This window comes from Amphibalanus amphitrite, unplaced genomic scaffold (genome assembly GCF_019059575.1).
Source record: "Amphibalanus amphitrite isolate SeventyFive unplaced genomic scaffold, NRLGWU_Aamphi_draft 000892F_arrow, whole genome shotgun sequence".
Lineage (NCBI taxonomy): Eukaryota > Metazoa > Arthropoda > Thecostraca > Balanomorpha > Balanidae > Amphibalanus > Amphibalanus amphitrite.
Window position 1 is genome coordinate 241,060 of NW_024882386.1, and position 64,094 is coordinate 305,153.

General features: G+C 49.0%; 1 protein-coding gene across 1 annotated transcript; it reads left to right on the top strand.

Annotated features, from left to right (window-relative positions):
* The first annotated feature begins 21,071 nt into the window (after positions 1-21,071).
* Positions 21,072-58,366, top strand: LOC122367726 (inactive serine protease scarface-like). The gene is made up of 7 exons (XM_043341078.1): positions 21,072-22,286; positions 22,454-23,276; positions 30,812-30,920; positions 55,616-55,725; positions 56,118-56,279; positions 57,474-57,628; positions 57,943-58,366. Exons 1-7 carry the CDS (start codon positions 21,090-21,092, stop codon positions 58,177-58,179), a joined length of 2,793 nt encoding a protein of 930 aa, XP_043197013.1. The 5' UTR covers positions 21,072-21,089; the 3' UTR covers positions 58,180-58,366.
* Positions 58,367-64,094: the final 5,728 nt, after the last annotated feature.

Consider the following 64,094-nt stretch of genomic DNA (forward strand, 5'->3'; position numbering starts at 1 on the left):
CACGTGAGGATTGGTTCAAGGCTACTGACCTTCGATGACCTCGACTGGATTGGAGCTGATTTCGTGTAAGGTGCAAAACTCATCTCGAGGTTTGTTATCCCACGCCGTGCTGGGAGGGGGAGGGGGCGTTTTTGCGCACCCGTTTTTGGTACACATGTTCATACATCATTTCCGCACATGCTGTGAAAATTGCAGACCCAGGTCGTTCAAGGCCATGTCACCAGGTCACCACGTCAAGTGACCTTACCTCAGAAAAAGTTCAAAGGCTCGCTAAGTCGCTAGAACGCTAAGTCGCTCAGTTCAGTCGGTGTGTTAGCTACACCGACTGAACTGAGTGAACGATCACTTTGAAACTTTCAGCGATTGATAGGAGTAAAAGTATGTATGAAATGTTTTCTCGGGTTTTCTATATCTGTGACCTAAGGTCAGGTCAATTTTGCGACCTCTCCATTATTAGTCAATGGGAGAAAATTGAAATGCGCCACTTCTGGACGAATGTCGTTCAAAGCCCTCTCATACATCAGTCCATAAGTAAACATGACACACTGAATGGGAAATGGCACCAGTGACCCCTCTGTGTGCCCCTGAAGTCATCTCAGGTCATGAACGATCACCAGCAGTTTTTTTTTTTACTATAACTTTTGATAGAGACGTGCGAGAGCGGTGAAAACACGTCAGCTGTGTTCAGCTTGACAATACGGATCGACTGATATGCAACATGACCCTTTCCGGTCAGGTCATGACCTTGACCTGAGATCAGATTTTCAAAAGGCCTTGCAATGTCAACAAATAGCTCATTCGACGCGTCTCGACTAGAGGAAGACGATGCTGCCAAAAGTAATGTCGCGGCTCTCTTGAGTCAAGTTATTGCCGAAAAACAGTTTTCGTGAAAACGGCTATTTTTGCAGTTTTTGCCCTCTGGAGGCTAAACCGTTGACCTGAGATCAAATCAGAGAATTACAATCAGAAAGGTCTATAAAAGAGCTATCGAATGTGCTTTTCCACGGCGCTGTAGCTCTATTGGCTCCCGAGTTAGCCATTGGCAGTTTCCAAAATTATTTGAATTGACTAAATATGACCTTTGATGACCTCTGGTGACCTGAAATTTGACCTGACCTAAAAATGACCAAGTGTTTCGTCTCATTTTTGACGCTCTTTCGATTGTCGCTTACCGTGTCTCGCATACGTGGCCCAGGAGCCGAGTTAGAGAGGGCGTGAAAACGCACCCCCCCCCCCCCCCCAGCACGACACGGAAAACCGTACAGGCCACCATCACGGCGCGGGTTAAGGTATGTATTAGCCGTTTTCACGACGGGCTATCCGGCGAGTGCACCTAATTTGACCAAATCTGCACCTAATCTCTTTTACAGCAAATATCTTTATTTTATGATTTTTTTCTCAGTGTTTTGAGTTTTGACCGATGATGCTCTCTGATAATATGACAAAGCAGGCATATAAGCAATTAGTACAACCATAGCTGATAGCTTCTAAAAGGCACACTGAACCTAATTTGACCAAAGCTGCACCTAATCTGCACCAGATGTGAACCAAATGTGTACCAGATGGCCGTCGTGTATGGATTGCCGTCGGCTAGTATGGAGCAGCGGGCCGGAGAACCAGAGTGTGTGTGAGACCATGTTCCGCGGTATGGTTGCCTCCGGGCTCCGGCGGCCGGCGGGAAAGACGTGTCCACCGTGTGAAAGACGGCGGAGGCCGGCCCCATGGGACTCCCGGGTGACGGGCACGTCTCTCGAGACATCTTCCAGCGCGGTATCGTTGGGGTAACAATAACTTTCTTTAGGCAAGTGATCTTTTCCACCTAAAAATTAACGCCGTAGCGGTCACTCACATCCTGGATCTCAATTGCGCTCTCGTCCCACCGCAAATAGCGGTGTGCGAGTGTGCAAACGGCCGTTTAAGGTCTGCAGGACCGACCGTCCCGTCTAAACTACATTATACATCGGCGCGGCGCGAAGTGTGTGATAGTGCCTGTGACAAAGGAATCTTGCCTGTGACTATGTGATTTGAGTAGCGTGCGTGTGGGGTACAGTGGGCCGTGGGGCCTCATGGAAGTCCAAAATAGGACAATGACGTGGAATGTGGGCGAAATCTTTCCTGGGGTTAAGGCAGAAGTGCCGTGCTGATAAATGGTGAACGTGAACGACCGTCATACAGCCCGCTTAGTTTGATAGGTACACCCGGATGGCAGGTGGGGCAGTAGCAAAGCAACATAAATCGCAGTGTATAACGTAGAGATGTAAATTGTAACGACTCAATTGCAAGAATTCTAGGCTCCCGTTAGACCTCGTAACATTTTAATCTTAATTTAATCATGAGAAAATTAACTTTGATGCCCCATGCTGCGAAGCTGTCAGTGGTGGTAAGCCCCTTGGTTTGACTTTGGTCTCTCAGACTGTAAATTGACCTGAAAAATGGGGGACTTAATAATTATCTCTTTGAGGCCTTTTGGTTTCGTTTGGTACCACTTTTGCATGGCTTCTCATTTTACGAAGCCAGACAGGGGACAAAACCGTCACTGCCCTGCAAGCCCCTTAACACTGAAAGAAAAAAATACCACCCTAGTTAGTTTTTGGGTGGTGGTCATATTTTGAACAGCCTTTTACTTATGGTAAACCAGTTTACGATCCAAATACTAGGCCCAATATCAAAGGAATACTATGCAACTACCAATGCTCATCAAAATACCATGGTCTTAGTACGGTAATATTTTTTCATCATACTACCTTGAAACTAAAGCATAACTAATAAGAAACCAAAGCTCTACTAACGCTAGTATTATCCTGGTACCGCCTACTAAGAAAAATACCACCCTAGTTAGTTTTCGAGTGGTGGTCATATTTTGAACAGCCTCTTACCTATGGTAAACTAACTTACGACCCAAATACTAGGCCTAATATGAATGTAAAACCATGTGAATACCAATGCCAGTAAAAATTACCATGGTATTAACACGGTAACTATATGTCGTCATACCATGCCCAAAAACCCACGTGATACTAGCACGAAACTAGGACTTTACTATCGTTAGCTACTCCCTGGTAATGCTTACTAATGACTTATCATGGTAAAACCATCCTTTTGTCATCTGGATACCAGCTTTGCTTTGCTGGCCAACCATCGTAAAACAATAGTTTACTATGTGACATTTATTGTGATATTACCAGTCGGTTAACAGGATCTTACTAGTCATCAACCAGCATGCTTCATATGCTGTGCTTTAGCCTATCCATGCCAAATTTGTTTATCATTACGACAGCCACTTACTGATGCACAACAGCATGCATGACAGTATCTACCTAGCAGTCGACAAAGCAGCTCTTCACTTTTCCAAAGCATCTACCTAGTAACCTACATGAAATATTTCACACATAAAAAGCATTTGGCCACAAACAAAGTTACGTCTGCACATAACCAAACAACGCGCATGAACAACAATTATTACAGTTCACTTTATCATCACAATGCAATCGGTCTCTTTTCACACAATCGTTGAATGTCGCCCTTCCAGCGATTTATCACGCAACACCTTCTCCAAGGGCATTGGTAGCCATATACCGAAGGTTCGAACTTCGAAAGCCAGCTCTGGAAAAGAGCAGGCATTGATATAAGATAAACCAATGGAAAGATTGATTGTGTGTGCTGCAGTGACACTCTATCTCCTACCCCTCCCACCTTGACTCGCAGTGTCCCGTGACCTAGCTCCCAGTTTGATGAAACAAGGATTTAAGATAAGTTGTTTTAAAAAAATGGCAGCATCTAATAGAACAGGGGATTTGTAGGGTGAGGAATTTAGCAAATTTGGGACATTAGGCCAGAGGCTGGTTCAGGTAAAATGCCCTATAATGAATTAATTGCCATGAGGTGCAGTGTTGAGTGTTGGCAATAATTCAAAAATTCTACTCTTAACCAGCGCCCCACTGGGGTATGTTCTGTAACGCACTCCACTGGGGGAGGCGGGGGCTATTTATAGAACCCCCCCCCCGCTCCAACTCCGAAACTACTGGGCCGATTGTCAAAACTGAAACGGCGTCTGATAGCCCTGGAAAAACTGTCGAGCAAAACCTAATTTTATTGACCTCGAGATCACCGTTGACGTCACAGGTCAGATCAAAATAAAAATTAGCAACGTTTTGGCTTGTTAACCCTCCCCCGTATAGGGGGGGGGGGTCGAACGGACTCCCCCTCGGTTTTTCGCGAATACCTCGCGTAAAAAGCGGCCGACCGCAACGAAGCTTTCAGTACCCTCGAGTTATAATCAATTTTACACCTACCCTAAAAAATGTAATGGCCCTGACTAATGACCTTTGACCTGTGACCTACTTTTCGAGACCATGTTTGGCCGGAATCGCGATTCGGCGTATGTCGGCTCGCATTTGCCGCGCGTTTGCAGTCCTTTCGTGGTTTCAAGCGTTCAAACATGGGATATGATGCTGCTCCCATGCATTAGGGTGGATGTCAAGGTCACCAGAAGGTCAGGTCAGTTCATTGACCTTTGATGACCTCGGTTTACTTTTTCGAGTTTTATCAGCATCTTTCTAGGCTAGTTTTTTTAGCTGATTTCGAATTTAACAACCATATATGAACATTTACGAAGTATAGTTTTGGTGCCTTCGTAACATGTTACGAAGCTGTCAGAGGCGGTTGCCACCTAGTGCACCTACTACGAATACCCGGCAAAACCCTTACTGGTTGACCTGACCTGACCTGACCCGACCTGGCCTAAATGCATGAAGACATCATCTATGATCATAGCTAACATGATATTCGTGATCAGTTCCCTAAAAAACCCAATAGCAGCCACGTTTTACGACGTTCTAACAGGTCCCAGTTTTCCCCACTTTTGGGTCATTGACCTGACCTGGAAGGTCAACCGATGACCTAGGACCGACGACCTAGGATAAAATTGGGTACCATCGGCTTTCTCTCGTCACGGGCAGCACGCTCGTTTTTTCCGCGAAGCTCTAGCTCAATCAGGGGCGAAACGGCAAGGAGGGGGTTCAACGGACCCCCCCCTTAAACGTTCGTGGCTGGAAAAACACCAATACGGGCGAGGGTTAACCCCCACCCTACTGTGGGGAGGGCTATTCATAGCCCCTCTCGTGTTTACGCAATATCTTTAAAACCGCTGGACGTATCAAAACAAAGCTTTTAGGACCTTCGGCTGCATCAATTTATTTGACACCTTGTGCACTAATAAAATTTTCGTAGCTACTATAGATCGGCCGGAAATGACGCCAGAGTGACATCATGTTCGGCCGATTTTGATGCAAAGCATTGAACAACGGTAATCGCTCTCAAGATCTGAGTTTTAACCCGGCAAGCGGTGGGCCTCCCGGCTACCTTCCGCGCGGTGGGAGGGGGGGGGATTTTTGACCCCCCCCCCGAATCTCCGAAGCTACTATGACGGATCGGTAAAATTTAAATGGCGTTCGATAGCCTTGTTAAATTTGTCGAGGGAACTTCAATTTCATTGACCTCGGGGTCACCGATGACATCACAGGCCAAGTCAAAGATTGTTTCACCGTTCACGGGTCTTTTAAGGAATGCGCTGCAACATCGAGTAAAGGGCATTTTGTCAAAAATCAGCGATAGGGCGTGAGTTGCCTATTATACGAGCATATGTTGCTATTGGAGGTCACTGATAATACCAGGTCCGATCACCAAGGGTCAGCACATGAACCTATCTTTACTAAGTAGGGTTGTGCGATGCATGTTTTATGGCCAATTTTTCATATTCGCCTCAATGGTGTTGGTTATAAGACCATCAGGGACGGTTTTTTGGTCACTTTCTGGTGGAGGTCAGGTCAATGTCAGGTCAAAAAGGTCAAATTTCAGGTCAAAGTTGATAGTTTCGCATAAAATTGGTATTGATTCGATGCCACTCGTCACGGCGAGTCTAATGGTGGTCTTTGTTTTGCGCTTTGTGGTCTAGAATTGCCAAAATCGAGTTTGAAAATTTGACGTCATTAATTTTGAACAGTTTTTTTTTGTTATAACTTGGCAAAAAGGAGTTATCGATCTAATACTTGGAATGTGAATAGAAGTCCATAGTGGCTATTACATATATTCCGTTTGTTTCGAAAATCGAAAAACTTTTGGGATTTTTTGGCTATTATATCTATTTCTTTTTATTTTTGGGGTCAACTTCAAAAACAAAATCGAGAGAACAGTATAGTAGCCCTGGTAATTCTACACATTTCATGTCTTGAACATTTTTATGCATAATCAAATTTATAGACCTGACAGCTCTTCCCGCGAAGCTTTTTTTTTGGTCGACAATGGCAGAAATGACGTCACTCCGACGTAGCGGCCAACTTATCATAGCCTTTGGAAAAAAAATTTGGTCACAATGTGCAAAAGGGTACTGAAAGTTTGGTGAAGATCGGCGCAGCGGTTCTGGAGATATATCGAAAAAAAAACTAAAGATGGATGCAAAAAATGCCCCCCCCCCCACCGCCTTGAGGGTTAAGCTAGATCCTTTTTTTTGCATGGGTGGACTCTACAGGGCTACCAAACTGATTTCGGACTTTCGAAATGTTGAATATTTTGAAAATTATAAATATAAAAACTCAGAAATTGTATTTTTTATTTTTTTACATATACGTTTCTGAATGAAAAAAAGCAGAATATGACCACGTTTCCATGGGCATCACTGATCCGGATCAGTAAAAATGGATTAGCTAATCCAGTATAGTTAGACAATATATGAAAATGAAAATAAGGGATTAACTGATTATATAAGCCTAATCCACTTGGAATTATATCATGTAACGAAGAGTTCGAGAAATATAATACGATTTAAGTTTGCTGATCCGGATCAGTGATGCCCATGGAAACGGGGTCTATATGTGTTTGAACACATATGCGTTGAATATATGTGAACTTCATCTGACAAACACCTTTTTTGTTGAAAAATGTCAACTTCAAAATTTGACCATTTTTGACCTAAAGTGACCTGACCTGACCTCAGCTATATTCAGCTAAAATGGCCTAAACTGACACATACAACACTGATTTCGATATATATGGCCTACATGAACCATAAAACATGTCTCACGTCACCGATGCACGATATAAAGCTTTCGTGACCTGGGATGAGATGGCCTTGACCTGAAAAATTCGAAGTACAAGTTCGGTACCCTCAGGTTATGTTACGCATATATTCACGAGTGTGCAAACAAAAAATGAGCCTGATCTGATTTGTTGGCCGGCACCCAGAGTGCCAAGACGCTGATATTTTTACTTTGACCTGACCTGTGACGTCATCGATGACCTCGAGGTCAATGACATTAGGCTTCGCTCAACAATATTTCCAGGGCTACCAGGGGCCGTTTGAATTTTGACAATCGGCCCAGTAGTTTCGGAGTTAGGAGCCCCCCCCCCCCCCCACTGTAACGTGCTGTAACGTGCTGTGGGGCGCGTTAGAGCACATACCCCAGTGAGGCGTGGGTTAACAAATAAAAAAACACGTTGATTTCCGACGCTGGGAAATGCCCGCAATGATACCCACCCCACCACCCTCCCCCTACCCGGTCCAACAGGGTCTCAAGGAAATTCAACAACATGAACCGAAACAAAGGCTGCGATCTTTGCTGGAAATGGCACTCGTGAGATAAGTATTATTATGCTGAAGATACAACGACTTACTTGTTATTTCCGAGTATCCTCCACCGTCAGCTACGCTAACCACCCACACAATCACCGTTCAAATATTTAAAACCACGGAGCACCTTCACAACGCCGGCGCGCGGCCGGAACTGACATGGCGGCGCCGCTGCAGCAGAGTCAGACGCACGTGGATTGTTAGTAAGGGTGTAGTGTTGTCATGGTGTTGCCATGGTATACCTTACCATAGCAGCAGAAGCACACCCAGGGAACTGTTGCAAGAAATTTCTGGCCTTTCGTCCATAAAACTATTAATTGCTCAGGGTCTCAGCTAGTCCTTGGATGACGCTCCTTCCAACATATCAAAAATTGGCAAACACCTCTATGGAAAGGAGGAGACTTGATCGCCGAATTCACCTGCTGGATCCGCCCGTGGAAAGGTTGATTTTACTATGGTAGGGAATATTAGCTTACGAGGGTATCTACTAGCCTCAGGTGGTTACCACCTTGTAAACTGGGGTACAAAACCACCCCTGATAAACGTAACCATGGTAATATCAACATGTCAAGGCAGGATAGTATTCAGCACCATAGTAGGCTGGTAGTAATATGATGGTAGGCTGATGGTAAAATTTACCAAAGCTAGTAACTTAGTAAATTGATGGTAAAAACTTTTTTCAGTGTTCGATTGGCTTCACCTCCCCCCCCCCCCCCCCCTGCAGACCGGTCGGATTAAGTTGGATTCTTCATTAACCCGCGCCCCGTTGGGGGAGGCCGAAACGCCCCCCCCCCCTCTCCTTTTCAGTCGATGTCCCCCAATGTAAATACAGCAGATATCGCCACGAAACTTTCAGGACCCTTTTGGGCATCAATTTTACACATTGTGACAAAAAATCCAAGGTCTATGATAGGTTGGCCGCAAATGACGTCAGAGTGACGTCATGTTCTGAAATTTTCGACCCCAAAAAAGGTTTTGCGGTGTGGCATGCCTACAGTTTTAGAAACAGAGAAAAATGTTTTAGATCAAAACGGTGTAAACTTAACCCGCGCAGGGCTCGGAGGGGGTGTTTGAACACCCCCCCCCCCCCTGCGGTTTTTCGCAGATATCTCAAAAACAGCCGCGCGGAGCGCCGCCGTTTTTGGGACACCTGTTCGTGCATCTTTTCCGCACATGTGAAAATTTCAGACCCAGGTCGCCTTAGGTCAGGTCACTAGGTCACGCCAAGTGACCTCACCTCAGGAAAAAATAAGAATGCTCGTCAAAGCTACACCGACTGATCGATCGCCTTAAAACTTTCAGCGATTGATAAGAGTAACAGTACGTACAAAATTTTATCTCGGAATTTTGATATCGGTGACCTAAGGTCAGGTCAATCTTGCGGCCTCTCCATTATAAGTCAATGGGAGAAAATTGAAAAGCGTCTGTTTTGCACGAACGCTATTCTAGACACTCTCAAGCATCGAGATGTAGGTAAAATTAACACACTGAACCGGAAAATGGCAACTGTGACCCCCTCGTTATGTCCCCGAGGTCATCTCGGGCAGTGTTCGCCATGGGCCGGGCCAGCCCAATGGGCCATGGGCTGGGCTGGGCTACGGGCTGGGCTGGGCCCTCAAATATAAAGGATCGATGGGCTGTGGATGGGCTGGGCCAGGAACTGTTAAGTGGAGTCAGGGGTTCGCAACTGAGACAAAAACTATAACTACATAGCTTATTACTGTGCAAGACTAGAAAATGAGTCAATAAAGCACGCATGCAATGTGCATTATGCATGCGGCTCGCAAAATATTGCTTCTTTGCTGCCTTTTGGTACCTGTGCTGTGTCAATAATTTTTAACCCATTCATTTTTGTCGGGCTGGGCCGGGCTGGGCTTTGACGCTTTTACCATGAATGGGCTCGGGCTGGGCCGGGCTGTGAACCCATGGGCCTGGGCTGGGCTGGACTAGGATTTTGCGGCCCGTGGCGAACACTGATCTCGGGTCACGAACAGAATCTAACAGTTTTTCGCTAATAAATTCTGACAAAGGCGTGCTAGAGCGCTGAAAACGCCTTAGATGTGTTCGGCTCGACGTTGCGGATCGACTGATACTCCATTTAACTTTTCAAAATCAAACGGTAACTTTCCGAGATCTGAGGGGGGCCGTTTCACCCCCCTCAGGGGGGAGAAACGGCCCCTTTCAACCCGCGTGGCGCCCCCGCTTAACCCGCGTCCCCCGTTTCGTGAGGGGGCGTGGGTTAAGCCTACAACGAGTAACAATCACTAGCTGGTCTTTGCTCTTAGGGAACCATTGACCATCGAGCTGAATAGTTAGGCCACGCAACACTAAAAATGTTCATCGTGATGTTCTGTGAAAAGACATGACAGAGACCATGCCTCGTGAAAGCTATCTATCATGGATTATTACATAATACACAAACTTTAGTCTTTTCAATATGTATGAACGGTTCTGTAACTGTTGCATTCCAATGGCAATTCAGATCACGGCTTTTGGGTTTCTGTCTATCCAATCCCCAGAATGACTACCATAGATCAGGTCCGGCCCAACTGGTCGCTCAATGTTCCAAAACATCTCATGATGCTTTTAGGTTGTGTACCTGCATTGTACAAATTTGTGGCTACATACATAGTGCATAGTCCGCTATACTTCCGTGCCGCTAGAGCGTTCGTTTGAAATATATATAATGTAAGCGAACAGCAATAAATTTGACTGGCGACCAGACGGCCTATTATGATCAACACAACGGCTTATTACGCGAACGAGTGTCGCGTGTGAGCACATCGCGTGCACGAGCGGGAGGGCGGCCCGAGCCTTTGAGGACTCGTGCCGAGTCTGTCACTAAAAGACGACGACGATCAGGCTCGCCGTCGGGGCGGATTGACAATCACGGTGCGCGGTGGGGGCACGTTGACTGGGCACATTGCCTCACAATCACGGGCCTGCCGGTCGTGTTTGGGGTGCTCCGTGGAGACCACCGATGCGGGCCGGCTGCGGTGCCAGTCGCGTCTGAGAAGACTGAGCGGTAAGTGGAGGGCACACAGTCACGATCCTCCACCATACAAAAGGTCCTGCATTATATTTAGTCGCGCGTATCCGATACTAAAAAGGACAGCTATAGAATTCGCAACAATTTTACCGTCACTAATCACGATGCTCGTCACCTGTAAAGATATTTCTTTGTGAAAAACATTCGCACCTATGTATACTTTGGCATAGAGATCTTATATATATATATATATATATATATATATATATATATATATATATATATATATATATATATATATGCAACAAACTTATGCCAGATTAAATATAGCGAACAAACTAATAAGTGACGTTTCGACTTTTTATTGCTAAAGTCTGCCTCAGAAGTTAACTCTGGCAAGCCATATCTGCTTCTAGCGCAGCAAAGACAAAACAAGGCGAATCGCAAAATACACATCTACACACAACGAGCAGAAACAAGCATGGTCCTCCGGTTTCCTGGAAATTCAATTTCGGCTGTATCTAATCGAAAAGAGGCAAGGTGGCGGTGGGGTAACCCGGGCCTAGTGGGGTAACTCGAACAAAACCGGTTTCAATGAAACTAAGGGAAAACTGTTAGAGATACCAAGTATAAACCCACTCACGGAAATAGTCGCCAGAGAATGGCGACCATCTCCTCGACCGGGCCACAACAATCCCCCGAAATACCATCAACACCAACCAAGTACAAGCTACCCCACCAGGTGCAAACTACCCCACCTAGCCCTATGCATCCGCAATAAAATACGGTGGATTTATCATTAATTTACCGCACCATCGTCGGTACAGTCAACGGGCGCAAATCACACAGTCGACAGACAGCCCGCAGTACACCCGTGCTCTGCGGCACAGCCTACTTGTCAGGCAGCCACTAAGGATTTATCATTAAAATGCTGTACCATCGTCAGTACAGGCATTGGGCGTAAACAACACAGCCATCAGGCAGCCCGCAGTACACCCGTGCTCTGCGGCACAGCCTACTTGTCAGGCAGGCACCATAATACCTGACAAGAGCCCTCGATCTGACGTTTCTTAGTACTATCGCGAACTGTTTCGAAACGGAATAATGCGATAAACTGCCTTAGCGATCCGATTACATTCTTTAGCCACAGAGTAAACATTTGGCGAAAACGGTGCTGGAGCGGGCTACAACAGGCCCTCTACGTACTATCTAGTAGCGGCACAAATTAGAGGCATCTTCGAGAGGTAAGACGTCAATCACTGTCCTCTAAAGCCGGCCGTACATTGCAAGGCCCCACGCACCCAACGACGCAACCTAAGATGGGTGACTGTGGGGACGCGCCAAACCTAGACACGTCCCCACAGTCACCCATGGAAGACTGCGACGTCGGACCAGCTCAGTCGCCTCAGGGCAGCGTCAGACAGGCAAACGAGAGGTAAGACAGCCGAGAGGGATATGGGATCCTCCCAGATGAGAGATCATAGGGAGAAGGGGGAGGTGAGTATGAATAGGGGACCCGCCCAGATGAGGGATGGGAGGGAGGAGGAGGAGACGGGTACGAACAGGGGACCCACCCAGATGAGGGATCAGAGGGAGGAGGGGGAGGCGAACAGGAACAGGGGACACGCCCAGATTAGGGAGCAGAGGGGCGAACGGGAGGCTAGACAGGGAGAGAGGACTCAGGAGGGAGAGAGACGTGATGATGTTCCAATTGGTGTGGACAGCTCGAGGGGACCTAACAACCGTGATAGACCACCTTCTGATGAGAGTATGAGGGACCGCATTGGGGTGGTTAATCTGTCTGATAGACATCTCACAGATGCAGAGCTGTCTCTTCTGGGTAAAGGGCTTTCTTTTGTGCCGACCAAACGCCAGACAGTAGCACAGCTAGTGTCTGAGTTGAAAGAATGGGAGCGCCTGATGAGGCTCAGAGAATACTGGGACGGGGAGATAGGAGAACGGCAGAGTGGGCAGGCTGATATAGACGCGCGTTATAAAGAGTCAAGGTGGACACCACCGAAAGGGAGGGACCAGTGGCTAGACTTATACATTGAGGAAGTATCCACTGATATCGTGAGAGGACTGAAAAAGAAAGGTAGGTCAAATCTCACTCAGGCCGAGAACGATGCTCTGCTCTCTCTGGTGAACGATGAGTCCATTGTTATAAGGCCAGCTGACAAGGGATCGTCCTTTGTGGTGATGAATACTAGCGACTACATCTCGAAGCTGGCGGGTGAAATTGAGGAGGGAGATGGATATGACAGGACTAACGGTGACATAACCCCTTCAGTAACGAAAAAGGTTACCAAACTCGCTGCTAAGATGGAGGGAAAAGGGTACATTGGCAAACATCAAAAGAAATACTTAATACCTCCAAGACCCACTTCGGGGGCCCTACAGGGTAACCCCAAGATTCATAAGGGTGGGGCCCCGATGAGAGCAGTAGTAAGCGGGAGGGGACATGCCACGGAAAGGATGGCAGAGATGGCAGAGAGCCATCTCACAGAGCACGTGGAGGCCCAAGCATCATACATCAGGGATACTACAGATTTCCTTGCAAAATTACGGGACCTAGGGCAGCCGGTAACAGGAAGGGGTGGAGGCAAACCACTACTTTTTTGTATGGACGTAGCGAAGTTATACCCCAGCGTCCCGAGAGATGAGGGAGTAGCCGCGTGCCGAGAGGCTCTAGACCAGAGGAAAACAGCTAAAATTCCCACGGAAGAGCTCCTTGAAGTCATACAGTTAGTTTTAGATAATAACAATTTCCAGCTGGGAGGGGACAACAACTATATTCAGACCGAAGGAACGGCTATCGGCTCAAAATTGGGAAGGAACTTTGCATGTACCTATATGGGTGCATGGGAGAAAACTCTACTGGAAAGGGCGTCCAACCAGCCAGACCGGTGGTACCGTTTCATCGATGACATATGGGGAATCTGGACCCACGGGGAAGAATCACTAAAATCCTTTCATCACCTAGCGAACCAAATTCATCCAAATATACAAGTAGACTTACGATTTTCGGATACAAAAATAGAGTTTCTAGATGTGGAGGTATTACTGAGCGAACTGGGCTATATCACAACAAATTTGCATATCAAGCCGACCGATGCTCAGGCATACCTCCACTACACCTCAGACCACCCACCATGCGTCAAGAGGGCTATCCCCAGGGGACTGGGAGTGAGATTGAAACGGATCTGCTCAGATGAGAAAGATTACAGGTATCACAGGGACCGACTGGCAAACAGGCTGAAGGAGAGAGGGTACCCTGGGAAAGAGGTCAGTTCCGAGCTAGCGAGGGTGGACCAGATTGATAGGGGTGGTTTACTTGTCAGCAGGGATAGCAAACAGAAGAGTACGGACAGGGTTCCAATGGTGATAACCTTTAGCAGCTTCCTCCCAGACGTAAGAGCTATCATGAAAAAGAACAGGCATATCTTGAGGAAATCTGACAGGTTAAAAAGTATTTTCAAGAGAGATTCAATGGTAGCTTACAAGAGGGGAAGCAACCTAAAGGATCTACTAGTGCATAAGAAAACGAGGAGGGCACTTGCAACCCGGGGAAGGCAGGACTGTGGAGGCGATTGCGTTATCTGCGAAGCCTTCTACGAAGGAGAATCTGTCCCTGGAGCACAGGGACCTGTGCACTACGATAGAACTATTGGTTGCAAAACTTCAAATTTAGTGTATGGGATCTGGTGTGAAAAGTGCAAGAAGGTGGTTTATGTAGGACAGACGGGAGACACTATATACAGGAGGGTTCAGAACCATCTCTCATCAATTAGGTGCAACAGAGTTGGGAGAATCCCGGTTAACAGGCACTTTACAGTGGAAGGGCACACAGAGGGAGACTTCAAAGTCGTTGGACTAGAGAGAACCTGGGGTAACTCAGAGGACCGTAGAAAATTTAGAGAGATGAGATGGGTGGGGTTACTGGGAACACAGAGGGACAGTGAGGGAGAGAATGTAAGAAGGGAGGGTTAGGTATACTCTAACCGGCTGCCCGGTGCAGATACGTTTTGGTCCGACGTCGCAGTCTTCCATGGGTGACTGTGGGGACGTGTCTAGGTTTGGCGCGTCCCCACAGTCACCCATCTTAGGTTGCGTCGTTGGGTGCGTGGGGCCTTGCAATGTACGGCCGGCTTTAGAGGACAGTGATTGACGTCTTACCTCTCGAAGATGCCTCTAATTTGTGCCGCTACTAGATAGTACGTAGAGGGCCTGTTGTAGCCCGCTCCAGCACCGTTTTCGCCAAATGTTTACTCTGTGGCTAAAGAATGTAATCGGATCGCTAAGGCAGTTTATCGCATTATTCCGTTTCGAAACAGTTCGCGATAGTACTTAGAAACGTCAGATCGAGGGCTCTTGTCAGGTATTATGGTGCCTGCCTGACAAGTAGGCTGTGCCGCAGAGCACGGGTGTACTGCGGGCTGCCTGATGGCTGTGTTGTTTACGCCCAATGCCTGTACTGACGATGGTACAGCATTTTAATGATAAATCCTTAGTGGCTGCCTGACAAGTAGGCTGTGCCGCAGAGCACGGGTGTACTGCGGGCTGTCTGTCGACTGTGTGATTTGCGCCCGTTGACTGTACCGACGATGGTGCGGTAAATTAATGATAAATCCACCGTATTTTATTGCGGATGCATAGGGCTAGGTGGGGTAGTTTGCACCTGGTGGGGTAGCTTGTACTTGGTTGGTGTTGATGGTATTTCGGGGGATTGTTGTGGCCCGGTCGAGGAGATGGTCGCCATTCTCTGGCGACTATTTCCGTGAGTGGGTTTATACTTGGTATCTCTAACAGTTTTCCCTTAGTTTCATTGAAACCGGTTTTGTTCGAGTTACCCCACTAGGCCCGGGTTACCCCACCGCCACCTTGCCTCTTTTCGATTAGATACAGCCGAAATTGAATTTCCAGGAAACCGGAGGACCATGCTTGTTTCTGCTCGTTGTGTGTAGATGTGTATTTTGCGATTCGCCTTGTTTTGTCTTTGCTGCGCCAGAAGCAGATATGGCTTGCCAGAGTTAACTTCTGAGGCAGACTTTAGCAATAAAAAGTCGAAACGTCACTTATTAGTTTGTTCGCTATATATATATGTATATAAGATCTCTATGTATATAAGATCTCTATCTACTTTGGTACAATTCCTTACTTTAATACTTTTATTTGTACCTATCTATCTTTTTTATGCATAGTTTTTATGTATATTTTTAGCATCACCGAGCGCAGCGTAGTTTTCACACTAGGAGCAGAACGCTGTTTATGCTTGATTTAACTTACTTAACATTAATACTAAATGTAATCAGTGGAATGATGGTGAGATGGTGTTCCTGGGATACCCGGAAGGGCATCGTGTTTTTGAGACCAACTAAACGGCCTTTTACAACCATGCCCAGCACACACACACAAAAAAAAAACATTAAACAAATCGTAAAAACGACGACAATATACAACCTCATGTGGAATAAACATCGTTTACACAAACTTACAGTCCAAAAAAACTTCGCAATTAAAATTAGATATATGGTTGTTTGCTATAATTACCTAAGTGCAACGGCCAACAACAGCATGCTGCATGGGTGCCTATGCCATCAAGTAACTTTTGATATGAACCTTACGCATTAATGTGCATGCTTATTGGCTATTGCTTGCCGTATTCTAATATCGGGTCACAGAAAAATAGATGCTTATATCAGTGGTTCCGGACCCATGGGGTTGTGGGACTGAAATGCCGTATGCTGGCAAGTGCTAATATTCTAGCACAAACATGAGATGTTTTAAGCGACAACATACGACTCGTTATAGTAAGAAATGCTTACGTTTTTCTACATCTGCTGGTTTTACCTTTTTCAAATTGAGAGCATTTGTTTTTTACTTTAGAATGAAAAAGTTAGTTATCCCTCACCACCTCCATCGCCCGTACTGTTGACATTTATTTAGCAGGCTGATTGAACTTCGACACGGGCCGGGACAGCACGGACACGATGAAGCGAGCTGGGGAGTCTGCCCCACTGCTGCCGCTGCTGCTGCCGCTGCTGGTGCCGCTGCTGCTGCTCCTGGGGCGGGCCGAGGCCATCGGCATGCTGTTCGGCCCGACGGCGATCGACCAGGCCTTCACGGGTACGGCTCTGGAGGCGGTGGCGGGCAGCGCCGCCCACTGCGCCCTCCTCTGTGTCCGTCAGAGCGACTGCGCCGCCATCCAGACGGGCGACGAGTCCTGTCTGCTGCTGTCACAGGTTCCCACCGCGGACCAGCTGACGGCCGCACCAGGTATCAGCATCCTCAGAGGCAACACGCTGCTTACGGGAACGGCAGCGCCCTCCGCCGCCACAGACACGACTCCCGCGGCTACCACCGCCCCACCAACCACCACCGCCGCGCCTCAATGCCCGTCCTCAGACTGGACGGCCGTGGGCAGTGCCTGCTATAATGTGGCCACCCCCGGTGACACCGAAGCCTACTGGCAGACTGACAGCGACTACTGCACCAACACCTTCGGCACCTCCGCCTCGCTGCCCACATTCGAGACGGAGGAACAGTTCACGTATCTGAGGAACACCATCAGTGGCCTGGTCTGGCTGAATATTCGCTACGTGGACGGCGCGTTCCAGATGCTGGGGGGCTCCACCTCCACTCTCTGGCAGCAAAAATGGTACATCAACGAGCCCGACTCGATTGATAACGGGTTCGTGTATTTTGATGGATATGTGGACGCGTTGTTTGCCGTTCCTATCGACGTGACGCCTATGCCCCGCACTGTGATAGTTTGCATGACATAATTGCGAGATTTGAGGGCGATTCACATGAGAATAACCTGAGATCTCGATAAACCAGGCATTTTATTTGTCGGATCTTGTATCAAACTTCGCTAAGTTGTACTTTACTCCGCAACCTGCTCTTGCTTCTAATGAATCGGCTCCAATGTGTGCTCCAATCCGACGTGTTCCGTTACGGTTGCTTATTAGTCTCACAGGGCAGTGCACGGCACTATGATGTTCCTATTGACGGGCAATTAGCCAGATACGCCGAATTTAATGTTGTATATCAGAGATATTAATCCTTTCCCGTGTTTGGAGATTATCCATTTTATAATCCTGGCAGATGTGTGTGAACGTTTCCCTTATCCCTTTTCTGCCATCAGCTGGATTCGAGTTTTAATATTATACGATATGCCTGCATGATATCGCACAACCGCTGCGGCATTATTGAGTCACTCGTGTCTTGAAAAGCGAAAATATTTAGGTTAAGAGCTAATATTATTCGTGGTTATTAGCTACGTCTCATTGGGGAAATATCTGATGTATTGTAATACGAGCAGAGTCTTGTGGTTTAATAAACTTCTCTCACTTCTTCAGAATTTTCAGTCACCCTTTTGCACGCATGTACAGTTATGAGTAAAGGTATGTATGTACCTATTCTTGCTCAAATAAAAACTAAGCTGACACGTGAAGAGACGCAGTCGACAGTAACCACTGTGTACCCCTGCGCTGGCTTTCGCAGACCGCAGACCGTAGATTGCGGTCCATTAACACGCATCATGACCGCTACATGACGAACTGACGGCGGTGGCTGAGACTGCACTAGCGTCCGGCACCAGCGTATGGACATTTTCACTAGTGTTAGACATGAGGCAGTCACAATAGTGTTAGTTTTCCTTCTTAAAAAGAAATATGTAGGTATGATAAGTCAATTCTTTAGCATTAATAATTTCACGTAGAGTTCGCGTTTTCACGAAGAACGGCAAGGTGCCGATTTACTACGCGGAAAAACGTACAACAGCAGCTGGGGCATTCCACGATAGATCGTACCAGGCCCGTCACCCTCATCTCTCAGATTTGAATGAAAATTGGTACAAGGGGTAATCATAGGCTCCAAAAACACCTGCCAAAATATCAGACTTCTCAGATGAAAACTTTTTGAGTTACATTGCATAATATTTTCTAAACTTCAGATTGTAAGGGTGAGTTTGATGAGCTATAACTCAAAAACGAGCTAAGCAAGCAACAAACGGTAAACAGCTTTGAACTAACGATGAATCAAAGATTAATACAGTATTTTTAAAATTGGAAAGAAAAGCTTTACATATTGAAAAAAGGCGTAGTATATTTTTAAATTGTCTATAATGGCCCTTGGGACCAAAATTTTTGCCATTTTTATTTCTTCAAAATAAACCTCAGGTCCTTTAAAATCGACATGCAAAAAATTAAAAACGTGTTCTTTCTATAAGATCCTCATATAAATGTATACAAAATGGGTTTCCGGGGGGTCGGTACGACCCCAGCTCGCCGTTTCGCCTCTAATGGAGCTAGAACATTGCGGAAAAAACGAACATGTGCGCCGTTACAAGATGCATCGAATGATACCTTATTTTAAGGTCTCGGGTTGATTGGTGACCCCTGAGGTCATTTCAAGTGACCCAAATTACGGGTCCGGTTTTTGATAGATAACTTCGCAACAAATGGTCGTAGAGCCGCGATTTTAGCATCTTTGTGTTTGCCTAGCTCCGGCGCGTCGAATGGTATACTGTTTGTTCTGGTGATGTCAGCTTAAGTCGCTGATCTCGGGTCAGCACACTGCCGTGTATTTGGCTCCGCTCCCCGACCGGGCGGCCCAGCCGGCAGCCAGCCCCCGGGCATCACGTGACCGCCCGAGTCCGCGGCAAAGCCAACCAGCGCGGCGCTGGACAAACAGCGCCGCTACAGAGATGGTTAACAGTCGGGTCAGGCCACGAAGCTGGATGAATGAGATCATATTGCACATCATTCGATTCGCAAGGTCTTCCCGAGTACATTGGTAGCTTTCCCGTCTCTCTAGCTCAATTTGATCGAGAGTTATTGACGAAAAACTCTTATGACCCTAGTGACGTACGAATGACGTCACGCAAGGTCAACAATGCAAAAGTGAGGCAAAAATTACTTCAATTGAACTTTCAGTAACCAGTGATGTCACTAGTCAGCTTTACCACACCATTTGTAGGCTCTCTTCCGAAATCACAATTCGAGACCATTACGGTGACGCAAAATAAGTACATTTATAGAAAGAACACCTTCCTAAATTTTTGCATGCTACTTAAAAATGACCCAAAGATGTTTTTAAGTAAATGAAAATTCAAAAAAATTTGGTCCCAAAGGCATAAAAATGCAAATGAAAGGAAACTCGAGGTGTTATATATCAAAAATAATATATATTTCAAAATTTTAAAAATGCATATTATTCTTTGTTTCAATGCAAGTTCAATGCCGTATAGCATTTGGCATTTGGATTATTCGTCTTAGAGTTACAGCCCGCCAAACTTGGGGCTGCAACGCAAGATCCAAAACATGTTATACACTATAACTCAAAAACCACTCATCTGATAAGCCTGAAATTGTTACAGGAGGATTCAGAGCCCCTGATTACCCCTTAGACCAAGTATTGTTAAAATCCGAGAGATGAGGGTGTCAAATTGGAAAAAAGTGGTACGATCTATCGTGGAATGCCCCAGCTTTTCAACGCATTTAAGTGAAATTTATGGCGTGTAGCACGTTTCAATGATTGTGGTGATTGTGGAAGTGAATGACGAATTACCATCTGCAAGAAGGTTTATCACACATTGCATGCCTAGGTATCCTAAGCGTCGATGTCTGTTTAACACGGACGAAGATTAATTGTGTAACAAGCGGTATTCAACATAAAATCGTCTGAAGTCGCATGCTCCTGATCGTCGTAAAGCTGCTTTTGCAAGAGCAGAAACAATCATGCAACGATGACGTCTGAGCATATAGGATTGAAAATATGAAGATTACGAACCGTAGCCTCATACTAAAGTGAATATATTGCCATTTGCCGAAATGATTGGAAATTAGATGCCTGCAAATATTATAGGAAATTTAATTAAATGAAACTCCTGGCTACCCAATATCCACAAGCCAACGGTGTATACTGTATACGCATGTGAGGTACCATATGTACTATGTAGCATAGCGTTACAGGCAAATCATACGGCCTGATGCATGTCATCCGTCATTACGAAAGACATACGAGTACATAGTATGTATAACAAATCACATTTGCGATAGTCCTTTATGACTTATCAAACTATTTTTATCAAGTTTACCACGCTTAATATGCGATAAAAACAAAATTGCATATATTGAATATCTCTCAAACTAAACAGAACGCCTATAAGATTGGTAAAACGAGGTGACTTGGTAGCCGTAACCTCGCCGCTCTCCCACGCCGCCAACCACCCTTCTCCTTCGAGAAGCCCCGGTGGTTTTATGGGAGGGTGCGACCAGTCGGTCTGACCCAGCTGACCCCTGCCGACATCGATGAGCACCCTGTTCGTGACGTCATCGGCGATGTCGTCTCAGCTGCATCCGGGAGCCTTGAGCGCCGCCGCCGGGGCGGGGGCGGGGGCGGGGGCGGCGAGAGACGGCGCGAGCCCGGGCGGCGCCGCAGTTTGCGCCGTGCCGCCGTACCGTCGCCAGCATGAGACCGGCCGTCGTCGCCCTGTGTCTGCTGCTGTGCGCCGGGCTGGCCGCAGCTGCGCCAAATCTGCTGCCGGGCGACCCGCGGCTCGGCGATCCGGAGCACCACCACGGACATCACGGAGATCACGGGGACCATGGAGACCACGGGGACCACGGAAGTCACGCTACCGGTGGGGACCACCCCCATGGAGACCATGGTGCCCACGAAGTGTCTGAAGCTCGGACGGCCGGGTCGTCCATCACGCCAGGAGCGGTGGACTTTGGTGCCGGTATCCAGGTGACTCCCAGGCGACCCGGGCAGGTGGGACACCACAATCCGTTCCTGCCGAGCTTCCAGCCAGGTAACGCACAGCGGCAGGCTGCGGGTGGTGTACAGCAGCAGCCGCAGCAGCAGCAGCAGCAGCGACAGCAGTCTACCCAGCGACAGACGCAGCGGCAGCAGCAGCAGCTGCTGCAGCAGAGACGACGTCAGCAGCAGCAACAGCAGCAGCGGCAGCAGCAACGTCAGCAACAGCAGCAGCAGTCTGTCCAGCAGCAGACGCAGCGGCCCTTCATCCCAATTCGTCCCGAGGACCTGAACCGTAACCCCGGCACGGGCGGCTCGGGCCCCAAGGGTCCTGTGACGGCCAGCTGCGGCGCCGGGCTGGTCTGTGTGCCCGAGACCACCTGTGACCCGTACACGGGCTTTGTGCGTGGTGTGCTCGACCGGCCGGCCGCCGACCCCTCCCAGCCGACGGTGGCCATCCAGAGGTGCGCCCTCGACGGCCCCGACGCCGGCGTCTGCTGCCAGGAGAGACCGGGGAGGTATGTCGACCCCAGTGCCAACGCCATCGACAGTCAGGGCCCTCCGCGAGCGGTGACACCGAGCCGCCAGCGACCCAGACCTGTGAACACCATCGCCGCCAAGGTGCCAGCGTCCTTCTCCAGTAAGCCGCGCCAGCCGTCGTCTGCGCTGCCGCCCAACTTGGCCAGGAATCCGTTCCTGAGCGGCGCGGCCCCTGCCAGGACGTCTCCGGTGGCACCCCAGCGGCAGACACCGCCAGCTCCGGTCCCTCAGGCTGGGCCGGGACCGCAGCAGGGTACCCAGGTGACGTGTCAGGCGGACCAGCGGTGTGTGGAGGTCAACCTGTGCGGAGCGGACGGCTTCCTCACCAACCGAGTGGCCCTCGGTAACCGCAGCCCATCCCTGACCACGGTGAGTAAAGCAACTTACCGCAAGAAAGGAGATTCTTTCAAATGACTTTTTGAATTAACTGAGATGAATAAATGATGTAAGTCAAAAGTGATTTTAGTTTTCCGCACTATAGCAAAGAGCGCAATTATAGTTTTAAGAATTCTAAGCCTATTTTCATTGTGTTTCAGTACTGCGTCACGCCTTTCAACGGTCGGGGTGTGTGTTGCCGGACTCGCCCGCAGCAGCCGGCCGCCCGTCCCCAGCAGCCAGCCGTCCGTCCCCAGCAGCCGGCTGCGCTCCCCCAGCAGCCGGCCGTCCGTCCTCAGCAGCCGGCCGTCCGTCCTCAGCAGCCGGCCGTCCGTCCTCAGCAGCCGGCCGTCCGTCCTCAGCAGCCGGCCGTCCGTCCTCAGCAGCCAGCCGTCCGTCCCCAGCAGCCGGCTGCACTCCCCCAGCAGCCGGTCGCCATTCCCCAGCAGCCGGTCGCCATTCCCCAGCAGCCTGCTCCACAGCCCAGTCGTCCCCAGCAGCCTGCTCCACAGCCCAGCCGTCCCCAGCAGCCGGTCAACGTTGGCCAGCAGCTGGTTGCCATTGCCCAGCAGCCCTCTCCCTCGGCCTCGCAGCCCAGGCGCCAGCAGAGACCAGCCGCTGCTCAGACCGAAGTGCAGCAGCAGCAGCAGCGACGGCAGCCCCAGCCACAGCCACAGCCCCAGCAACAGCCCCAGCAACAGCAGCAGCAGCAGCAGCAGCAAAAGTCAACACCACAATCTTCATTCCAAGAGAGCTTTGCCTTACTCCAGAAGGCTGCCTTCCAGGCGAAGCAGGAAGAGCGGCAGCGGTCCACCGGCGACCAGTCCGCTCCGGCTCTGGGTTCCGACCTTCTACCCCCGTCTTCTGGATCGGGGAAGGAGGCTTCTGTTGCCGCCGGCCCGGTGTCCGCTCCGGGAACCTGCGGGCGCAGCAGCCGGCTCACAGTTCCCGGAGTCACCCCCGCCCCCGGAGAGGCTCAGTTCGGTGAGTTGAGAACAGCGGAGGAGAGAGAGAGAGAGAGAGAGAGAGAGAGAGAGAGAGAGAGAGAGAGAGAGAGGAGAGAGAGAGAGAGAGAGAGAGAGAGAGAGAGAGAGAGAAGGATGCAAACATGCAGGGAGGCTATTTGCTAATAGTGTTTGGATATGGCTCAATCGTTGGCGAGCGTTCAGCAGGGCCATGAACTGGGAAGAGGAGTATGTGTGAACTGTTTCACTTGGAGGCTTCGACACTTGACATAATTTTGAGCAGCTATTATCTCTCAACGACCTTTTCCTTGAACATAGGTGGGCATCGTTCCCCAAAATTGTAACTTCGTCACGCGTTCCTCCGTTCCTTCAAAACGTGACTTCCGTTACTCGTTCCTCCGTTCCTCTCCATATAATGTAACGGAAGTTCTTTAGTCCGTTACTCCGTTACAGCAAAATAAAAAACGTTAAAATGTTGGGTATTTCACACATATTTGAGACCATTCTGACAAAAACTAAACCTACCGAGAAAGCGGACTGCCCACCAAATCTACCAAGACAGCGGGCACTGATTGAACACTAAACCTTGGAACGTCTGGTGGTACTGATGTGCGTCACTTGGTTCCCGGTCAGATGCCGGTTGCCCTTCACGAACACTAGACGTTCCAGGTTGGCATCTGAGAGCATAGGCGGCGGAAAGGGGGGGGAGGGGCACCGGCGCACCGTGCCCCCTTTGATTTTGGCATTTTAACATTAGCCCTATGTGCGTTGCATGGAAAGAATGGGACCAAAAGTCGGCAGTGCCCCCCCCCCTCCCCTCCCTTAACCCGCGGGGGGGGGCAGATTCTGCCCCCTGTCTAACTTCCGAACCGATGGTCGTAGAAAGACGGGGAAAACGGCAATCGAAAGCTCTCATCAAGGCGGATCTTAAGAGCCCAAGTTTTTGCTTAAGTAAGTCAGAGGTCAGGTCAAGGTCAGGTCAAGGGTACAAAATGCAAGTTTCTAAGTATCGGCCTTGCACCGTAGTTGCCGAAGAATGGACTGAGACTGATTGCCCAAAACGTGTTCTTAGACTACCAAGACAATATTCGTTGCATACAATGTCATTCAAAGGTCAAGGTCAAGGTCAGGTCAGGTCAGGTCAGGTCAGGTCAGGTCACCAAAAACAAGATATAGAAAAGGGCATGTGCGACACATGTTTTATGGGTCATTTTACTCATAGAATTCAATAGGCACACTCAATAAGTGATATGGACCACCTCTGGATGAATTTCAGGTCGAGGTCAGGTCAAGGTCAGGTCAAGTGAGGTCAAATTTCAAAGTTGGTTGTTAAGGCCTAAAAAGGTGTCTATCTGATGCAGTTTTCACGGCAAATCGAATGGTGCTATTTTTGTTCCCGTACGAGGTCTAGAACTTCCAAAAAATTCATTTTTCAAAATTTTGTGTGTCGTGACGTCATAAAATTTTGAATAGCTCCCACATTTTTTAACCGATTCTTCTAAAAATTGGTATGTAGGTGCACATAGACCACTTCTCTGACATATATTCCGGTTATTTCGATACACTCAGAATTTTGGATTTTATAATTATTTTCCCAAAAGTCAGTTTTTTGAAAAAATTTGGGCCAAAATCCAAAATTCTCAAAAAAACCGAGATAGCCATTTGATAGACAAAGTAGAATCACGTATAACCTTTTTTGTCACGTCTTGATTCCTTCAAAAATGAAGATGTTAGCGGCGTTTGATATTTTGCCGTTTTTGAGGCGAAAATGGTGAACATGACGTCACTAAAACGTCAATTTCTCAAAAAAAATTCCGACGGATTTCGCTCAAATTTTCAGGGAACGTGTCAAATTGATGTATGATAAGGTACTGAAAGTTTGACGTCGCTGGCGTAACGCGTTTAGAAGTTATTGGCGAAAAACGGGAGGGGGCAGATTCTGCCCCCCTCCCCCCAGCGCACACAGCCGCTATTTGAGTTCGGAAGTGGCCAAAATGCGATAACTCGTTAACCAGTTGACATTTTGCCAAGGAATTTTTATTATATGTGAAGTAAGCCTTAAAGTCACGTATGGGAACGTATGAGCATCCTGCTGATCCAGCATTGCCGTAAAAATATATTTGCTTGTAATCCGCGGATGACGGGTATATCCCATAACGTGGGTGACTCGGGAGGGGATTCTGCATAGCTTCCCTGCTTGTGCTGTCTTCGAAACTACTCGTTCAATACTAAAAATTAAAACGGCTTCTGATAGGAATAGCTGACAAACGAAATCTAACTTTGTCACAAAAGGTCATGGAAAGGTCATGGGTCACAAAAGGTCACGGAAAAGGTCATGGAAGGAAATGTATACATTTTAAGGTCATGCGACACATCTTTAATGGTCCATTTCGGCAAAAGCATCTAAAAATGATGTCATCTGGGTCGTCCGATTCGAAACTATTTCCATTCGACAAATGAAGGTCAGGTCACGGCGAGGTCAAAAAGGTCAAATTTTGAAGCTGAACATTCTCAACAAAAAAGACGTGCATCGGATGCAATTTGAGCTCTGGAACACGATAATGCTATTCGTTTTGGTTTTCGATATCAAGAACGTACTGAAATTGCCTTTGCAATATCGAATATTGTGATTAACCGACTACGGTACGTAAAATGCAAAAGCCGATAACATTGCCATTTCTAAAGACATCTGACCGAAACTTTCCAAAAGCAATGCAAATGTTACATACAAAAGCCAATAAGGTTCATTCTGGTGGATGGCTGCTCCCCAAAACTCTGAATGTTATCAACCATATCGGACATTCTTACGATGTTCTGTTGGCTGGATGTCTTTTTGCTTTATTGAATTTGATCAGACTACATTCAGTTAAGACGACGAACATTTATTGGTCACCAGAAAGTATACCCACAAGTCAATCGACAATCGACAACCAACAAATGCAATCGACACGAGCGTCGAGCACCCCTCCGCACAAGCAACTGCCGGGGCAATTAGACGGACCGCGCTCCTCTCTCGCAGCTGATTGGTCAGCTGCCGAACTGCACGGACGTCAGCTGCGCGGCCCCCGCCCGGCCGACCTGACCGGGGTCGGCCGGGCGGCGACCTAGCGTCACTAGAACTGCAATAACTTTTGCCGGCAGTGTGATGCCGACCTAATTTTTTCAGCAAATGACTCACAATTGTACGGTATATGTTACGGACGTTGTCTCGATGTGAAGCACGCTGTGCGTTTTTTGGTAGGCCTATGTAAATAATGAAATCCTCAAGCCCTTCTGCTTTGTGCAAGTGTGCAACAATTAGCGTACAATAACTGAGTGGGAGGTTTTTTAGATGTACTTTTGTTACCAACGGATTCCGCACATTTTCCCCTTTCAGCTGATATCTTACTTACGCATTTTCAAGCAAAGAATATGACAGGAGACTCGTCAACATTTACATGAAAATCGCAGCACAAATTCGGTCTCACGGAGCAAAACAAAACGGTGTACTCTGGGAGCCCACCAATCTGTGCCAGAATGAGTAACATTTTTTTCTGGATGATATTTTACACAGTCTGATCAATTTACGACCAGAAAATGTGAGAAAAGCACGCTTTAAAATTCGTCGAAAATTAGGCTATTGGCCACTTCTGAACCTGGATAGCGGCTGTGTGCAGCGGGGCGCGGGTTAATTGAAGATGTTCCGCTGCCACTTTCTGATAGGGTAGCCTTTTTTGCACGTAGCACATCTTTTGGCCATTGAGAACATGCGCTCTAGAGGCGCTTGAAGGGACGCCCGTGTTGAACTTCGCGAACACATACTGCAACGCCGGCTCATTTCGGAAGGCCAGTAGGTACACTGAGGCCATCTTCCGTCTTCAAGTCAGGGCTGCTCAATAATCCACTATTCCGCTGCTGCACACAGAAAAATATTGACACCGTTAGCGGTGTAATTGCACAGTACATATCTGAGCACTTGAGGAAAGTTAATTTAGTCCCTTCCCCGCTTAAATTACTCGCGCTTCCAAATGAACACCAGGAAGAAGGTAATAGAACACTGTTAGGAGGGTTGGGTGTTTTGCTACATGTAGTAAAACACCCAACCCTCCTAACAGTGTTCTATTACCTTCTTCCTGGTGTTCATTTGGAAGCGCGAGTAATTTAAGCGGGGAAGGGACTAAATTAACTTTCCTCAAGTGCTCAGATATGTACTGTGCAATTACACCGCTAACGGTGTCAATATTTTTCTGTGTGTGCATTAATGTCTGTGGGTTAGCTGAAAGATCGACCCACTCGGACAACGAAAAGTAACGGAGGAACGAAGGAACGGACTAAGCTGTAAAGTGTAACGCATGGGTGGAGCTTTTCCAGGAAAGTGGGTGGGGCAAAAAGTTGTCAAACCTACAATGTCGGATTGATAAGTTAGATAAAATACAAAAATAAATCATTTTTCATTACAGAGATAATATTTTGCATTGCACAGACATTTCAAAGCTCCTCAATGCAAAAAAAAACATTGGTTTGCTAAGCAGTAAAGTCCTGCAGATCGGCTTAAGTTGGAAGGGCAAAACGCTTATTGGTGGGGCTAAATGGCAAGTTGGTGGGGCAGCCGCCTCACCAAGTGAATAGGAAGCTCCGCCCCTGGTGTAACGGAGGAACGAACAACCAATGTAACGGGAGTTACTTGGTCCGTTACCCTTTTTAAAATGTAACGAGTCCGTTCCTCCGTTCCTAAAAATTGTAACGGCGTTCCGGAACGGAGGAACGGAGGAACGGATCGTGCCCACCTTTGTCCTTGAAACAAGTGGGTGTCTGACGAACGCACGGTGCCCTTCCGGGCTGTTGACATTGACCTGCTCTCGCCGTGAGTACCTGTCACCCCTCCTTGTCTCGTGCGCCCTCTCACCCCTGTCCCCTGAGGTCATGGACTGCGCTGTGAGTGCCAGTCATCTTTGTGGGGTAAGACAATGTAGACAGGCTTAAATATTCAAAATTCAGAATTGGGCAAATAATTCATAATTCATGATAAGGGACAAGCACAAGCCTTCCTCTGACCATGCCTTAGTTCATGTCTGCATTGAATATTTCAAATTATTTTATGTTCCATTTGTGTGAAAAGTATTGCACGGCTTATGCGCATTGAATAATGAACATATTATTTCTCTCCGTTCAGATAACTTTAATTAAACCATACCATAAAGTAATTATCCAGTCACTCACTCGTGGAGAACGCGGTCAAGTTTAGTCGGCGATAGTAACTTCTAGAAGTTTATAGCACCGGAAGAATTATTGAACGATTTCACTTTCTTCATTCACTATCAGTTTACCACATCCAAGAGCTGGGACCATGTACTGCCCTCTTCTTTCAGCTTGTAGGCGGGCAGAGGGCTCATAACTTCTTTACCAAGAGCACTACAGTGCAGTGCAACAAAGCCGGATGACTGTTTGCATTGCAAGACATTATCAGTCACCCATTGCATTTGCATGACTCGTGCAGCCCAGCCTGCAAGGTGCAGCTCCGCCAATCAGCCCCTCTGGCTTTAGTAGTTCAGTGTTCACGTTTATAACCCGCCGTTTTCCTCCACACCCGACCAAAATTGGGGGGATCGCAGATAAGGCGAGTCGCCCAGATCAGACTGCACTCGCTGCCCAGACTGAGGTCATTCACCCCGTCCGCAGCGGTCAGTCTGAACGGTCCTTTCCATCATCCCTCCCCTCCCCTCCCAGCTCCCGCGCCGTCTGTGAGCTCCTCTTGACCCTCTGGGCATTTCCAAACACAGCCGACGTCACGGGAATGGCTATAGCTCCCGGGCGGAGACGGACTCGGCCAGGAAATTCCAGACGGACAACAAAGGCGTGCCAGTTTGCACACCAGGATATCAGGGATGAGACGCTCGCATGTATTAGCCTTCCGGGTTTTACTGCTCACAGCCCTGCTGGGCCTTCGCCTCCTAATTCATTCCCTGACTGGGTCACTTGCAAATCTTGCATTATTTAATTAATTAAACCGTAAACGTGATTAAATTAAACGCGACATAATTTAAATAAACGTGAAATCGTTCATTCTTTTCCCTTCTCTATGCCTCTCTCTCTCTCTTTCTCTCTCTCTCTCTCCTCTCTCTCTCTCTCTCTCTCTCTCTCTCTCTCTCTCTCTCTTTCTCTCTTTCTCTCTTTCTCTCTCTCTCTCTCTCTCTCTCTCTCTCTCTCTCTCTCTCTCTCTCTCTCTCTCTCTCTCTCTCTCTCTCTCTCTCTCTCTCTCATCCTTCAACGCACATTTATCACGGCTATTCTTGATTTCCCCTCCTCGTTGACGCTGCCATCACATCACTCCACCTCCCATACCTCTGGCCCGTCACAACTCACAGCCGAGCGGTAGCGGTATATCACCAGTTCCGTGAAGCGACTCAGCTGGGCGCCTCTGTGTCCTTCCCCGGGCCACCAGAGGTCACGAACTTGAATCGGTCCGCCCGCCGCGCAGTCGGGGTCCCTGATTCTCAGCCGTGCCGCTCGAGAGATGACCCTGGCCTTGGCACTGGGTTTGTCGAGTCGGCTGGGCTGGGGAGGGATGGAGAGGAGTTGGTAGAGGGGGTAGATGGATGTGGGAGACATTTATGCACATTGGACAAACTGCATGCATAGGTTGGATAGAGATAGAGAGAGAGAGAGAGAGAGAGAGAGAGAGAGAGAGAGAGGGGGGGTATGCATATCGTAAAATTTATAACATGTTCCTCCGTCCAGTTCATTGTGATGAGGGCCTGCATAAAACAATGCATGTAGATCGCGAACGCTAGCCTCGTCGTCTTATGCAGTTTGTGAGTGGCCATTGCTTAGGCCTTAAATCAGTTAGGTACTTATATTTCCCATTGGTAGGTAAGCATGCACATCTAAAAATGTCATCACCGACAAACAACGTCAAAAATGCGTAACAAGACTTTATTCCTGTCGAGCCAAGTTCAGACTGCTCCCATGCCATGCATCGTACGATGGGATGCGCATTGCGCCTGTTAGCGCACAGTCGGCACTAAGCCCGGATCCCTCACATACCTCAGTCTGGCTGTGATCGGCTTAGTGCAGTGCGCTGCTTGTAGCACCTGCGCTAATTCCAGGATCCGGTGCTGTGGGTTTCTCGCGACCAATGCTCGCAATACCGTTGTGCTAAGTCCTAAGTGACATCCGTCGCTCTGAGAAATCAGACATTTTCGCAGCTACACTTCTTAGTTTGCTCTTGCCTTTACTGTCTTACAAGCAGATAGTTTTTTTTTACAAGTCAAGTCCTTACCTGTCCAGTTTTCGAATCCCACAAAAATGAAACATGAATATTGAATAGTGCATGTGCAACCCCGATTCACTGTTGACTGTTGACCTATTGCGCATCTGCGCCAGTGTTAGTGTTATGCTCTTGTTTTGCATCGCAGTTTCCAGGTCTTACAGTGCTGGGCTCTTTTTCGCGTTGCAGTCTCCTTCGTTCCAGCTCGTTGGTTACTCTTCTGGTCCTCCATGTCTGTCATGTTATTGTTCTACCACGATCAGAAGTCAGAGTCGCTTAGCCCGTGGTTCTCCCATGTCTCTCGGCAGGTGAGCTGCCGTGGCAGGCGGTCATCTACTACAGGAACGGCACCTTCGTCTGTGGCGGCACCCTCATCAGCGAGCGGCACGTGGTAACGGCTGCACACTGTCTCTCCTAGTGAGTAGCTGAGACCGGGCGGCTGTCTTAACTTCGACGTGTGTTCATCATACAATGTGCCGTGCAGCAATATTACCTATTGGTCCGTCTATTGACGGCCAACCATTGCCTCTCCTAATCACTTAGTTAGTATCGGCGACCGGGGAGACTGTTCAGATAGAAAATAAGTAAGAAAGTAACTGTTTGCCAACAACGCAATATTACCGTACGTTGGGTCTTTTTATTAGATTTAAACCTCTCAATGAGGGAGATATCAGATATGTATGTAACTGCATGAATCAGACCAGCACATTCCTCGCCTCAGTTCGGCAAGGTGTTGTCACATTCAGCAAAAGCTCTTCAATTTGATCGACTTGGCTTGTACATATTTTTACGACATACAGCACATCATTGGCGGTGCCACTAACCACTGGCAAGATGTTGCTGTATATATTGTGATATTAGTGCACTTATTTAGCATTACTTACAAAGTATTTACCAATTACCAGTATAGCGCCTTTTGGGGCGACTAACGGAGCGAGCGAGGGGTGAGTCTTGCACGTGCGAACTTGCGAGGGGGTACCTCCAACTGACTTGTGCACGGCACCCTACTGACCGGTTTCTAGCGATGTGCCAAATTTGAGCACAATCGGCCCAGCCGTTCTCGAGATCTGGGAGCGGTACCCTGCACGTGCGCACGTGCAAAATGGGTCCCAACTGACTTTTGCACGGCACCCTACTAACTGGTCCCTAACCGTGTACCAAATTTGAGCGCCATCGGTCCAGCCGTTCTCAAGATCTGGAAACGACCCCTGCACGTGCGCACGTGCAGCAGCACCCCAACTCTGGCACATGGATATGCAGTGACTAGTGGGTGCCTACCTACATGCCAACTTTCAGCGCAATCGGCCAAGAAGTTACCGAGATATTGCAACAATTACAAAAGTGACACCTCTTCGTTTTGCACGTGGCACGTGCATAAGGGGTCACCCACATGCATCGGGAATAGTCCAATACTTGGTAGAAGGAATGAAGCTACCCTACAAAAATTACCGCATGTAAATCGGTCAAGTGGTTGCTGAGATATAAGCCTCGCAAAAGCGTCCGCACGGCCGGCCGCTCATACTCGGAAATTTCCGTTAATCTAAGGAAAGACTACGCTCGCTTCGCTCGCTCCGTAATGACAGTTATTTTATATGACGTTTTCAGACAGGCATTTGTAACACAAATTGGTCAGATGTCACTAGACAGGTCACGCGAACTGCCGACCCATGGATTGTAATGACAACTTTGCGTCACTCACGGCAATAAAGCCATCATTCTAGCGTAAGCATATCCATTCATCATGACCCTAAACAGCTTTTTTAGCAGTAATAGGGCATTACAGGTGATATATCGGTGATGTCACATCGGGCAAGTGTAACGGTGCTGTTTCCGGCTAAGACGGGGCTCGTGTGCCGTTTAAGGGGTTGGGCTGCCCGACAGGGCGATCGTCTGTCTTGGAGGACAACCTCCGGTGGGCAGGCGGGTGGTCTGGTCCTTAACGAGCGGCTGATCCCCGCATGGCACCGGCCCCGTCGCCGTGCAGTACACATTTATTTTTTTGAGAGGCTTGCAATTTCCTTACAACATATAGTCTTCACTGCTCGGGGAGGAATGGGTACAAATTGAGGGATGGGATCGTCACCGGCTGAATGGAAACATGTGACTTGGCGTCCCAGGGCAGGACCCTCCCATGTTCCCAATTTCGTGTCCGTTCGATGCCAAGGGCTCCACCCCATAGGGAAATGAATGCAATTCAAGCATGAGTGTCTAGCTCCCACTGGTCCTTAACCTATCCTTCCATTTCTCCCTTCCACCCTCACATGCATCATTCATTTGGTCATACATACTTCTACGACGAACTTTCGGCTAGACAAACCGACCTTCCCGTTTTCATCTAATACCCCCCCCCCCCCCAGTGGTGCTGAATCGACATTGTTATCCTCCTGAGGTGAGTTTCTACCCTATTTTGATACTTCTACGCGCGTAGGGGATGTGACCCCTTGATTCCCTGAATTATATGCAATTTGCACTGGGTGTCCTTCTGTCACCCATTTACTCTATTACTCCCGTCCCTCGTAACTATCTAGCAATCTCATGTGTTCCCTGCCACTGCACTTCACTCACTCTGCACTGCCACAGTACAGGTAATTTCGCCCTTGTTCAAGGGAAACACCGGTTGAACACACCTCTGCCCGTCTGTCGACTCGGTGGCTTAGGTGGTTCGGTTGGTGCTTCCATTGAGGGATAAGTAACCATAACCATACTCTCGGCGGCGCCACTCGGCATTACTCACCGTTCCCTTGACTACTTCTCTCTCGCATGCACTGCCACAGTGCTGATAATTTCGTCCCATCCTCGAAGAAACATCTGCCGTAAACACCTCTGCCGGTCTGCTAACTCGGTGTTGTGGGTGTAACTGTTTGTGCTTCATTGAGGGGCCAGTTCCTAAATGTCAATCTATTCGGCGGAGCCACTCCGCGTAATCATCAACTCTGTGTTTCCACTTAATACCTCGGCGGAGCCACTCCGCGTAACCATAACTCGGCATCCTTGCCCTCGTTTATCGCTCTCGTACTCTTTATTAGCCCTAGCCCTTCAAAGTCCGGTCGACGCGGACGGCTAGCCGCTCGGTGCCTTTGCTATACTTCATGGGAATACGCATTAGAAATTATCGGCTCGCGGAATACTCATTCTCCATCTCGCAGTTATTGACGATGTCAGCAGAGTCAAAACAGGCACAGGGGCCCGGCTCGAACCAACCTCTCTCCGGCTAGCTGGATTGTCTCGGTCCTTATCCTACTTCGTTGTATGGTTAGTCCAATCTCGTCGATATATCGATATATGATATAATCATTCGGAGCAAGATAGCGAATACCGCGGAGAGAGAGAGAGAGAGAGAGAGAGAGAGAGAGAGGGGGGGAGAGAGTGAGAGAGAGAGAGAGAGAGAGAATGAGGGAGAGCGAGGGAGGGAGAAAGTGATTTAGAGAAAGGAAGAGAGAAGTTAAGCCTCAGATGATCAGCGAAAAAAAAAATGTGGGAGGATGTCGGCACCGCCACGCGCCCTTTCCCCTGTTAACCAGCTCCACTTCCGTCCAGCTCTCAGTTCAGCGCTTAAAAGTCTCGGTAACTGTTTAGACATATTGTTTTCAGTCAGACAACGCATCCTAGGACAAGCCATACAGACACTCACTGGCCATTCAGGAAGGCCATCAAGTCGGCCAGGGTGTCCGGCTGCCGTTCGGGTCGGGGGCTCTCCCCTCCCTCTGGTGCAGCCGGGGCTAGCAGGGATGAGGGCGGAGGGGGAGCCTCCTCCGCCACCGGCGGGTCGTCTGCCGGGTTGAGACGAAAGCGGTTCCACACTTCCCGCGCCGCCCGACACGCCAAGAAACTCTGCTCCTCTTTGATTATTTGCTGGCGGAGCGCCTCGTTGATCGCCTCGGACTGCTTCTTCAGGTCTTGGCGTTTGATGACGTCCGCCAGGTACTGTTTCTCTGCCAGGACGAGTGGCTGCAGTAGCCTCGCCCAGCGCTGGCTCGGTAGTCCCCAAGGGATTTCCCGTCCGAGCGGCGTGTGCTTCTCAGACGAGTTGGGGCGGTCGGCTGACGAGTGCGGAGCGGCCATGACTATTTCCGATCAAGACTGGAAAAAAGTTCTTCAGATGCCGTTTTATGCATCCCTCTTATAGGCCGCGCACCTCGTTGCCCATAGTTACAATGATAAGGTCCGCCGCTGGGGCGGGATTGGCGGGCGCCTTATCAACTGCGTGTGATACGCTGACTGTCGGCCACCAGCACCGCTGGTACGAGCTAGTCTCGTTCCAGCGTTTCCGAAACATGGATAGCCGCTTGTCCGATTTTTCTGCAGCGGAGGTGTCCCGCGAGCCGAGTCCTGTCCCTGAGGGCCCGGCTTCCCCGGACTCGGACGCGTCCACACTGACATGGGTGCCCCAGCGCACTGATTTAGACGGAGGACTGTGCGCGGGGTCTACCCCACCACCGGGATTAGTCGAGACGCGACTCCGGGAGGAGATCTCCAGGCTTACGACAGAGAAGGTGAGTCCACGTCTGGGTCATGCTCGTAAAAATTGTCCGATCTTCTTTGCTTAAGGCTGTTTCTTCCTTTTCCTTAAATTTCTATTATTGCCTTGTGTTGAACGGCAATGGTAGCTGCGCGTTTCCCAGTTATGTAAATCTTCTTTATGTGTGACGATGACGTAAACAAAGACGTTTCGATACTCGAGTGGGTCCGGACTGCAGGATTAACGTCGCCCTTTTTTCCAGTATCGCCATGAAGCGGAGCTGGCTCGCGTGAACTCCGAGGTGCAGCGACTACACACCGGTATTTATCTTCTCGCGGCGCACCGCTGGGATCCCAACCCCGACGCGTGGCAATTTATCCTGAGTGCGCTAACGAGTGGAGACTCGCGCTCTCCTACTCAGCAGTGACCGATCAAGCGGCGCGGGAACCTAACGGCAAACGACGTGGATGGCGATCGAATCTCCAGTCACTATGTGCTACTCAGTCTTAATGTATTCCTCTGACCTGCAAGTGTGCGTCGTGTGAGCTGTGCTGACTCGGTGATATATATATGATACTTCTGATGGTATTAGCTCGTTATCCCACCTCCTACCACTCACTCTCATTCCATGACGTCACTCTAGTAGTGATAGCATAGTTGCCCGCCGCGAGCCAGCTGATTGGTGTTTACAACGAGACCGACTTACTAACACAGTAGCGAGGTTACACGGTCATGTCAACTGATCGGGTGCACCCCTGCCCTACTGAGCAGTGCCGGCGAGAATCTTATCTCTGACACACATCGCGGTCCGAGGAGGGTGACGAGAGGGAGAGAGAGGGAGAGAGAGAGTAGGAGAGAGAGAGAGAGGGGGAGAGAGCGAGAGAAGAAGAGAGAGAGAGAGAGAGAGGGGGAGAGAGGTAGAGGGAGAGGGGAGAGAGAGAGAGAGAGGGAGAAAGAAAGAGTAAGAGAGAGAGACAGGAAGGGAGAGGGGAGAGAGAGAGAGAGAGAGAGAGAGAGAGAGAGAGAGAGAGAGAGAGAGAGAGAGACCGTAGGGGGAATAAGAGGGTGAGAGCAAATGATCATCTCGGGTTACGTCTCGCTGTGGTACTCTGGCTCTCATTTTGGCTGCCCGGTATCGTTCAATGAATAAACGTGACGGTCCCCTTTGATTTTTCACCAATCCTCCTAACACACGTGCTCTCTTTGTTTTCTCGTATTTTTATTCACCCAATGTCACACGGCAATCAATTAAAGTTTTCGCGATGTCCACGCATGACTTATATGGGCCTGAACGCCCCTGATAGATGAATCAGCAGGAAATCTCGAGTGATACAGTAAACGGGAAAAACGAGTTGTCGAACGAGCCGCCGTGTCTGATTTCCGATTGAATTCACATCCCTTGGATAATTATGCTCGGCCTGCTTACACAGTGATCGCCAACCGATCGAGCTCTTAGCCCGAGCCGGGTCGTTGAAACATACGCGAACCCGTCCCTTAACCTACAGACACTCACACAAAACCGACGCCAATACTATTTCATGTGTTCCCATGGTGGCCTTGTGGCGCATTTTCCTCATAACCGCGCATCTATCGATCCAACCTTAACCTATGCCGGGTCACCGGAACATCAACCTTAATCCTACAAACACCCATACAAGACCGACTCCGATACTATTTCATGTGTTCCCATGGTGGTCATATGGCACATATCCTCACAACGCGGATCGTCTATCGATCAAACCTTAACCTATGCCGGGTCACCAGAACATCAACCTTAATCCTACAAACACTCACACAAGACCGACTCCGACGCCGTTTGTGTTTCCCCTACGATGGTTACATAATGCATATCCTTATTACCACCCTACGCCCGTGATTTACCCCTGGAGGGAAAGCCCTGAACCATCAGCCGGTGTATGCAGTTCACTAAAGTGTGTTGGGAAGACGGGATCGAACTTGGATTCAGAGTGGGTAGGAGTGAGCAGACTTCTGTCTGTGTTCATTCTTACTTGAATGGCGCTGATGCGGTCGATTGTCCAGAGGTTGGTACGAGCACTCTGTTTGCACTCTTCTCGCTGAAGCCGTTGCACCGGATCTCTCCGAGCACTGGATGCTCCGTGCACTAGAGGCCCCGTGCACTTGAGTGAGTCCTCCATGACTGCATCCTCCTTTTATACCCAGAATCGCTATCGTGTAGACCCCAGCAGCTGTGTGATACAGAAGACTTGATAATTCGTCGGTGTCAGCTTGTCGTTCCACAGGGGTGCTTCTTCTTTGTCCTCTGTTAGGGCCTGTGTGATATAACGCATATCTTTGCTCTGTATACTGAATCATGAGTGGCGTTGGTTCTGGTTATTGTTTTCTCTCCCAACTGGTTGTAATTTGACCGAGCACCGTAGTTATGTCATCGGTTATCTTCTGGCCACCTGTCGCATACACTTTTGTTTTTTCGGGGTGCTCCTTTTGTGCTGGCTTTTCTGCTTTGCAGGTGGTCGGCGGCGTCGGTGCCACTCCGGTGAATGCCTGATATGGTCGGTCACTGACCTGCGATTCTTTTGGTGGAACACCTGTCTGTCTGGACCCATATTTCGTACCCTGGTCCCACTGGGGAAAGGGGAGGCGTGTGCACGGCGTTTGCTTGGGTTGGTTGTAATAATGATATCTCGGATATTGGTTCATTTGTAGCGTCTGCCAGTGTCATCGAACTCTCCAGCTGTTCCTGTTTTGGCTGAACGATTGTGACATTTGCGAATTTGTCAATCATTGCTCTGTTTGCTGGACGCCTATTTGTCCCAGCTGTCATCCAGTTATACCGGCGTGGTCTCCGACCGTCGGCGTCGCTGCTCGTCTAGTGAATGCTTCATATGGGCACCGTTCCGGTGGAACACCTGTGCATGTTTGCATCTCTGTCCCTGCGGGTGTCATGTTACCCGGTGTCGGCGCCTCATTGCTTGGTCTGGCTGTTTTCATGATATCTCTGGTATTAGTTCACCTGTAGCGTCTGCCAGGGTTGTCGAACTTTCCAGCTGTTCCTGTTTTCGGCCGAACGAGTGTGATATTTGCGAATTTGTCAATCATTGCTCTGTTTGCTGGACGCCTATTTGTCCCAGCTGTCATCCAGTTATACCGGCGTGGTCTCCGACCGTCGGCGTCGCTGCTCGTCTAGTGAATGCTTCATATGGGCACCGTTCCGGTGGAACACCTGTGCATGTTTGCATCTCTGTCCCTGCGGGTGTCATGTTACCCGGTGTCGGCGCCTCATTGCTTGGTCTGGCTGTTTTCATGATATCTCTGGTATTAGTTCACCTGTAGCGTCCGCCAGGGTTGTCGAACTTTCCAGCTGTTCCTGTTTTCGGCCGAACGAGTGTGATATTTGCGAATTCGTCGGTTATTGCTTTGTTTCGGGACGCTAGTTTTTTTTTATCCCGGTTGCGGCACAGTGCAGATGGTCTCCGGCTGTCGCCGTCGCTGGGGTGAACGTCCGATTTGGTCATTGGCTCATACCACTTGCAGTGACACACCTGTCCTCACTGGCAATGCTTATTTGCACCTCTGAATATGCGGGAAATGGGTGGCTGAGCAAATTTTTGTCAGCGTCCGTCGGCGGCATGTAATTATGGCGGCGTGTTGCCTTCTATTTGTCCGGCGCCTGCTGCACGATACGGCTCGAGTGGTCCCCGCGCTGGAAGAGGCGGAAGCCAGGTGCTTGTTGTTTGACCTGCTCAGGCAGGTGTCGATCCCCTGGATGAGGGCGGCGCCGGTGTCCGATAGTCTGGGCGTGGAGCAGAGGGGCTCGCAGAAGACCAGCTGATTGTGCTTTGGAGAGAGATTTCGTTCCGTTTTGGGTTTGGTCCAGATGTGGTTGGGGAGCCGGCTGTTTACTGACCTCTGTTATGACGGTGTAACTCGTTTGTCGTGACCACCCGACTGGTGCCTGACGGACAGGTGGGTCGGCGCGGCGTCTGTTCCTGGTGGGCAGGCCATCTGCTGCCGTGCGCTTTGTTGAACATCGTCATCCATGAAGGCGGCGGAACTTGAAGTGCTGTTTGTTTTCCAGATTATTTGTCATCTTGCGTTTTATGACTTTTGGTCCTATATCAATATTCAGACCATCATGATCATGTCAATTTCTGTGAGTTTAAAAATGTGGCTCCCGTCACATTTTCAGGCTCATTTCTTTTAAATTGTGCCCCCACAATTTTGTTTCTTTCTGTGTGGATGGCTGGGTGCAATGCAGGTTGGTTCTTATTTTCGTATTCGCCTAATTTCTCGCCTTCGACTCTTTTGTTACCTTCAATTTGTTTGTCCCTTGAATGCTCTTTTTTTTCTTCTCTAGCTGTTTTCCCGTTGGTGTACATGCCTACTAATCGTGGGTTGCTGCCGGCTGATGGTTCATGACCTCACCCTTTTTTTAAGGAGGTGACATGCGTACACGATCACATCTGCACCGTGGATTTGTTTCATTCCGAGGGTCTACTTAAGCCTAATCTAAATCTATACACAGTTCATTCAGCCCTTGGTCCTCTAAGCACGCCCTTCGCTCGCGCATACCAGACTGAACGAAAAAAAAATTATCGGTGTACATGTTGCGGGTGGACACAGGTAAGACACCCCCAGATGCACTCCCCATCCCTGCCCCACCTTTCCTGGTGCCCTGTGTGGCTGTAGTCGTCCTCCGATCCGTGCGTGCCCTTCTCGGCACGTGCTTGTTGCTGCCTTTCGTCTTCTTGGTCGTCCTTGGCTTCCGTCAGCCCTTGAAGCGGGCATCGGGGTTTAAAGTGGCGCCTCCATCTGTTGAATTGGCAGGAGTAGGGTATTCGATGTAGAGTCAGACGTTGAGCTGGGGTTGGTGATATATGGATGGCAGGATATCCTTTTGGGGAGTGACAGGCTGGATCGGTAGTGCACATGAATGGACAAAGGATGTCGTTGTGTTTTCGAACTGATTCTTGCCAGCGGCTGAACCTTTTTTTTTGTGCTTCGGTGAGGGTTGTTGCCGGGCCTCTGGTTTCCTTCCTACAGGAGCGGAGCTATTTGGTCGTACTTCTTCTGTAAGTCCCGAAGTCTTTCTTCCAAAAGAGGGGTTCGCCCGGGGTCATGTTTCAGTTCTTGGCATACTTGTTCTAGTCGATTGACCCGACCTTGAATGTCTGCAAGCACCGTGGCGGCAAGGGGGTTGGCCGGGATCGAGGCTGACACTAGAGGCGTCTGTACAATATGGGCGTTCGGCGTGCTAGTTTTCCTGCACAGGATAATGGTGAGAATTATCAGTCCGATTAGACTGAGTGTTCCGATGGATATGGAGGTTTGGTTGATGATAGACATTCCTAAGGCGTTCTCTTCGGAGGAGGGTTGTGTCCAATCTTGCACCTTTTTCCGTAGCTCCGTTAGCAGTGGATCTTCCATGTCCGACGTCGGCGTAGATTCTATTATTTGTTTCAAGGTGCTTTGGTTGAGCGCCTTTGTTTCCGGAAGGCGCGAGAACAGCGCCGTCAGATTCAAACTTATCTTAAAGTGGGTAAGATCATCCATTTTAAACCCCTTTGTCAGTCCTGCGGTTTGCTTCAAATGGGCTGGAACGATGTAGTTGTCTCCCAAAGCGGCACAGCCTGGTGGAAGTGCGAAAATTCCTGTGCCTTGTAGCCTGAATCCTTGGGCCGTTTTTCGGTTGTCGGTACATTGCAGGGCAAATATCTCCTCCCGTGGTAGTGCATACACCCATTTCCGATCGGTGAGCGCGTACATTTGTGGTTTCGTTTTCACCACAGTCCTTGTGCAGTCCAGATCCGCTTGGGGTCGATTGTCCCTGAAGGCGTTGTACAAACATCCTTCTCTGGACTCCTGAATGAGGGGTGACAACTTATGGCAGATCGTCTTAGTGGCGAGACGTTTGCACTGGTCTATATCGTGTGCGGCGGCCTCAATATGCAACCTTTGGTCGTTAGTGATTGCGAAGTATTTTGCTGACGTCTGTGTTTCTACAGCCATCGAGGAATTTAGGAAATGTGTCGGGACTGATTTTACCTCGTACAGCAGGAAGTCACTGTAGGCCTGATATTCCAATGGGATTTGTATATGTAGTTCCCATCCTCCGGCAGTAGCAATAGCCACGATGTCCAATATTTTGTAGATCTCGGCCGGTGTGTCTGACCTAGTGATTGCAGGCGTCCACCCTCCCGGTAGGTGCTCCTTGATGCTGTTTAGCGTCTCCTTTAAATCCTTTGGAGCGAGAATGGCTGGCGTCACCTTTCCTTGCTGTGTATCGGCCATGGCCTGGCAGATCCTTTGGACTTCGTGTCGGAAAGCCATGACTGCAGCGCCTGCTGTTCGAATGGCCGACGTGATTACTTGGTGTAAATCAATTTCTTGACGAATGTTTGTCATCTTCTGTTCGTTGCTTCGTTGTGCATGAAACAATGTAAGTTCTAATTCTTCGGATTTTTTGGCAAGAAGGGCAATGTTCCGTTTGTTCGTTGTTTGCTCTTTAGACAGTGTGCCGATCAGAGTGGCCTGCAGCTCTGTGATATGATGAAGTTTCCCGAGGCTCGTTTCAACGTTTTTTATTTCCTGGTGAAGTTTTTCCGTATCCTTTTCCGTCGATGTTCCAAATAACCATTTCAGTCCATCCCCTATGAATGGTATGAGGGATCTTCTCCTTCGACTGGCCCGTAGTTCCTTCTTTAACTGTTCAATATCGTCTTCGCCCGTATTCATTTCTGCTTCCATCCAACCCTTCTCCCGCAACCACATATCTAAAGTGTATCCAATGAACTCTTTGCGGCGTGCTGCTTCCTCATCGAGGGTTGTGTTGGTTTGGCCTTCATGTAGATCCACCAGTGTTTGGGTTATGTCATGCATTTGATTTCTGATTGAATTTGCTTGTCTTTTTACGTCGCTGTGTTTAAAACGTACCACCGCGGTCCAGACGCCGGTGGCCAGGGTGAGGAGTCCTCTTGGTTGAAATAGGAGCCCGCTATGAAGTCCGGGCACAACTTCTTCGTTTTCTTCGGGTAGTTCTCGCACCTGTGCCGCTGCTGCCTGAATTCCCATCACGCACACCCAGATCAACCAGGGTGGCGCCATGGCCGGTTCCCTGGAACAGAGAAGCATAGCATCAGCTTCTCTAGTCGTGTTCTTCCCTTCTCCCTTCCCTACGTAGCCGAATTCTTTCCGACCTTCGAAGTACAGGGATTTCATTGGCCCTGTGTCGCATCGTCGTGCGGGGGCTGGTTATGTTTCCCCTCCTTAACCTGGCTGTGATCGGGAGGTCGGCCTCATCTGTTAATGCCCTGTCTCTGAGGATACCTCGATGCGGACGTTCGGTTGACCGTGGGGGTGGCGGGGGTGTGCAGGATGGAGGTAAGTCGCCCCGAGCGTCACTTGGTTCGCCGTTCCCTACAGCGCCTTCTTCGTCTGAATCGCTTTCGTCTAGGTTGGACCAGTGCTCTGGGAATGGCTTGTGCCGACGTTGCTCTTGCTGTATCCACCGGTCGGTCCCTTGAGCTCCTTTCTCTTTTGGGGAAATTGTTTTGATGTCTTCTGGCCAGATCTGACTGGAGTTCTGAAGTTTCAGCCGGTTCACGTGGACCCGCAAGATCTTTCCCCGACGGTTTGGATGTTCAATGCGGTAGTTGAGCGGTCCGATTTTTTTTCAGAACTCGGTAGCCGCGTCTCCATGGTGGATGAAGCTTTTTGGTTTGGCCCACCTGGATCCGTTCGTCTAGAAGCATGACTTCATCTCCGACTTCGAACGCCCGCTCCTTGCTGTTTCGATCGTGTTGTTGTTTTTGACGCATGTGTGCCTCTCGGAGACGAGATTTCACCTCCTCGAACGCTGCCTGCATTCTCACCACCATGGCTGGCTTCGATCGAGCGAGCTGTAAGGCTTCTTGACTCTGTCGCTGGCTGAGTAGCATGTCCAAAGGCTCCCGGGACGGTCGTCCATACATAAGAAAGAACGGCGTCTCCTTCGTGCTCTCCTGTACTGCTGTTCGGTAGGCGTACATCACGTAAGGAAGGTTTTCATCCCAGTCCGTCTGATGTTGTGCCACAAACCCTCTGAGCATGGAGGTGAGAGTACGGTTAAACCGTTCACACAACCCGTCGAATTGGGGGTGGTAGGGTGTTGTGAAGAGATGAGCCGTTTGGAGGAGTTTGCACAGTTGTTCCAGAATTCTTGAGCGGAAGTTCGGCCCATTGTCCGTAATTAGTCTCTCAGGGAAACCATATTCAAGGAACTTGTCCATCAGCGTCTTCGCCGTGGTTTCAGCTGTTTGGTCCGGAGTGGCCACAGCTAACACAAATCGCGTCAGGTAGTCGGCTATGATGAAGATGTACTTGTTGCCTCGCTTCGTTTGAGGCAATGGACCCAGTACGTCCACTGCCACGGTGTGCCACGCTCCCCATGGCTGAGGCATGTTCCCGAGTGGTGCTTTGTTTGCCCGTCCTTTGTCCTTTTCCTGACATGTGATGCATCCCTCGATGTATCGCTTGCATTTGGAATGCATGTTTCGGAAGAAGAACTTTTCTTTGAGTTTTGCCAGAGTTTTTGCTAGCTTTAGATGGCCTGCATGTGCGTTTTGTATCGCCATCATCGTCATGCCTTCCGGTAGAACTGGCTGGTACGTTCTTGTACCGATCAAGTCCTGTTCTATTCGCTCTAACACGCCGTCACTGGCTATCTGGAAGTTTTGTCCTTGAGCCCATTTTGGCAACGGCTCCTCCGAGATGATGGCCATTCTAAGCCGTTGACACTCGTCATCTTTTCCTTGCCGTTCAAGCAGTGTTACTCTTCCTTCTGTAGGCGCATTTTCTACCGGTGGGGAGCTTCCATGAGGTTGGTGTTTCGTTTCTTCCTTCTGGTCTTGCGACGGTTTTCCTTCATCTTCCGCTTGTTCCTCTGACGCCGAGCAGCAGTCTTCTGTCATTTGCTCTGGCAGCGGGGGCCCCTGTTCTGCGTCGGGAACGTGAAAGCCCTTTGCCGGCCGCGCGCTGGACTCAGTGGTGTGGGGCTGTTGGTCTGGGGATTTCATGTCCCGTGTCTTGCTGCGTGTTTGAACGGCACTTATGAGACACGGCTCCCTCTGTAAGGCTGCCGGCGTCTGACCCTCGTCCAGGTTCTTTCCGTCTCCGTCATTGGGCGCCTCCTGGCCTGCTCTTGATGACACTCCTGGAATCCTCTCACTTTTCCCTTGTGGTGCTGGTTCGGTTGGATGTTGAGCATCTCCTCGACGGATGGTTCCTGGGCTCTTCTCTGGCGTCTTCCCGGGGCCTTCTTCGCCATTGTGGCCTTCGTACAGTCGCGAGAGGAAATCGGCGTTCCGGTGAAGGTGTCCGGGTCTGTGCACGATTTTCAGGTCGTACTCTTGCAGCTGCATCCTCCACCGCTGCAGTCTGGGGTTCCCGGATTTCAGATCCAACAGCCACTTTAACGCCCAGTGATCTGTAACCACGGTCGTTTGGCGTCCCAGGATGTAATGCCGAAAGTGCTTCACTGCCCACACCAGAGCCAGACACTCCAGTTCACAAGCTGAGAGGTTCTCTTCGTTGGGGGCTGTGCGCCTGGATGCGTATGCGACGGCCCGCTCCTTTGGCTCCTCGTCTCTGTGTTGCCCTAAGACCGCTCCTAGCCCCGTCGAGCTACCATCCGTCATGAGCACAAATGGCTTTGTGAAGTCAGGTAGGGACAGAACTGGCTCGTTTGTGAGCACAGTTTTCAGGGTTGTGAACGCCTCCTCCTCCTTCCTCCCCCACAGGAACGGGGTGTTCTTCCTGGTGAGGTCCGTCAGGGGCTTTGCGAGTCGGGCAAAGTCTTTCACAAAGCACCTATAGTAAGATGCCATGCCCAGGAATGATCGGACCTCCTTGCAGTTTTCCGGGGTGGAGAGGTTTCGAACCTTTTCCACGTTTCCTGGTTCGGGGCGCAGCTCCCCCACTGAGATGACATGCCCCAGGTACGTGACGCCCTGCTTACCAAAAGCGCACTTGCTTGGTTTCAACTTCACGTCGGCCTCTTGCAGGCGCTCGAAGATTAGCCGGAGGTGCTGCACGTGTTCTTCAAAGGTCTTCGAGTAACAAATAATGTCGTCGACGAAACAGTGGCAGAACTTGCCTATGTATCCGGAGAGCACGTGGGCCATCAGCCGCTGGTATGTAGCCGGGGAGTTCTTGAGGCCAAATGGCATGACTCGGAAGCTATATAAGCCGAGAAAGCACCTGAAGGCGGTCTTTTCTTGGTCTTCTTTGGCAACTCTCACTTGCCAGTAGCCCTGCTGACAATCGAGGCAGCTGAAGATGGTGGCTTCCCCGAGGGTGCTGAAGATATCTTCATGGGCTAGTGGCAATGGGTAGTGGTCCGGGACTGTGATTTCGTTAAGCCCCCTGTAGTCTACGCAGAACCTCAGTTCGCCGGTTTTCTTGGGCACGAGTACAACGCCAGCTGCGTAAGGGGAGACTGATGGCTCAATTATGCCCTTCTTGAGCATATCCCTCACCTCGGCCTCGATGAACTGTTTTTGTGAATGGGCTACTTGGTATGATGGTCGTCGCACGGGTTTCTTGGAGGTCAGCTTGATGTGATGTTCTATCAGTGTGCAGGTGCCCAGTTCGCCGTTCCAGGAGAAGCATGTTTTGTTGTCACGGACTAGATCCAGTAGTTGTTTTCGCTCTTCGTTTGGGAGAGTTCCAGTGTCCAGTTGGTTGATCATTTCTTCCATGCGATTGTCGTTGGTGGTTTCTGAGCCGCCATTCATTTGGGTTTCGGGGATGTCGCAGTGGGTGTTCCGTTGAGTGTCCTCTATTCCCCTTTGTGCCTTCGGTGGACGTGTCTCAGCACATCGCGGGTCCTTGACGGGTTCACGTGGTTCTTCCGGGTGATTTGGTTGTGTTCTGCATTCTTGTCTCTCCTTGGAGTGGTCTCTGAGACGCGTTCGAAAGCCACGTACCGCCCCCGGTGGCTGTTCTCCGCTGAGGGTCACATGTAGCCCCAGGCTTTCGCCCTTGTTGCTTCTTCCATCTTGCTCGAGGGGGATCTTGTTAATCCAGCCGAGTTTCAGGGTTCCCTTCCCGGCGTCAATCGTGACGTGATGGGCTTGCAGAAAATCAAACCCGATGATCGCATCGTAATGCAAATCCGGGCAGAGGTAGGCTTTGTGGGATTTTCGTTGTCTCCCTAGTTCAAAGTCTAGCGTTGCACATGTGGAGACAGGAATGCTGTGTCCTGACGCGGATCGAAGCATTATCCTCACCCTTTCTTTTGAGGGTAGCGTCTGGGGTGGTATGAGGGACGACTTTACGATGGTCACCATCGAACCGGTGTCAATCAAGACGAATGCTGGTGTCCCCTGTATCTTCATTCTGCATGTGCACGCTTCAACGAACCCAGGTGATTTCCGGTAATTTTCCTTTCCCTGCTCACGTACCTCATAAGCCCGGTAGCTCGGTTCCAATCCTGTTCCTTGGGTCCTTTCTTCGTCTGTCAGTTGCTGAGGCAGGTGTTCTTCTTCGGGGGAGAGTGTCACCCTCTGGGTATACGCATTCGGCCCATGCGTAGCCAAGGAAGGGGCTGATTGATACTCTTCGGCCGGCCGTGTCCCCATCACAGCCGGCGATAGCCGTTTCCCTGCTGTGGTTTGGTGGTATCGTAGCAATCCCGTGCAATGTGACCGGGTCGATTGCAGTTGAAGCACAGGTTCATTGCTCTGGCTCTATCTCGGCCAAAACGGCGGTCGTAGTTGGGGCCACGGCTGCCATCCTGCTGCTCTGGACGACGCCATTCCTGCCTGTTCTGGCTGCTGCCTCCGATGCGGGTTGACAGTGGTAGCGGGATCTGGTCGCCATAGTGCATGTTGCTGTTATGAACCATCCTCGTGTTGTTTGCGTTGCCAAAACGGTTTCTCAATGGTTGATATGTCCTAGGTTGAAAAGACTGCCTCTGTTCTTCATCTGATTCCTCGTCAGATGTTTGAGCCCTCGCTCGGTGGTTTTTTCTACCCAGTTGCACCTGTTCTCTGTCGTTTCTTCCTTTGTTTGTTTCCTCGGCCCGGTTTTTCTGTTTCTTCTCTTCGCGAGCTTCCAGAGCCGCGATAATCTTGCTCACTAGCCCGGTGGTTGCCATGTCCGGTTCCTCGGCTTTATAGCAGCTCAGCACCTCCTCCTCCCGATGGCTTGCTTCTACGGCTTCCTCCTCAGCTGCTGTTTTGACGGCATCATCAAATGTTTTGCATTTCTTCCTCCACACCATCTGACGGAGACTGCTTCTCAGCCCCCTGACGAAATTTGTTCTTCTCATGAAATCTAAAAGATTTTTTCTTGCCTCCTTCTGGGCGTTTTCAGCTAACTGCTCCTGTTCCAGGGTTCTGGGACCCGCATCTTCTTCCTTTATTCCTAAGGGTGCGGATCCAAGGGCTCTCAGTGACAGCATACGAACTGTTTGAGCCCATTCTTGAACAGTTTTGGTTCCCTGGGTGCCCGTGTTTAGAAGATATTGGTTCCACTGCTCCTTTCCTGCTGTTTCGAATCGATCTTTTAGTACCTCCTGAAGCTCTTGCCACGATTTAATTTTTCCCTCTGATTTGAGCTGTTCAGCGTGTTCGCCTGCTTCCCCTCGCAGGCGAAACATAGCAGCTTTAAATGTCGCATCTTCAGTCCACCCTGCAAATTCTGCCGCTCTGTTCACCATCTGTATCCACTCTTGAAGGTTTTGCTGCCCGTCGAAATTGTCCACCGATCCAATCATCCTTGATCGCTCCATTTTCTGCAAAGAATGAGGTTTCATCAGTGCGATTCTTCACGGTTTCTTTAGCGTGCTGTTTGTAATCTCTCCAATCTTGGTGTCGTGGTTCTTAGGTTTTGAGCAACTCATCTGACTTCGTGTTGAAAGTTAATATGCAATGCCCCACGTTCAGGGCGCCAGTACTGTAACGGTGCTGTTTCCGGCTAAGACGGGGCTCGTGTGCCGTTTAAGGGGTTGGGCTGCCCGACAGGGCGATCGTCTGTCTTGGAGGACAACCTCCGGTGGGCAGGCGGGTGGTCTGGTCCTTAACGAGCGGCTGATCCCCGCATGGCACCGGCCCCGTCGCCGTGCAGTACACATTTATTTTTTTGAGAGGCTTGCAATTTCCTTACAACATATAGTCTTCACTGCTCGGGGAGGAATGGGTACAAATTGAGGGATGGGATCGTCACCGGCTGAATGGAAACATGTGACTTGGCGTCCCAGGGCAGGACCCTCCCATGTTCCCAATTTCGTGTCCGTTCGATGCCAAGGGCTCCACCCCATAGGGAAATGAATGCAATTCAAGCATGAGTGTCTAGCTCCCACTGGTCCTTAACCTATCCTTCCATTTCTCCCTTCCACCCTCACATGCATCATTCATTTGGTCATACATACTTCTACGACGAACTTTCGGCTAGACAAACCGACCTTCCCGTTTTCATCTAATACCCCCCCCCCCCCCAGTGGTGCTGAATCGACATTGTTATCCTCCTGAGGTGAGTTTCTACCCTATTTTGATACTTCTACGCGCGTAGGGGATGTGACCCCTTGATTCCCTGAATTATATGCAATTTGCACTGGGTGTCCTTCTGTCACCCATTTACTCTATTACTCCCGTCCCTCGTAACTATCTAGCAATCTCATGTGTTCCCTGCCACTGCACTTCACTCACTCTGCACTGCCACAGTACAGGTAATTTCGCCCTTGTTCAAGGGAAACACCGGTTGAACACACCTCTGCCCGTCTGTCGACTCGGTGGCTTAGGTGGTTCGGTTGGTGCTTCCATTGAGGGATAAGTAACCATAACCATACTCTCGGCGGCGCCACTCGGCATTACTCACCGTTCCCTTGACTACTTCTCTCTCGCATGCACTGCCACAGTGCTGATAATTTCGTCCCATCCTCGAAGAAACATCTGCCGTAAACACCTCTGCCGGTCTGCTAACTCGGTGTTGTGGGTGTAACTGTTTGTGCTTCATTGAGGGGCCAGTTCCTAAATGTCAATCTATTCGGCGGAGCCACTCCGCGTAATCATCAACTCTGTGTTTCCACTTAATACCTCGGCGGAGCCACTCCGCGTAACCATAACTCGGCATCCTTGCCCTCGTTTATCGCTCTCGTACTCTTTATTAGCCCTAGCCCTTCAAAGTCCGGTCGACGCGGACGGCTAGCCGCTCGGTGCCTTTGCTATACTTCATGGGAATACGCATTAGAAATTATCGGCTCGCGGAATACTCATTCTCCATCTCGCAGTTATTGACGATGTCAGCAGAGTCAAAACAGGCACAGGGGCCCGGCTCGAACCAACCTCTCTCCGGCTAGCTGGATTGTCTCGGTCCTTATCCTACTTCGTTGTATGGTTAGTCCAATCTCGTCGATATATCGATATATGATATAATCATTCGGAGCAAGATAGCGAATACCGCGGAGAGAGAGAGAGAGAGAGAGAGAGAGAGAGAGAGGGGGGGAGAGAGTGAGAGAGAGAGAGAGAGAGAGAGAGAATGAGGGAGAGCGAGGGAGGGAGAAAGTGATTTAGAGAAAGGAAGAGAGAAGTTAAGCCTCAGATGATCAGCGAAAAAAAAAAAATGTGGGAGGATGTCGGCACCGCCACGCGCCCTTTCCCCTGTTAACCAGCTCCACTTCCGTCCAGCTCTCAGTTCAGCGCTTAAAAGTCTCGGTAACTGTTTAGACATATTGTTTTCAGTCAGACAACGCATCCTAGGACAAGCCATACAGACACTCACTGGCCATTCAGGAAGGCCATCAAGTCGGCCAGGGTGTCCGGCTGCCGTTCGGGTCGGGGGCTCTCCCCTCCCTCTGGTGCAGCCGGGGCTAGCAGGGATGAGGGCGGAGGGGGAGCCTCCTCCGCCACCGGCGGGTCGTCTGCCGGGTTGAGACGAAAGCGGTTCCACACTTCCCGCGCCGCCCGACACGCCAAGAAACTCTGCTCCTCTTTGATTATTTGCTGGCGGAGCGCCTCGTTGATCGCCTCGGACTGCTTCTTCAGGTCTTGGCGTTTGATGACGTCCGCCAGGTACTGTTTCTCTGCCAGGACGAGTGGCTGCAGTAGCCTCGCCCAGCGCTGGCTCGGTAGTCCCCAAGGGATTTCCCGTCCGAGCGGCGTGTGCTTCTCAGACGAGTTGGGGCGGTCGGCTGACGAGTGCGGAGCGGCCATGACTATTTCCGATCAAGACTGGAAAAAAGTTCTTCAGATGCCGTTTTATGCATCCCTCTTATAGGCCGCGCACCTCGTTGCCCATAGTTACAATGATAAGGTCCGCCGCTGGGGCGGGATTGGCGGGCGCCTTATCAACTGCGTGTGATACGCTGACTGTCGGCCACCAGCACCGCTGGTACGAGCTAGTCTCGTTCCAGCGTTTCCGAAACATGGATAGCCGCTTGTCCGATTTTTCTGCAGCGGAGGTGTCCCGCGAGCCGAGTCCTGTCCCTGAGGGCCCGGCTTCCCCGGACTCGGACGCGTCCACACTGACATGGGTGCCCCAGCGCACTGATTTAGACGGAGGACTGTGCGCGGGGTCTACCCCACCACCGGGATTAGTCGAGACGCGACTCCGGGAGGAGATCTCCAGGCTTACGACAGAGAAGGTGAGTCCACGTCTGGGTCATGCTCGTAAAAATTGTCCGATCTTCTTTGCTTAAGGCTGTTTCTTCCTTTTCCTTAAATTTCTATTATTGCCTTGTGTTGAACGGCAATGGTAGCTGCGCGTTTCCCAGTTATGTAAATCTTCTTTATGTGTGACGATGACGTAAACAAAGACGTTTCGATACTCGAGTGGGTCCGGACTGCAGGATTAACGTCGCCCTTTTTTCCAGTATCGCCATGAAGCGGAGCTGGCTCGCGTGAACTCCGAGGTGCAGCGACTACACACCGGTATTTATCTTCTCGCGGCGCACCGCTGGGATCCCAACCCCGACGCGTGGCAATTTATCCTGAGTGCGCTAACGAGTGGAGACTCGCGCTCTCCTACTCAGCAGTGACCGATCAAGCGGCGCGGGAACCTAACGGCAAACGACGTGGATGGCGATCGAATCTCCAGTCACTATGTGCTACTCAGTCTTAATGTATTCCTCTGACCTGCAAGTGTGCGTCGTGTGAGCTGTGCTGACTCGGTGATATATATATGATACTTCTGATGGTATTAGCTCGTTATCCCACCTCCTACCACTCACTCTCATTCCATGACGTCACTCTAGTAGTGATAGCATAGTTGCCCGCCGCGAGCCAGCTGATTGGTGTTTACAACGAGACCGACTTACTAACACAGTAGCGAGGTTACACGGTCATGTCAACTGATCGGGTGCACCCCTGCCCTACTGAGCAGTGCCGGCGAGAATCTTATCTCTGACACACATCGCGGTCCGAGGAGGGTGACGAGAGGGAGAGAGAGGGAGAGAGAGAGTAGGAGAGAGAGAGAGAGGGGGAGAGAGCGAGAGAAGAAGAGAGAGAGAGAGAGAGAGGGGGAGAGAGGTAGAGGGAGAGGGGAGAGAGAGAGAGAGAGGGAGAAAGAAAGAGTAAGAGAGAGAGACAGGAAGGGAGAGGGGAGAGAGAGAGAGAGAGAGAGAGAGAGAGAGAGAGAGAGAGAGAGAGAGACCGTAGGGGGAATAAGAGGGTGAGAGCAAATGATCATCTCGGGTTACGTCTCGCTGTGGTACTCTGGCTCTCATTTTGGCTGCCCGGTATCGTTCAATGAATAAACGTGACGGTCCCCTTTGATTTTTCACCAATCCTCCTAACACACGTGCTCTCTTTGTTTTCTCGTATTTTTATTCACCCAATGTCACACGGCAATCAATTAAAGTTTTCGCGATGTCCACGCATGACTTATATGGGCCTGAACGCCCCTGATAGATGAATCAGCAGGAAATCTCGAGTGATACAGTAAACGGGAAAAACGAGTTGTCGAACGAGCCGCCGTGTCTGATTTCCGATTGAATTCACATCCCTTGGATAATTATGCTCGGCCTGCTTACACAGTGATCGCCAACCGATCGAGCTCTTAGCCCGAGCCGGGTCGTTGAAACATACGCGAACCCGTCCCTTAACCTACAGACACTCACACAAAACCGACGCCAATACTATTTCATGTGTTCCCATGGTGGCCTTGTGGCGCATTTTCCTCATAACCGCGCATCTATCGATCCAACCTTAACCTATGCCGGGTCACCGGAACATCAACCTTAATCCTACAAACACCCATACAAGACCGACTCCGATACTATTTCATGTGTTCCCATGGTGGTCATATGGCACATATCCTCACAACGCGGATCGTCTATCGATCAAACCTTAACCTATGCCGGGTCACCAGAACATCAACCTTAATCCTACAAACACTCACACAAGACCGACTCCGACGCCGTTTGTGTTTCCCCTACGATGGTTACATAATGCATATCCTTATTACCACCCTACGCCCGTGATTTACCCCTGGAGGGAAAGCCCTGAACCATCAGCCGGTGTATGCAGTTCACTAAAGTGTGTTGGGAAGACGGGATCGAACTTGGATTCAGAGTGGGTAGGAGTGAGCAGACTTCTGTCTGTGTTCATTCTTACTTGAATGGCGCTGATGCGGTCGATTGTCCAGAGGTTGGTACGAGCACTCTGTTTGCACTCTTCTCGCTGAAGCCGTTGCACCGGATCTCTCCGAGCACTGGATGCTCCGTGCACTAGAGGCCCCGTGCACTTGAGTGAGTCCTCCATGACTGCATCCTCCTTTTATACCCAGAATCGCTATCGTGTAGACCCCAGCAGCTGTGTGATACAGAAGACTTGATAATTCGTCGGTGTCAGCTTGTCGTTCCACAGGGGTGCTTCTTCTTTGTCCTCTGTTAGGGCCTGTGTGATATAACGCATATCTTTGCTCTGTATACTGAATCATGAGTGGCGTTGGTTCTGGTTATTGTTTTCTCTCCCAACTGGTTGTAATTTGACCGAGCACCGTAGTTATGTCATCGGTTATCTTCTGGCCACCTGTCGCATACACTTTTGTTTTTTCGGGGTGCTCCTTTTGTGCTGGCTTTTCTGCTTTGCAGGTGGTCGGCGGCGTCGGTGCCACTCCGGTGAATGCCTGATATGGTCGGTCACTGACCTGCGATTCTTTTGGTGGAACACCTGTCTGTCTGGACCCATATTTCGTACCCTGGTCCCACTGGGGAAAGGGGAGGCGTGTGCACGGCGTTTGCTTGGGTTGGTTGTAATAATGATATCTCGGATATTGGTTCATTTGTAGCGTCTGCCAGTGTCATCGAACTCTCCAGCTGTTCCTGTTTTGGCTGAACGATTGTGACATTTGCGAATTTGTCAATCATTGCTCTGTTTGCTGGACGCCTATTTGTCCCAGCTGTCATCCAGTTATACCGGCGTGGTCTCCGACCGTCGGCGTCGCTGCTCGTCTAGTGAATGCTTCATATGGGCACCGTTCCGGTGGAACACCTGTGCATGTTTGCATCTCTGTCCCTGCGGGTGTCATGTTACCCGGTGTCGGCGCCTCATTGCTTGGTCTGGCTGTTTTCATGATATCTCTGGTATTAGTTCACCTGTAGCGTCTGCCAGGGTTGTCGAACTTTCCAGCTGTTCCTGTTTTCGGCCGAACGAGTGTGATATTTGCGAATTTGTCAATCATTGCTCTGTTTGCTGGACGCCTATTTGTCCCAGCTGTCATCCAGTTATACCGGCGTGGTCTCCGACCGTCGGCGTCGCTGCTCGTCTAGTGAATGCTTCATATGGGCACCGTTCCGGTGGAACACCTGTGCATGTTTGCATCTCTGTCCCTGCGGGTGTCATGTTACCCGGTGTCGGCGCCTCATTGCTTGGTCTGGCTGTTTTCATGATATCTCTGGTATTAGTTCACCTGTAGCGTCCGCCAGGGTTGTCGAACTTTCCAGCTGTTCCTGTTTTCGGCCGAACGAGTGTGATATTTGCGAATTCGTCGGTTATTGCTTTGTTTCGGGACGCTAGTTTTTTTTTATCCCGGTTGCGGCACAGTGCAGATGGTCTCCGGCTGTCGCCGTCGCTGGGGTGAACGTCCGATTTGGTCATTGGCTCATACCACTTGCAGTGACACACCTGTCCTCACTGGCAATGCTTATTTGCACCTCTGAATATGCGGGAAATGGGTGGCTGAGCAAATTTTTGTCAGCGTCCGTCGGCGGCATGTAATTATGGCGGCGTGTTGCCTTCTATTTGTCCGGCGCCTGCTGCACGATACGGCTCGAGTGGTCCCCGCGCTGGAAGAGGCGGAAGCCAGGTGCTTGTTGTTTGACCTGCTCAGGCAGGTGTCGATCCCCTGGATGAGGGCGGCGCCGGTGTCCGATAGTCTGGGCGTGGAGCAGAGGGGCTCGCAGAAGACCAGCTGATTGTGCTTTGGAGAGAGATTTCGTTCCGTTTTGGGTTTGGTCCAGATGTGGTTGGGGAGCCGGCTGTTTACTGACCTCTGTTATGACGGTGTAACTCGTTTGTCGTGACCACCCGACTGGTGCCTGACGGACAGGTGGGTCGGCGCGGCGTCTGTTCCTGGTGGGCAGGCCATCTGCTGCCGTGCGCTTTGTTGAACATCGTCATCCATGAAGGCGGCGGAACTTGAAGTGCTGTTTGTTTTCCAGATTATTTGTCATCTTGCGTTTTATGACTTTTGGTCCTATATCAATATTCAGACCATCATGATCATGTCAATTTCTGTGAGTTTAAAAATGTGGCTCCCGTCACACAAGCAAGTCTCCTATTTTATGAGCAGTATTAACTTTCATTGCAGCGATGCTGCAATGCCACGATGAAGTGCCTATTGCAGAAGATGAGTCACTTTTCCTTGACATTGCGCAATTAATGACCACGTTCTATTGAGCAAGTACAATCTTAGAAGAAAGGACATAAAACAAACTAAAACTACGTTCACCCTTTCATCCTGTAATAAATCAATCATGTAGCACGTCATCACCATCGATCAGATAAAAGGCATTATTGAAGTATTTTACGGTAAACTTCATAAAAACTTGTAAGACTGGACAGAGGACGCACAGCTGTGACGACAAAATGCGAGGAATTGCGAGAGGTGATTCATCCTTCCCACCATCGCACCTTACCAGTTCGATAGTGGCTGGTAGCTGAGAATCTGTGACTGAGCCGGCCTTGTCAGTGGCTTAGCTGGCTCAGCGAGGCGTGGGTGAGTGTAAGGGCGTCACAAGGTCCCTCCCACCTGGCGGATGAGGGTGATAGGATGTGGACAGTGGGTACGCTCGCTGACATGGACAAGTTTGGAGCCGGTAGATATTTGTAGCTTGGCATCGCTCATCTTCTGGAACGCCCGGGCATGTGGCTATGCAATGCAGATTTGCAGTGATGCGTACGTTTCCGACTTCCCTGACTGCGTGTCTGTAAGCATGAAAGCGACATAAGATCGATGGAGGCTGCGCGGATGCTGATCCGGCCGAGGTTTGTCAGTACATAGGTATTGCCTAGTGGGCATATGCAGCAGGAAAATATGTTCGTGTCTGTCTCAGTGCTGGTATAAGTGGCTGACTTTTTTCCTGCGGTATCCGTCCGACGGAGGTGCTGGTCCGGCTGGGGGAGTGCCATTTGGTGTGGTGTGTTTTATATCATAATATCGCTGTGTGTGTATGTGACCGTGTTTTCTCCTGCAGTATCCGCCCGACGGAGGTGCTGGTCCGACTGGGGGAGTACCAGCTGTTCTCTGAGAGTGAGCCGCTGCCCTACCAGGACATCGACGTCGCCGTCATCCACATGAATGAAGGTCAGCCTCGTGTGATCTGGCGGGATCGAAACAACTAAAATTTGAAACAAAATTATAACGTTTGCTGTCATTTTGTGTTATCTTACGTCTTAGAGGCATCGTGTTCAATTATTGAGCACTGTGCTACACAAGTTTTGAATATTGCCGATTTTATATCGTAATTGAGTTGATAATGCGAATAGGTTGCCATGAAATGATCTCACTAATTCTTTGGTTCATTAAATCATCTTCTTTTGAGCACGGAAATACACACGTTATGACTGCTATAATTTACCCACTCAAATTCGTCATGTTCATCAATCACCTTCTATCTCTAACCTACCATACCACCCTAATTGACGCCTGACGGTTACGAGTACATGAGACCCAAACTCCGTCTCTCTCGCCGCCAGGTTTCCGCCAGGGTCCGCTGTTCGAGGACGTGGCTGTGATGGAGCTGGCCTCCCCCGCGGTGCTGGATTCCCACGTGCAGCCCATTTGTCTACCGAAACCGGGACAGAACTTCAACGGACGTCGCTGCGTCGCGTCCGGATGGGGCAAACAGGGCTTTGACGGTGAGAAAGGCAGCAGCAGCGATTGTCAACCCTCGCCCGCACATGGGGGGTTGCCACCCCCCCCCCCCCCCCCCCCAGGTAGTCTTTCTGCTCTGCACTCAACATTTTTCGAGCTAGAAGACTGATTTTTCGTATAGCTGCTCCTCTATCCTTTCTTGATGTCCAGTAAACATTTCAAGCTTCTGTGGTTTTTGGTTTCGGAGATATGACCTTGTTTTTCAGGTCATGTCATGACCCAAATAGCCAATTCTCAACATCTTGCGTTGGCTATGGGCCTTGTGAGCTTTTGACACCTTGATTTCGGCCTTTTTTGCCAGTCTTACCTCCAACCTATCATGGAACATGTTGTTCGACGATGTACAGATGTCAAGGTCAAGGTCAAGGTCAACCTAGGTCATCTAAGATAATTGCGTTTTAGGCAAGCGGAAATTACTTTTTGTGAAGTTTTTTGACTGCATTTTTGGTAAAAGCTTCTCAGATCATGATTTCATGTAATGATTTCATGTAAACAATCGGTGCACACATCAGTATACACACAGACACACACAGACATACAAACACATATAATTGACCTTGACCTAACTTGACCTGAAATGACCTCAGCAGCAAAAACCTGGTCGGGTAGAGTGACAAAGAGGTTCTAGCTGGCTTGGCACCAGAAAACGGCATCGTCATCGGTGTATGATAAGCAGCGCACTTGATATCCAACGGTGACCCAAAACAGCAACATTTTTTAGTTTGACCTGACCTGGAAGGTCAATGACTGATCTGAGAAGGTAAAGCTGGGTATCATTGGATTCGTCTCTTCCCAAAGAATCTTTTTGGTCTTTACCGCTAAGCTCTATCTCCAACAGGAACGAAATGGCGCGGGGGTGGCAACCCCCCCCCCCCCCCCCTGTGCGTTCTAGGATGGGAAAATGGCATGTGCGGGCGAGGGTTAATCGACATCGATCGACCGATCGATGTCTCAGGATTTGTTGGCTATTTAGTGTTACCTAAAACAGCTACGAACATCATCGATCAGTTCGTCTCTTTTAGGCAAGCGCTAAGTTATCCTAGTTAGATAAGAGACATTTGCTGATCGCATTTCGGATAGGTGCGCAATTCGTTAGAATTGACGTTTTGTCTCGTATGTGATGTTTTATACAGTCTTAATTATTATGTGCTCTTATGCTCCATTTTGTGCTGTTTTAGCCGGTGCTCCGTCCATTCTGAAGAAGGTAGAACTTCCAGTCGTCAATAGCGAGCTGTGTGAGTCCAGTCTGAAGGCTACCAGACTGGGCAGCTTCTTCAGACTCCACCGGAGCTTCGTCTGTGCCGGAGGAGAAAGTGGCATCAATGCCTGTCAGGTGAGGGTGGCGATCGATGGGGACGGGGTCAGTGGTCACGAAGTCTGACTTGCATATTGAATATCTTGCAAAAACTGTACCTTTCACTTAATCAAATACCTTGTCACGTAAAACGTGGGCTACATTGATCGCCTCCTTCCTGAAATACTGTCTGCTGGATGAAGCCTCTAGACATCGAGCATTAGGTACCTACTATTGCGCTAGTTTCTTGAAATTGTAAACACACTTGCGTTCGCTCTCGATTCCCTCCCAGCCCCTTCCGCTGATCAGTCGGTGTGTGACATTGTGTGACGCCGCTCTCCCGTGTGCCTCAGGGGGACGGCGGCGGCCCGCTTGCCTGTCTCGTGGACGGCTCGTACGTTCTGGCCGGCATCACCTCCTGGTCGGTGGAGTGTGGCAGGCCCGACTCTCCTCCGGCCGTGTTCGCTAGCTCCGTCCACGTCCTCGACTTCATCCAGAGGAGTATTGGAGCGGCCAGTGCACCGAGCGGCAGTGGCAGCAGCATCCGCCGAGGGAACAGGCCCGACCGGAGCGCCACCTACGGCCGGTAGAGAGCAGCGCTAGTGATGTACCTGGGTTTCAGATGGCAGCACAAGCGCCTGCCACCGCGGGCATGCGCTTTGCTCTGGGAACGCTGTGTTGGGTGAATGCTGTGTTGAAGTGAAGTCTGTCGGTGCTCCTAATGTTTTGTTGCAAATGGTGTGAGCGAATAATCAGGGAGGAATAAAGGGTGCTTGTGGATGATGCTTTGAACACGCGAGGGTGCACGGCTGCTGGCTTTTTAGCCCGCACCTGACTGGGATTCACAATTTCCATAACGTAAGTGACTAGTGGGGGGAGGGGGCTCAACAGAGCAGAGGAGGGGGCTCCAGAGTCCCTCCTACCTTTGAAACTACTGGGTGGTGGTCAAAATTCAAGCAGCATTTAGTAACACCGAAAAACAATCATCGAATGGACCAGTGTTCGCCACGGGCCCCAAAATCCCCAGCCCAGCCCGGCCCGGGCCCATGGGTTCAGAGCCCGGCCCAGCCCGTAGCCCGCTCTTGGCAAATATTCCAAGCCCAGCCCGGCCCGGCCCGGCAAAAATAGCAATCTAGTTATTGTCTTAGTCTATTGCTATAATAAGCATGATTGATTACACTATTTTGAGAACAATTCAAATTGCATGAACATTAACATGGCAATCATGACTCCCTTCTTTTCAATGAATATAATCATTTCAAGCACCTATGGCACAAATTTTAACAGTAACAGCAAGCACCTCAGTCAATTAGGTCTTGATTACACACCTATAAAAAGTTTACATGATTATATTAACTACATTCTATGAGTAAAGTTATCTTGCAAGCTGATGTGTGTGAACATTATCATTCATAATTGGTGACTCTAATGCATACTTGAAGGAAGTATTTGCCACATACTCTATACTTCCCAGCACTTACCAGCAGAAAAAAGCTTGACTTATGGGAATTGATGAATCTGTCTGGGATTGACCTTGCTGTTAAATTCACTCCATAGATGCTGCAATATCAAAAGCCTGAGAAAGCATACAAAATAGGTGACACTAACTTTAGCACTGTCTTCCAAAAAAAGAGAAAATCCATCCATTTATCAGCACAACTGATCTTATCTATTTTCAATTCATGCCCACGTGTCAGCCAAATCTCTGTGGACAACTATCTGCTACTTTCCTTGCTATTTTATGTTAGGCTCTTTTCAAGATATTGATATCGCTAGCAGCGTAAGCAGAAAACATGGTAAACTTGAAATGTCATTGGGTACTTTTGCGACTTTTACGCATCATCATCATCAATCAAAAATGAGCGAACACTTCTTTATTGTCGCAGCTGCGGCAGGTAACGATTTTGACCAATTGTATAATAAAACATATATGATCAAGTTTTTGTTTTGTTTTTCGTTCGAGTTTTCAGACTTTGTGATTTAGGTTTTATTTTTTTATTTGTTTAATTTTGTTTTTCACCTTGATACTTACTTAAAAAACGTATTTATTTGATATACTGTTGTGTATATTACCTAGGTGCCGCCACATAAACATAGGGCCGCCGCATGGCCGCCGCCATGATTGCAAATGATTTTGTTGAGAAGGGGCTGGTTTGTTGTGACTTATTTTGACAAATTTATGGACATTTAAAGAAGCTTTCATCGCGAAATACTCTGTAGAGTTCCTCGTTACTTACAGTGTGTTTTGTGAGTATCCTTTTAAGGTTCTGTTCGTTAAAAAGCCGTCGGTGAAGGAAAAAAGACTGTGTTGGAATTGTCTCACTATCGCCATATATAAGTGTTAAACTTAATGTAGCCCTGTGGCCCATCATTGTTGAGTGGCTTCTTAGTTTTTGGAGTTGTAGTGCTAAGTAAGTTATTCTGATGACTACATTTTAACTTTTATTACAAACTAATGATGCTAGAGATTCTCTGATCTTTTTGGTTGCGGAATTTTTATGAAAACCCTCCTATGTGTGACATGATGTGATATTGGATAATTCTCAAGATTCCCAAAATTCAATATCAAGTAGGTTTTCTTTCACATTCCTTAAATTTGGTTTAGTTTTTGTATTTTCCCAGTGGGTTTTGTTTGCATCAGTTTCCAAATTTTCTTAAATTGACATTAGTCGCAAAACCCATAGTGCACAAAGCTCTTGGCCCGGCCCGTCCATAGCCCGTTAACTAATGATATTTGGGGGCCCGGCCCAGCCCGTAGCCCAGCCCGGCCCATGGCCCGTTGGGCTGGCCCGGCCCGTGGCGAACACTGGAATGGACCCTGATTTCATTGGCCTAGAGGTCACTGATGAACTCTCGGTAGGTATAGGCTAATTTTCTATGTTAAGAATTTCACCGGACGGACCCATCGGCGGCTAAGATTAAAATGCGTAATGGGCTACCTATACGTTCGCTAATTTAGGACCTGCAATCAACAAAGCGTTCCAAAATATTACGAACAAAGACTTTAACCAGCGCTCCGTCCCGATTACAGCGTATCGTCGCATCTTTTGTTTCCAACGCACTCCATGTAAGGCGACGGGATGTGTGATGTTTAGTTTCTAGGCAACATCAGCACACGTTTAGGATGCATGTGAAGTTGAAGAATTGGCTCACCAAACGAAATCCACAAAAAAAAAAATTATTGAGTTCCGAGTTCCGATGATTCCCGAACATAGTCATAGTTTAGTTATGAAAATCCTCCGGGAAAACTAAAACAATTTATTAGCGATACATAGCCAAATTCGGACCCATCTCAAACTATATGGGTATCGACTGCAAAATCGATAAGAAGGTTGGAGAACGATAACTTCTGGAAAGGTGGTGTAAGATGTTTTTGATATTGAACTTTTGCCAATAATTTAACTCACAAGCATTTCTATCGAGCTCGTGTTAATTTATTCCTTCATTATGTTATAACGAACAGGAAAATAAATACAAAAATAATTGGAAACAAGCTATAGACCTTACGCCTTTACATATCCAAAACGATTGCGTCTTTCTAATTTGTTTGTGTCATTATTTCTTTAGGAAAAAAAAAGAACATAAGATCGCAAATAGTAGTCGAGGTTTTGAGGTCGATAAAGTAAAGCTAGGACTGAACTAAAATGACCAGAGATTAGAGAACTTACGTACGACTGGTGGCATTTAGCCGTACCGGACTTGAATGAACGTTCTGGCGCAGTGTAACTGACGTGCTGGTGGCAGATTTTTGCGCCCCGGTGGATTGCGATGGGAATTGTCAGACCGTGACCTTCACTCGCCCTGTCACGCCATCCATCGGACACGGAGCGGCCCCTTCTGGCGGGACTCGGAAACCGGGCCAGTGAGTGTCCGTGAAAGGCAGCGGGCTGGCTGTCGGCTACGTCATCGGGTGGTCAATGGTGATTGGTGGTGCATGCGAGAGCTTTCCACAAGATAAACGTTTTGTATTCATTCTATTATTCTTTTTCTCCTCTCTCTCTCTCTCTCTCTCTCTCTCTCTCTCTCTCTCTCTCTCTCTCTCTCTCTCTCTCTCTCTCTCTCTCTCTCTCTCTCTCTCTCTCTCTCTCTCTCTCCCTCTCTCTCTCTCTCTCTCTCTCTCTCTCTCTCTCTCTCTCTCTCTCTCTCTCTCTCTTTCTCTCTCCTTACTAGTGATGTCAATTACGGAAAATCGAGATACCGATACCAAACCAAATACCAACAACATCCATGGAAAAATACCGAAACCAAACCGACTTGGGAATATGAGGAAAATACCAACTTTTTACCAAATTCTCAGCCTCTTTTACATAAGTAAGGATTCATAATACCAACAAAATACCAAATCCACTCGCCCTGAAATACCAAATACCAGGTTGGTATCGGTTTGGTATCGGTATACCAAAAGGTTGGTATCCGAATGACATCTCTACTCCTTACCTTCATCTTACCCTCTTCCCCATCTGACATCTTTTCCCTGTCCTCTTTCAGAACCAGCGCAACAGTGCTAGCCAAATTTCAATTTTTCCAGAGCTGCACAGTGCAGGCAGACGGGTAGAAGTCTCAGTCACGGACACAATGCTCTATATGCAGTGACATTTTGAACCATTTCTTGCTTATGAAAGGCAAATCGATGTCGACGCACTTACGATCACTGGTGCCCTTTCCATGACTTTTTGTGCACAATCAATTCAGTACCCTTTAACACTTATCGTGCTGAACGGAGAGCTGCTGTTTTCGAAAGGACCATTCGCATTTGTGCAAATATCTGCGTTAGCTTTGACCTGTGTCGTGATGAAGGAACCTGGGTACCGGAACGACTGTTGCAATTCGATAATTTTTTAATGGATCCAAGGGTAAGAGCTCGGTGGGAGACTGCTATAAATGAGCGATGAAAGGTAATACGATAAGCGTATTTATCTGCAGCGTACTACGAAGCTACACGCAAAATGCGTAAAGGAAGTTAATCATGGACATTGAACACAATTGATTTTTAGTGTGAACAAATGACTCAAAACTTAAGACGTGTTATTGTAAATTCATGACAGCCTGGCTGCATTTTTTTCGCGTGACACGCTTAACCTTCCAGGCGGTGGGGGGCATTTTTTTGCCCCCCCCCCTTTAGTTTTTTCAACATATCTCGAGAACCGCTGCGCCGATCGTCACCAAACTTTCAGTACCCTCCCGGGAGCAGCTAGCGCACATGGTGACCAAAAATTTTTCCAAAGGCTATGATAGGTTGGCCGCTAATGACGTCAGAGTGACGTCATTTTTTCCATTTTTGACCCAAAAAAAGGTTTCGCGGGAAGAGCTGTCAGGCCTACAGCTTTAGAGATACAGAAAAATGTTTCAAACATAAAAGATGTGGAATTAACCCGCGCCCCACTGGGGGGGGCTATTTATAGCCCCCCCCCTCCCGTTTTTCTGCAATAACTTCCAAACCGCTTGACGGATCGACGCCAAACTTTCAGTACCTTCGGCTGCATCAATTTGACACCTTGTGTCAAAATTTGAACTTCGTAGCTACCATAGGTCGGCCGGAAATGACGTCAGAGTGACGTCATGTTCGTCCGATTTCGACGCAAAACATTGAACCACGGCAATCGCTCCCAAGAGCTCAGTTTTTAAGCTAGATCCAATTTCTTTGCATGAAAGGACTCAAAATTGACCGCGCTATCAAACTGCTATCTCGGATTTTCAAAATTTTGAAAATTTCGAAAATTTTATATAATAATATTCAAAATTTATATTTTATATTTTTTCAAAAAGTTTTTGACTTTTCGAAAAAACCGGAATATATGTGACAGAACGCATGATTATGACTAAGTCTAGCAAGTTTTAGCTAAATATCTTCAAAAATGGCCAAGTTATACGCATTATTGCAAAAAATTCACAATTATTAATTTTTCAAATCAATTTTTCAGTACGTATTTGGCATCGTACACCAATATAAATGGCACCATCGTGTTCCTGAGCTCAAACTGCATCCAATAGACACCTTTTTTGTTGAAAAATTTCAACTTCAAAATTTGACCTTTTTTGACCTGAAAGTGACCTGACCTAAGCTAATTTCGACTCAAAATGACCTTGAATGACACAGACGACATCAAATTCGAAATCTATGGCCTAAATGGACCATAAAACATGTGTCACGTGACCGACGCATGATATAATATTTTCGTGACCTGTGATGACCTGACCCTGACCTGAAAATCAGAGTACAAGTTTGGTACCCTCAAGGTATCTAGAGCATCTGTTCACGAGTGTGGAAACCAAAAATGAGCCTGATCGATTGTAAGACGGCGGCCAGAGCCCAAAATGTGAACAAGCCAAAGTGCTAATAATTTTTACTTTGACCTGACCTGTGACGTCATCGGGACCTCGAGGTCTATGAAATTAGGTTTCGCTCGACAGTTTTTCCGGGGCTATCAGACGCCGTTTGAATTTTGACGATCGGCCCAGTAGTTTCGGAGTTAGGAGGGGGGGCTATGAATAGCCCCCCCCCCCC

Bases quoted from the DNA above. Each gene is read 5' to 3' on its own strand.
- LOC122367726 (XM_043341078.1), top strand. From the start codon at position 21,090: ATGAGACCGGCCGTCGTCGCCCTGTGTCTGCTGCTGTGCGCCGGGCTG. The intron at 22,287-22,453 runs GTGAGTAAAGCA...ATTGTGTTTCAG, and splicing joins GCAGCCCATCCCTGACCACG to TACTGCGTCACGCCTTTCAA. The intron at 57,629-57,942 runs GTGAGGGTGGCG...CGTGTGCCTCAG, and splicing joins GTGGCATCAATGCCTGTCAG to GGGGACGGCGGCGGCCCGCT.